The sequence below is a fragment of the Dromiciops gliroides genome, chromosome 3, assembly GCF_019393635.1.
Source record: "Dromiciops gliroides isolate mDroGli1 chromosome 3, mDroGli1.pri, whole genome shotgun sequence".
Taxonomy (NCBI): Eukaryota; Metazoa; Chordata; class Mammalia; order Microbiotheria; family Microbiotheriidae; genus Dromiciops; species Dromiciops gliroides.
The window spans coordinates 648,615,855-648,680,271 of record NC_057863.1 but is presented as its reverse complement, the minus strand read 5'-3'; the positions used below and the strand labels follow the sequence as shown (position 1 = coordinate 648,680,271).

The 64,417-nt window shown below is 43.9% G+C and overlaps 3 protein-coding genes across 3 annotated transcripts in view; all 3 read left to right on the top strand.

The window, feature by feature from the left end:
- Window positions 1-2,310: 2,310 nt before the first annotated feature.
- On the top strand, window positions 2,311-12,606 carry LOC122748880 (carcinoembryonic antigen-related cell adhesion molecule 4-like). Its single transcript, XM_043994913.1, has 7 exons — window positions 2,311-2,474; window positions 3,382-3,735; window positions 5,923-6,043; window positions 7,397-7,446; window positions 9,473-9,534; window positions 11,724-11,777; window positions 11,989-12,606. The coding sequence occupies exons 1-7, from the start codon at window positions 2,411-2,413 to the stop codon at window positions 12,052-12,054; spliced, it is 771 nt and encodes a 256-aa protein (XP_043850848.1). The 5' UTR covers window positions 2,311-2,410; the 3' UTR covers window positions 12,055-12,606.
- Window positions 12,607-26,944: 14,338 nt separating this feature from the next.
- Window positions 26,945-49,627, top strand: LOC122748247 (carcinoembryonic antigen-related cell adhesion molecule 1-like). Its single transcript, XM_043993916.1, is given in 13 exon segments — window positions 26,945-27,017; window positions 27,913-28,272; window positions 34,317-34,480; window positions 34,482-34,596; window positions 35,526-35,593; window positions 35,596-35,670; window positions 35,672-35,786; window positions 41,792-42,067; window positions 42,148-42,420; window positions 44,753-44,885; window positions 45,471-45,520; window positions 47,146-47,207; window positions 49,562-49,627. Coding segments are annotated over 13 exon segments (1,821 nt in total). The 5' UTR covers window positions 26,945-26,953.
- A 12,602-nt stretch (window positions 49,628-62,229) lies between these two features.
- Window positions 62,230-64,417, top strand: part of LOC122748245 (carcinoembryonic antigen-related cell adhesion molecule 21-like) — a 19,091-nt gene continuing 16,903 nt past the window's right edge. The window contains exons 1-2 of the mRNA XM_043993915.1: window positions 62,230-62,293; window positions 63,219-63,578. Of these exons, the coding sequence (XP_043849850.1) occupies window positions 62,230-62,293; window positions 63,219-63,578 (424 nt within the window). The remainder of the gene's footprint in view (window positions 62,294-63,218; window positions 63,579-64,417) is intronic.

The following is a 64,417-nucleotide window of genomic DNA, read 5'->3' as shown; positions in this document are numbered from 1 at the left end:
ATGAACAGATGCTGAGTGAGATAAGCAGAACCAAGAGAACATTGTATACAGTATCAACAGCATTGTGTGTCGATCAACTGTGATAGACTTGACCCTTCTCAGCAATACAATGGTCCAAGATGGTTCCAAAGAACTCATGATGGAAAATAGTCTCCAGATCCAGAAAAAAGAACTGTGGAATCTAGATGCAGATTGAACTATACTGTTTCTACTTTTTTTGTTTTTCTTTTTTGAGGTTATTCTCTTTTGTTCTGATTTTTCTTTCACAGCATGACTAATGCAGAAATATATGTAATGTGATTGTACATATATAACCTATATCAGATTGCTTTCTGTCTTGGGGAGGGGGGAGGGAGGAAAATTTGGACCTAGAAATCTTATCAAAACAAATGTTGAAAATTATCTCTACATGTAACTAGAAAATAATAAAATACTTTTATGATTTAAAAAAAATAGTTTGACCTTTAGGGGATGAGTTCTGGGGCCACTGCCGGTCATGGTCAAAACACAAAGAGAACCTAGGGACTATGAGTCATCTCGTGCTTAAAAGCCACCTTGCATCTAAGTATTGGTGATAGAAGCATGGATTTCAAGGTAGAAGAAACTTCTGAGGCAAGCTAATCTCATCTCCTCATTAGGCTGGGTTTTTTACCCCCCCAAATCATACAGGTATTATTTAGCACAGAGCCAGAATGTGAGCAGAATAGTGGGATAGGGAGTGGAGAAGGTTGAGAATCACCATCTCCAGGCCAGGCACCAATTTTCACCTAATTTTGAAGGCTCTAAATGTGAGGATCTGGAGAGTGCCTAATGAGGGTACAGACTCATAAATACTGTTGAAATTGAATGAAGTGGAGGAATTCTGGAGGGTATCTGTCTTGGGCAGCTTCCTAATAAAGAAAATTGAAGAGAGTTGGCACTCATTGGAAAAATAGCTCACACCTTCTTACTGAAGAGGCAAAAAAGGAATCTGTAGTTGGAGCCATATATTTTGATGCCTCCACAAAGTGCGGGTTTCTTGGAGTGCTGCCTTTCCTTACAGTGAGGGGTGCTGAGTAGTTCTCCTCTGGAAGGTGGCATTTTCTGGCACTGAAGAAAAAACAGCCCTATGGGAATGACCCTCCCAAGCAGAGTAACTGGGTTTTCTGAGCCTGAAGGGATAATCACAACAGAGCCAAGACTTAACTTTCTATCCTAGGTAGGACTTCTAAACTTTCTGAGCCACTCTCACTCTCTTTACTAATATTTAATATGCTTTAATAAATGCTTAATGCCCACGACTGGAACTGTGGCCTCTAATTCCAAAGTAGCTATGTATTAGAACCCCAGCTAAATTTCCCTAAAACTTGGGACAGAAATAGTGTGACCATATATAATTTTAATCGCCACACCTTCACTTGGTTTCTCTTTCTATAACCCACTAAGAGGCTGACAGATCTGACTCGGTCTCTCTTTGAATCCATTGCCAAGCCCCTCTCACTGCCCTTGCTGTCTCTACCTTCTTTCTATCTCCTCTTAGGTGTCATCTCTTTTATTTGGGGCCTGTGAAAAGTCTAGGTCTAGTCTCTTTCTCAAAAAAAGGGAAAGTGAAGACTGTTTCTCATCTTCTTGTCTCCAGATCTAGCCTTCTATCAACTGAGTCACCTAGTTGGGAAGTTGGGGGAGGGGTGGTAGAATAATATTCCCTCTATCTGCTCCCACTATAGGGGAGGCAACTGGAATCTTCGTCAAACCCTATTCCCTCTCCCCAGCCCTGTTGGACCCTCCCAGAAGGCATAGTAAAACCCTTGGGAAAATCCCAGGTTATTCTCCCCTAGACTGATAGGAGAGGGGATGCTAAGTAGTCTTCATCCTAGAAGCCCAGAATAGGTATCGATGCCCATTGCCTCTGACAAACATTCTCTCATTCTGGTGTCTAAACAGTCTCTGTTCTGAGAGACAACTAAGGAAGAATGTCAGGTGAAAGTAGAAGTAAACAGTAGGTAATACTGAGTCACCCATGTTCCCCTTGGGTACAGAACCCCTAGTCCAGGGACAATGGGAGGGATCTGTGCAGGGGAGGGGCTCCCTGGGAGAGGCAGGAAACCACAGTATCAGCTGGGAGGGGAAGAAAGAGGAGGAAAGGGAGAAAGTGAGAGGCCAAGTCCCTGCCCTGTGGGGCCCACGTGATCCTGCAGATAGAAGAGCTCCAGCCCTGAAGACAGACACCTCAGTGCTCTAGAGAAGGAGAAGGAGACAGAGCAGACACAGCTCTGGGCTGCAGGCAGGGACAGCCTTAGTTTGGAGCCCAGCAGGGACACTTCCAGGGGCTGCCCTTGGGCTCTAGACAGGGAAGGCACAGCTCAGGAGGGGAAGGTAGAGATTCCTGGCAAGGACAGAGGTTCTCACACACAGTGGGCAGCACAGACTGATGGAGAGCCCCTCAGAAGCTCCCCACAGTGGGGGCAGCCCCTGGAAGGGGCTCCTGATCACAGGTGAGACACCAGCTCTGCTGGAGCCCAGGGGAGGAGAGGGAGCCTGGGGGATTCTGACCCAGACAAATCCAAGGGAATCAAGAAAAGGACCAGGAGGAAGGAGACCAGTCCCAGGGGGTCTGTCCCAGACAGTCTCTGCAGACCTGGCCAGGGGTGTCTATCCTGAGCCAGGGGCAAAGGGGAAGTAGCAGCTTGAGGTTATCAGTCTACATCCCTGCAACTCAGGGCAATGTCCAGCCCTGGAACTGAGCAACCTCTGAAGAGGCTAAGGGAGTCCTGACAGTCAGAAGAGACCAAGGTGTGGATCCCAGCTCTGATGGTTACTAGCTGTGGGACCTTGGACAGGTCACTTACCCCTCTTAGCTTGTGTTTACATGCAACACCACCTCCCCTAAGGGCTCTTTGGAAGCCAAACTCCCTCAGCTTTAAAATACACAGAGGGTTAAGTAGAAAATACCCTCCCTGGGTTGGGGCCAGAAGATCTGGGTTCAAATGTTGCCTTTGCCATTTCCTATTTAATATTTTCTCCCCTGTAAATTGAGGACATTTGATTCAGGGATCTCTCAGGTCCCATCATGGTCTAACGTCTGATTTCTCTCCTCAACCACCACACTTTATTGATTCCTTCAGTGTCTTCCTTCCACACTGGAAGCTTCTTTCTGAACCAAAGACATGGAGGACCTTAAAATGTGTCACAGACAAACCCTCAGATCCTCTGCAGAGACTGAGATTGACAGATTGGTGCACAAGGGCTTGAATCCCTTTCAAACATCCCCCTCTGAGCCCCCAGCAGACCCTGGGGCAGGCTTAGCAGCCCCCACCCTTAGCTTGGGCACAGCTCAGTGACCTGGGCCTGTCAGGGGATCAGGGAACCCTGCTGATCTCTGCCTCCTTCCTCCCCTCTCAGCCTCCATCCTCAGCTGCTGGATCCAGGCATCATCTGCTCAAGGTGCTCCTGTGACTGTTGTGCCAAGTCCTCCCTATGGGACAGTGGGCAGCAGTGTTATCTTGGACATCCGGGGCTTCTCAGGGGAGGCCATCAGCTATAATTGGTATAGAAGGACAAGAGAGAATTCTACCAGTATCGCTTTCTACTGTCCTTTTTCTGGAGAGCAGACCCCAGCAGACAACCGGGAGAAGGTGCTCCCCAATGGCTCCCTGCTCATCCCCAACCTCACCCTCAGTGACACTGATCTCTACATTGTATCCATTGCTGACTCTAGTACCACACTAATAGCAGAAGTACAATTGACAGTGTATGGTAAGTGCTGCCCTTCCCTTGGGTCATGCCTCACCCCAGTGCTCTCCCTCTGACTGGACTGAGAGCTCTCCCCTAAGCTCCCTATGCAGGGACCAGGAGAATCCAGAACAGGACCCATGCCCACAAAAAGTAGACCAAGGAGGTGAGAACCCCTACACCCAGAGCAGCCTGGTGTTGGGTCCCAGAGAGCACAGGAGAGCTCAGAGGTCCCGGGCAGTCAGTCTGTGGGAGGTAACTTCCTTCTTCCTCCCAGCTCTCCCAGCCACACTGGAACTAGGAGGGGCCCCTGAGGTCCCAGAATGGCGGCTGGCCCTCAGTGGTGCCCGAGGCAGGCAGCCTGTGCTGAAGCTCACCTGCCCCAAGACACTTAAAATACAATGGGGTGGGGCAGCTGGGTGGCACAGTGGATAGAGCACCGGCCCTGGATTCAGGAGTACCTGAGTTCAAATCCGGCCTCAGACACTTGACACTTACTAGCTGTGTGACCCTGGGCAAGTCACTTAACCCCCATTGCCCCGCAAAAAAAAAAAAAATACAATGGGACAAGGGGGCGGGGGTCGCTAGCGCTTGGGATAGTCTTTACTCCCGCCCAAGGGCCAGAAGCCTGGCTGCCCCGGTGCCCAGGACCATGTGGATGTCTGTTCATCCTGAGGCCCCCAGGGCTGGGAGAGGGACCTGGATTACCTCCATTTTCTAGAGGAAAGGCCAAGACAGAGGGGCCCAGACTTCTCTGAAGGACAAAGGAGCCCAGCTCCTGCTGAGGTCTCAGATGGATGAGGGGACAAATTCCATGTGGGGAGCAAAGGGGTCACTGGGGGCTCCAACAGGGACAACTTTCCCACCAAGAAGAGCTTTCCAGTTGGGAATGGGTTAATAAGACCTCCCATTTATATAGGGCCTAAAGCTGTGTAAAGTGCTTGATGTATCATATTTCATTGGACTTCTACAAAGCCCCTGTGATATAGGTGCTAATTTGTTGTAAATGAAGAAAATGAGACTGAGAAAGATTCAGTGACTTGACCAGAGTCATACAGCTGGACAATAGATGAGGCAGGATTCAAATTCGGGCCTCCCCAACCTCCACATCCACCATTCGATCCCCTGCAGGCCCTAGATGCTTCCCACCACTGAGGGTCACCTCAAGAGATAGTGACCCCCCCAGCTCTGGGAGTCTTCAAGCACAGACTAGATGACCATTTGTGAGGGATGTTGGAGTAGGGATCCCTCATCAGGCCAGGGTAGGACAAGATGACCTCTGAGTTTCAGAAGCAAAGAATCCCAGATGCCTTTGGGGGATTCCTAGGCCCGAAGTTGTGATGTCTGTGGGGTGGGTGACAGCCTAGGACACCTGGGGCTTTCTTGCATGGTGGGCATTCTGGGAATTGTCCTGTGCATCTGTCTGTGGTGAGGGACGTAAAGGTAAGTTCACAGGATTTAAATCTGGGTTGAGATAGATCATCTCACCTACAATGCATCATTTTATAGCTTGGGAAATTCATGTCCAGACAAGAGAAGGGACTTGTCCAATTTTCCACTGCTATCAAGAGACAGGGTCAGGATTCTAATCAAGGTCTCTGGATTCAAAACCGACAGGTCTTTCTGTTTCAGCGCACTGCCTTGCAGGGAGAGGGACATAAGGATGGTATTTAAGGACAATTCTATGGGCACAGTGATATGAAGGATGAATCAGAAAGGTGAGAAAAGAGAAGCAGAAACACTACTTGGAAAACTATTGCCAAAATTTGGAAAAGTGAAGGTGAGGGGGTCTGGAATAAGCAGATAGATGTGAGAGATGCTCTCCAAGTAGAATCAGTGCAAATAACCATAACATTAAGGAAACTATCCCAGCAATTGATTAGATGGGAGGTTTAAAGGAAAGAAAATGTCAAAGATGTTTTCCTTCCCAACAATGTGGGAAGGAAATCATGAGCTCAGAGTTTGACTATGTAGACATTGATGTGCTTGCCCAATATTCGGGTTTGCCCAATTGTTTGTCAGACACCTTGCAATGTGACCTTACTAAAGGGTACCCAAGCTCTGAGGAACAAAGGCCAAGTAGGTTTCATTGATCAACAAGCATTTCTTTAGTATTGGAGGAGTGCCAGGCTCTGTGCACAAGAACTAGGCACTTCATGTTGGAGACCCCTGAAAAACACTCAAGGTTCTTTTTCCCTTCTCTGTCCACAGCAGAAGGGAATGTCTCCTCACTCTCTGGAGGGGCTGTAGCTGGCATTGTGATTGGAGTCTTGGCTGCAGTGGCTCTCACTGGGACCCTAATCTATTTCCTGTTCTTCAGAGACACTGGAAGGTAGAATGATGCTGCCTATGGTTGTCCCCCCTCCTAGTCTGTCTCCCAGAATAGGGGAGAGATAGTAACATGGTCTTCTGCATCTTGTACCCTCTTCTAGACCTGGTCTACCTCCCTTCTCCAAAGTCCTCCTTTTCAGCACTATTTCCCTTGGGTGGCCTCCTCTGGACTTTCATTCTCTCCCATCCCTCACACTTGTTTGTCTCTTAGAAACAGCTGTTCACTTCCCCACTGGGGAGGTGACTAGACCTAACCATTTTTCTGAGACCCACCACCAAAGGAACAGAGGTCCAAGATGGTTCAGAGGGAAAGAATGGAGGGGGCAGTAAGAAGAAAGGAGATAGGGTGCTACACACAACTGTGAGAAAATAATAGGTTTGGGGATGCCCAGGGGCCCCTGATCCCAAGAGGATTATATTAAGATTGATTCAGGGGGCAGCTAGATGTCACAGTGGATAGAGTACCGGCCCTGGAGTCAGGAGTATCTGAGTTCAAATCTGGCCTCAGACACTTAACACTTACTAACTGTGTGACCCTGGGCAAGTCACTTAACCCCAGTTGCCTCACTAAAAAAAATTATTAAAAAAAAGATTGATTGGATTGACTTTGCTGATTGGTTCACTTGGAATTAACTTGATTGGAACCATACCTACCTGAAGGCCTGGACCTCAGGGGGTGTGTTTTCTGAACTCTGACATGGGGCATGTTCTGCTCATGGACCACCCTCAAGTCCAGTGAATCAATGGATTTGGGTGATGCTAGCCAATTAGCTTAAAGCAGTGTGTAAGGACTGCCTCTCATCAGGACTGCAGGGAGCTTCCAGCCAGGGAGGCAGGGAGACTTCCTTTTTTGGCCTGAGACTCATGAATGGAAGCATCTTTTTCTCTCTGCTCCCCAAGATCCTAGCTAGGCTTCCCTAACTTTAAGGGAAATGTGCTCTATATTTACTAATATCTAATATACTTCAATAAATGCTTAATGCCCCCAAACTGGTGGTAAAGCTTCTAATTTATAAGTAGCAATATATTAGAAGCCCCAGCTAATTTTCCCCAAACTTGGGACAGAAATAAGGTCAACACAAATAGTTTTATTCACCATACAACCTAGTGAGAAAGAAAGTGAAGGGAAAGAGCACTGAAGCAGATCCAGACTCCACGGACAAACTAAGTAGAAGAGTAATGGTACCTATGGGCAAAGAAACGAATATTTAGGAGGTTGTATTGAGCATTAAGACATGAAGCTTGAGGATATCCAAAGACAAGTCTTGACTTTGTTCCAACTGTCCCTTCTACAACACAGAACTCTTTTACTTCACTTGGGAATGTCAGTCCCACATGTCTGTTCTTTCTTAAGGGCCAGCAAACACCACCTTCCAGAGGAGACCCATTCAGCACTCAAACTTGGTGAGTAAAAGCACCAACCAATAAAACCAGTACCTAATGGTGGCCTTGGGAGATCAGACTCCAAACACAGTCTCCTTCATTTCAAGGAGAACCTATGAGCTGTCCTTCTAAGGATGGCCAATTCCTTTTGCTTTTATGTGATAGGAAGACCATTAATACAGTTTAAAATGGATTGAAAGGAGGACTATTTTTAAGAATTGAGTTTTGTGAGGATTCATGGTCTTCCTTTCTGCTTGTTAAGGGCTAAAATTCTAGCTAAACTGTCTAAAATATCTAATGAGTGGTCGCCAATAAATTATAAGCTTTAGCAAGAGTTAGACTATTAAGCATTTATTAAGGAGAATAAGAATTTGGTAAAGAGAGAGAAAGGCCTAGATTCCTATCTATTAAAGGGAGAGCACATTTCTAGCTCCGCTCTCCACCCGAGTCCAGAGGAAAGAGCCCGAGACTGAGCGCCAGTCTCTTCCTTCCTCCTCCCACTAGCTGGCGTCACTTCCTGATGCCAAAGAAAAGCCACAATGCCTCTGAGGCATTTTCCTCATGGTGGAGCTCTCCACAGCAAGTCTCCAGTAGGTGGCATCATTCCAATCATTACATGCTCCTATGCTCACATTTTGACTCTATACTTAACACCTGTGTGACCCTGGGAAAATATCCCTCTGCTACAATTCCCTATCCATGTAGAGAGAGGACTAGAGGAGCTGTCTCAGTCATCACTTCCACCTCGATATCTTAGGCTCAAATGCAAGATGGCTTTCAAGCACAAGATCAGAGATACTATGCATTTTTTTTTATTTTTACCATAGGCTGCCATGGCCAAAGAACTCATCCCCCAAATGGCCAATCTACTGAGCATGAGCCTCTCTAGACTTAGTGATAGAAACCCTTCCAGAATAGTGGAACCTTGAAGCACTACCCTCCCAGTGGAGCATTCTTTAGGACCTCTGGGTCACCTCCTTGCCTTGATGAGCTACCAGAGACAACTGTTGTGATCAAAATGATTTATTCCTTGCCCTCATTGAGCTCAGACTCTCCTGGAGCTTTTACATTCTCTGCAACAAGACAGATTCAGAGATGAGCGGCAGTGATAAGATGGCGCCCTTGTAGAGCCAGACTCTAGAAGGCTGACTTTTTTTGTGGGGCAATGAGGATTAAGTGACTTGCCCAGGGTCACACAGCTAGTAAGTGTCAAGGCTGGATTTGAACTCAGGTCCTCCTGAATCCAGGACCAGTGCTTTATCCACTGTACCACCTAGCTGCCCCCTAGCAGACTGACTTTTAAAATCAAACACCTTGAAGGCTTAACACACCTGAGCATGCATGTCCCAACATGAAATCTTAGAGCCCCAGAACCTCATAACCCTGAATGACAAAGACCCTGGGATTTCTTCACTGGGCATTTTCTCTGGCTGTCCTCAGTGCCTGGAACATTCTCCCTCTTCTCTTCCCCTCCTGGATTCCTGGCTTCCTTTGGGTCCCAGCTAATGTTTCTTCCACAAGAAGCTTTTGCTGATTCCCCTTAACACTGGTGCCTTCCAGGGGCAGCTAGGTGGCACAGTGGATAAAGCACCGGCCCTGGATTCGGGAGGACCTGAGTTCAAATCTGTCCTCAGACACTTGACACTTACTAGCTGTGTGACCCTGGGCAAGTCACTTAACCCCCATTGCCTGGCAAAAGCAAAGACAAAAACAAAAACAAAAGAAACACTGGTACCTTGCCTCTGGTGATTATCTCTCCAGTTTATCCTGCCTAGGTCTTGTCTGTAAATTCTCTTATCCTTTAGACTATAATCTCCTTGAGAGCATAAATTGTCTTCTACTTTTCCCTTTATGCCCAATGCTTATCATAGTCTCTGCCAAATAATAGGTACCAAATGTAGGCTATTGACTCATTCTGTGGGGAAGGTGAGGGGGGTAAGGAATTCTCATCTGTTTGATGAATGAGTAGGGGAGGATTCAATCCTTCATGGAATTCAGGGTCAAGATACACCAAGTAATTCTTCTGTCTGGGTTTCTCTCCCTCCAGGTGAGGATGCCACCATGTATGAAAACACTGCTTTCCCCAAAGGCTCAGCTCTGCCTGCACAGGTACGGACAGAAGGTCTCCTTTAATCACTTTCAGTACTTTGGGGTGTCTGTCAGGGAGTGGGAAGGGGCCCCTTTGTGCACATCTGGAGGTTCTCCCTGGCCCTCAGCCTTAGGCATTAGATATTCCTGAGAGATTGCAGGATCACTGGGGCACCCTGATGAGCGAGAGAGTATCTGAAGGAGGGTCAAAAGAAGGGTGAGCATTTCCTTGGTCCCACAGGGCACAATAGGGAGCAAGGAATGGAATTTGTGTAGGTCAATTGAGGCTTGATGTCAGGAAATCTTCCCAGTAATGACATACTAAGTCTTATCTCCCCACCACTCCCATCTCTCCTCTCAAACACAATACTCTTGTTCAAGACATCATCATAACAGTCCTGGATTATTGCAACAGCTTTTTCATTGGTGAAACAAGTTCCAGGGTCTCCTCTCTCCTCCACCCAGCTGGCAAACATATACCTAAGGCCCAGGTTTGACCAAGGGCCTTCCTGAATCAAGAAGGTTCAATGGCTCCCTATTGCCAGGAAAAGAAACTGTAACCAACCCTTTTTTGTTTGTTTGTTTGATCCCATTTCATTCCACACCATTTCATTGGTGTGGGGGTGTCCCATTCTCAACATTGACAGGTAGCCTCTAGTCTTAGAGTTCTCCTAGCCATTGAAACTTTAAGGGACTCGCCCACCTTCTTAAGGCCAGTTTGTGTCTTTGGCCAGACCTGATATCTGCTCCTTCTGACTTGCAGGCCAAATCTTTACCCATTACTTCCTGTTCCTTGGATGATCCTTAGGTCAGTGTTTCCAGGTTTATTACCTTTTATTGTCCTTCCTGAAGTCAAAGGTTCAGCCTAATTAGCCCCTCTATTGTTGCAAGGAAGCCACCTTCCACCTGCCCTCTCTGGGCCTCTGTTCAGGCTCTGTCCCAGGCCTGGAAGGGGCTCCCTCCTCACTGCCATCTCAGGGAATCCTGACCCTCCTGCTTAGTTCAGCTCAAGTGCCAGCCCCAGCAGGAGCCTGCCCAGCTCCTTCCTGTTACCAGTGCCCTCCCTCTGCTCATCCTTCTGTACATGTTTGGTCTATGATTGTCTGTTCACTATTGGCTTCCTCTGCATAGAGTATTACCTTGATGAATTCAAGACTGTCTCATTCTTCTCTGTTCATCCCATGAATGAAGGAATGAAGGGAAAAAAGTCTTCCCTGCAGGGAATGATTACTGTTCCAATCATATTCATTGCTTACTGTGTGACAGTCGGTCTGCTAAATGAAGAATTTACTAATACATATAAAAGTGCTCATTATCCTCAAGGAGATGATGTTTAAATTGAGAGATGTTCCACACATAGAGAATCAGTGGCCACAAAAGGGCATTTTGTTTGGGGAAATTACAGAGATGGCGAAGGGAATCAGAAGTCAGGGCAAAATTGAGTATAGTTCTAGAAAGCAGGAGAGGAAGGAGGGTTAGGCTGAGCAACTCCAGGTTGGGAGTTCCAGGAGTAAAAGGGTCAAGTCCTGGTGGGCTTGTTTTGTGGATCAATCATGAGGAACAGTTTGGGAAGGAAGTGACTCATGGCTGGAGCCCAGGCCTTGTGTGGTGGGTCGCTGCTGAGGCACCTACCACTCAGGACAGAGAGGGTCTTATATCAGGAGCTCCAGGCAGGAAAAGAAGTCTTTCCAGGATTTATGATCCAATGTTAGGCACACAGTAGGTGATAAGTAAATATTTGGTGAATGGATGCATGTGGAATGGGCTACCTAGCCTGTGGTGTCCTGTTCCATACTGGAAGTCTCTAAGAGAGACTGGATGACCACTTGTCACATGAGTTATAGAGGACAAAGGAATTAGGGTTTAGGTCACACTAGATGTTCTTTTAAGTTCCTTCTAACTCAGGGGATATATGTCTATGAGATGTCCAAGACCCTTTCTAATTATCACCTGTAATAAGGTTCCTTCTTTTTTTTTTTTTTGTGGGGCTATGGGGGTTAAGTGACTTGCCCAGGGTCACACAGCTAGTAAATGTCAAGTGTCTGAGACCGGATTTGAACTTAGGTACTCCTGAATCCAGGGCCAGTGCTCTATCCACTGCACCACTAGCTGCCTCCAGGTTCCTTCTTTATCAAGCATTCTCTCTCCTAAATTCCTTTCCGATTCTGGCTTTTGGAAGTTCTTAATAGCTGTTGTTTCCCCCTCCACAGGGCCTGGGCTCCTCCACTGCTTTTCCTGAAGTCCCATCTGAAGGTCCCTATCAGGTATGTGCACAAGAGGAGTCCAGGCCTCCATCATGGACCAAGGCAAGGGTAAAAATGCAGGTCGAGGATGAACTTTTTGTTGTTTATGGGAGAGAGAACAGGAACCAGGCCAGGATGGAGAGAAGCAGGGATGGGGTTTGAAGAGGGAAGAGTCCTCCTAGTCCCGATCTCTATTCTGGATGCCACTGACATCTCTTCTTTCTATTCCTAGGCATTGAATACCTTCACCTTGGATGTGTATGACAGGATTGAGCCCTTGAAGAAACCTCAAACCTAAGGAAGAGAAGAAAGTCCCGAAGACTGTTGGGACAGCCTTTCTGTTTCCCTTCATAAAGGAGGGTTCAGAAACATCTCTCAGGGACAAAACTGAGACATGAGAGTCAATGGGAAAAACCAACTGGGTGAGAAAGCAAAAGTGTACCTGGGCTGCTTAGAAGGCAAAACATCCTGTAGAATGGATTTGGGTCTATACTGTGTTGTTCCCCAAGGGCTTCACAATTTTGAATCCTCTATATTTTCATGTCTTCTTTATCACCTTGATCCAGGAAAAAGACCTTTTGGAAACTTCCATGTTTATTCCTACAGGTCAAAGGTGTAGATGATCCATCAAATCTGAATGATCCTAAGATGTTGAGATTCTCAGAGTTGAAGAATCCATGTTCTTGTCTCCTGAGGTTCTATGGAACTAGGAATCTTTGGCTCTAGAAAACATGATCTCAAGGATTGCACAGGTTATTTGGGTCCACCAGAGGCAGAAAAGGCTGATGGCAGTGGAAATCCCAACAATGTATGAAGAAATCAGTCCCTTCACAGTAAATACCTTTGCTAACAATAAGTATCTTTCTGTCTGATTACTAATGGGGAGCACAATGGTAAGAGTTCATGAGGCAGTGCTAGAAGCCTTCAGCTATACTCCTGAAAGAAAATAGTTAGCAGCTGCCTTCTTGTGCACCAAATCATGAGTGGGAGAGGAAGTTGGTGAGTGGCTACACTATCAGGTAGGTATCTTAAAGGAATCAAGGACAGAATCAAAGGAGTCCTGAGTACATAAATATTTATAGCAGCACTTATTGTTGGAGCAAAGAACTAGAAACAAACTGGGCATTCACCCATAGAACATGGATTAGCAAACTGTGGCATAAGAAGATCACGGAATTTTCTTGTGTCATAAAAAAGTGAATTTGATGGATTCAGACAGATATGGAGGGAATTATAGCAACTGATGCAGAGAAAAGAGAGCTGAACAGGAAGACCAATTCATAGAGTGGTCACAAGAGCAAAAGGGATGAAGATATCCAGAAGACCTCAGAACTTTAGTCACTGAGTGGCCAATCATGACTTCAAAGATGTCTGATGAAATGAACCTCCCACTCCTTGGACAGAGGGGCAATAGCCCTTGGGAAATGGACATCAGGGGTCCATTTGAGATAAAGGGATACACAGGCATCCAGTCTTAGCCTCACAGTGCAGAGAGAAGAGGAGAGAGAGGGGCCCATCATAAATTTATCCTTAATGACACTGCAACACTCAAAACTCCTATACCCAAAGGCCCTGCCCTTCCAAGGCACCCTATTGAAAGCCTTTTAGGCAAATGGAGTAGGAGGTGGTGTCCTCTCTCAGCCATAACTGAGTCCCATAACTTAGCCTGGGCAATGACTGAGGCAGAGGAACATAGAACACTGGGTACAAAAGACCTACATTTGGATACCAGCTTTTCTGTTTCCTCTCTGTGGCTCCTGGGCAAATCACTACTGTCTTTGACCCCCTTTCTTACACTGCTAAATGGGATTGTAGGACTAGATAACTCTATTGGGGTTGTGACCCTGTGGGCCCTAGCACAGCAGACCTTCCTATCTTCTGCTTTCTCCCCCATGACACTATCCATCCATTTCTTCCTCTACCATCCCCTTTTCCTTTTGTCTTCAATGTTTTCCAACATCAGTCTTTCTCAATGAGTCATCTCTTCTCATTATATGGCCAAAGTATGTGTTTCAGTTTTGGCAATAAACCTTCCAGTGAATAACCTGAATTAATTTCTTTAAGTGTTGACTGATTTGATCTATTTTCTGTCCAAAGGGTCACTCAAAATTTCTTTCTAACCCCCAAATTTAAAAGCATTGATTCCACAGTGCTCAGCTTTCATTGGAGTCCAACTCTTACAGTGGTGCAGTGTTAATTTTTTTTTGGCTGGGCAATGAGGGTGTCAAGTGTCTGAGGCTGGCTTTGAACTTGGGGCCTCCAGAATCCAGAGCTAGTGCTTTATCTACTATGCTACCTAGCTGCCCCTGATGCAGTGTTATTTTTTAATAAAAACATAACTTTGAGTATATGGACATTTGTTGGCAAAGTAATAGTTTTCTTTTTTAGTGTGTTGTCCAGATTTCATAGCTTGCCTTTCAAGGAGCAAGTATCTTTTAATTTAATGGCTATTGTCACCATCTCTAGTGATCTTGGAGTCCAAGAATATAAAATCTGACATTGTTTCCATTTCTTCTTTTACTATTTTCCAGGAAGTGATAGGATTAGTTGTCATGATCTTTGTTTTTTTTTTTCCATGTTAAGCATCAAGTCAGCTTTTACTCTCACCTTTTTCACCATCATAAAAGGGCTTCTTAATTCTTCATTTTCTGAGTGATATTGTCTGCACATGTAAGATTGTTGACATTTATCCATTCAACCTTAATTCCAGCTCTTGATTTGTCTAGCCTGACGTTTTCCATGTTTTACTCTGTTTATAAGTTAAATAAATAAGGTGACAATATACAACTTTGTGGTACTCCTTTTACCATGTTAAACCATTCAGTTGTTCCATGTTCAGTTCTAACTCTTGCTTCTTGACCCACATACAGGCTCCTAAAAAGACAAGAATATGATCTGGTACTCCCATCTCTTTGAGGACTTAGAACATTTTGATGTGATACACACCCAAAAGCTTTAGGGTAGTCAATGAAGCAGAAGGAGGTTTTCTGGAATGCGCTTGCTTTTTAATAAGGCATCAAAGGTTGGCAATTTTGTGTCTAGGTCCTCTACCTCTTTTTTTTTTTGGCATTCTCTACTTCTTTGAAAACCAGGCTGCTCTTCTGATAATTTTCAGTTCGCATATTGTTGAAGCCTAGCTTGCAGAATCTTAAGCATAACTTTCCTGGTGTGAGAAATGAGCACAATTGTTTGGTGACACTACAAGGGAAGAAATCTCTAGTCTTTTTTGTCCCCTTTCATGCACCCCAATCATGTGTGTCCCTTTCATTTATGTATTCATTTATCTATTCACTTATTTACTTACTCACTCATTTATTTATTTGTTTAATCATTCATCAATCTATCATCTATCTACCCATTTATTTATTTATTTATTTACTTATCTACATATTCAGCCATGCATTCTATTCATTTATTTATTTGTTCATTTACTCATTTATTTATCTATTTATTCATTGATTTGCTTATTTATTTGTGTATCTCTATCTATTCATATATTTATTTATTCATTTATTTATCAATTGGTCCACTCATTTATTTATTTAACTGTTCATTCATTCATTTATCTATTCATCAATTTATTTATTCATCTATTCATTCATTCATCTATCTATCTATCTATCTATCTATCTATCTATCTATCTATCTATCTATCTATCTATCTATCTACCTATCTACCTATCTGTCTATATCTATCTGTCTATTTAGAATTTTTCACCACCTAAATGTAAAAACAAATTGTAACATCAATTTTTAAAACTTTGTTTTCCAAATTCTCTTCCTTCCTCCCTATTTCCCCCTTAAGAACTCAAGCAATTCAATATAAGTTATATATGTGCAGTCATGTAAAACATAGCAGACAAAAATACTTTAGAAAGAGGAACTAAGAACAACAAAATATACTTACATCTGTGTTCAGGTACCATCAGTTCTTTCTCTGTAGATAGATTGCATTTTTCCTAAGTCCTTCAGAGTTGCCTTGGATCATTGCATTGCTGAAAATAACTAGTCATTCATAGCAGATCATCTTACAATATTGCTATTATTTTGTATACAGTACATTTCATTTTGCATCAGCTCATGTAAGTCTTTCCAGGTTTTTCTGATACTATCCTGCTCATTTTTAAAAATATATAGTAAACTACATGTATATAGTATTTTAAAGTGATATTTCCTTACAAAACACCTAGGAGGTTGATTATTGCAACAACAATAATAGCTAACATTTATATAGTACCTTATACCTGACAAGGAATTTTCTTCACAATAGTCCAGCAAAGTAAGAACCATCATTATCACCATCATCTTACATGCTCTTGCCTCTGCTTCAAATTTTTTCCAGTTACTATTGCTAACTGTGTTTCCTTCCATCCTATTTGCTCCCCATGATATTTACTCTATTTTCTATCTTCTTTTACCTTATCCCTTCTCAAAAGTGTTTTGCTTCTGACTGCTCCTCCCCCAATCTACCCTCCCTTCCTTTACCCCTCCCTCCTTATCCCCTTCCTCTTCTACTTTCTGCAGCACAAGATATATTACTATACCCACTTGAGTGTGTATGTTATTCAATGTCCGCCCCTTTTAGAAGCAAAAGTAAAATGGCTTAATGAGGCACTGTCATCCTGGCTTGGCTTGATAAGGGATGGGAGCCCAGCAGTCTGGGTCCCAGAAAGAAGCTACAGTCATTGATCCAAGCATATTTCCTTCCCCCACCCACAACACACACACACACACACACACACACACACACACACACACACACACACACACACGGTGTGCCCATTCTGGTGCACAGAACCTTCTTACTCTGGGAGAGGGAGTCAGGTAACATTATAAGGAGCCAGTGGCTAATACTGAATGACTCTCCCCTTCCCCTTGGGGATGAAAAAATGTTCTCCAAGGGCAGCGGGAGAAGTCAATTGAATGGAGGGAGGAAATGTGAGGGAAGAGTGTTTTTGTTTCTCCTTCATTTTTGAAGAGAACCAAGAATACACAAGGTGATGACTTGTGCATAATTTGGATTGAAGTGAGGCATTAGCCTAACTTTCTTTTCCTGAGTCATCATATCATATCATCTGCAAAGAGTAAGTTTTGTTTCCTCATTACCTATTCTAATTCATTTAATTTCTTTTTCTTCTCTTATTGTTATACTAACATTTCTAATACAGTCTTTTTTTTTTTTCTGGTGAGGCAATTGGGGTTAAGTGACTTGCCCAGGGTCACACAGATAGTAAGTGTTAAGTGTCTGAGGCTGGATTTGAACTCAGGTCCTCTTGACTCCAGGGCTGGTGCTCTATCCACTGTGCCACCTAGCTGCCCCTCTAATACAATCTTAAATAATAGAAGTGATAATGGGCATCCTTACTTCACCCCTGATTGTACTGGGAAGGCTTGTAGTTCATCCCCATTACAGATAATGCTTCCCGATGGTTTTAGATAAATATTACTTATCATTTTAAGGTAAGCTCTATTCCTATGCTCTCTAGTGTTTTTAATAGGAATGGGTGCTGTATTTTGTCAAAGGCTTTTTTCACATCTTTTGAGCTAATCATATTATTGCCATTAGTTTTGCCAAATCCTAAAGAAGTTAAGTGAGTTACATGTTCATAATGTAAACTAAATAATTTTGATTATATTAAAAAGATTTTGCACAAACAAAACCAATGCAACAAAGATTGGAAGGAAAGCAGAAATCTGGGAAACAATCCTTACAGCAAGCATCTCTGATAAAAACCTCATTTCTCAAATATATAGAGAACTGAGTTAAATTAATAAGAATATAAGCCATTTCCCAATTAAAAATGGTCAAAGTGATGGAGGAGGCTAAAAGGGTTAACAGATAACCTAAGACTTGATCAATGGTAGCTAAAAGGGTTAACAGAGAAACTAGGGTTTGAGATCTTATGAGCAGGATAGTAACCAGAGGGCTTGAGTCCCTATCAACCAACACTATCAACATAAGCCTAAGGAGACAGTAACCAGGGACCATTAACAATTAATAGCCATTAATATTCCTAGATGACAGGAAACAGAAACCATACCTAGAAACCAGATCTAAAAGTAAAGAGATATCCTAAACAGAGAGACCCTTGGGGCCTGACAAGTTTAAACATGTTTTTAGGAACATGTGAAGAAGGACCAAATGTGTCCTTAGGTTTACCTTATGATGTTTATACCCCAAAAACACACCCCTAGGGAAGGTGGGGGATATTTTAGGACCCCAAAAATTCCAAATTAGGATATGAATCTCCCTAAGGAGATTAAGATAATGAAGAGACAGTGTACTTTCCTCACTATAAATATAACCATTTTTCCTTTCCCTATTCAAGACACCTATCTCCTTTGGGTGATTCTCCCTGTTGCCTCACAGTATTTTAATAAGACTTGAGAAACTGAGTCACTGAGTCTTGTAATTCTTTGTGATGCCTCATTATCAATGTGATCAATTAAATCCATCCCCCACTTCAAAAAGATATGAACAGATTGTTTTCAGATGAAGAAATAAAAGCTATCTATAGGCATATGAAGAAATGCTCTAAATCCCTTTTGATTAGAGGAATGAAAATCAAAATAACTCTGAGGTACCACTTCATACCTATTGTGTCAAGATAATGGAATGTGATAGAGGAGATTTAGCAGATACTCAGCCACCCCCCCCCCCCCACTGATTGAATTGGATAAGGTGACTGACTGCTGACTGGATTATTGGCTTACTTCCAGCTTGCTAGATTGTAAGCACATCTGGCTGGTACTTAAGGGTACTTAAGAAAGTAAGTTTTCTCAGAAGCTAAAAACTTTGAACTTTACATGGAGATTACCTTTGGGTCCAGTGAACCAATGAATTTGAATGACACTAGCCAATCAGCTCGAAGAACCTCCCATTTCTGGGAGGGGAACAGGAAGGAGGAAGCGGATACTGGCAAGAGAGCTCGGCCTCTTTTTGATGAGAGAGATCAGTGTGGTGGCAGAGGACTTCAGAAGTGGGAGCTTAGGAAGGTTAGGATTGCCAGGTTATAGGAAATCTGTTCTCAATCTTTCTCTTTCTTTTATTATCTTTCAATAAACCCTTTAAAAACCTAAACTCTTTTATCAGTGATTTTAGTCAGTTTCTCCCAAAAACTGGGGGGACAGATTAGAACCCACATTTAGAATTTTAAATTACACACTATCATATTGGCTAATATGACAAAAAAGGAAAAGAATAATTGTTGGAGAGGAGGTGGGAAAATTGAACCACTAATGTGTTGTTAGTGGAGTTGTGAACTGATCAAATCATTCTGGGTAAACAAACTGTGCATACCCTTTAATCCAGCAATACCTCTACTAGGTCTGTAGCCCAAAAAAATCATAAAAAGGAGGGGGGAGGGAGACCTACATGTGCAAAAATATTCATAGCAGCCTGTTTTGAGGTGGCAAAATATTCAAAATTGAGAGGATGCTCATCAATTGGGGAATGGCTGAACAAGCTATGCTTCACAAACATAATGGAATACTATTGTGTTATGAGAAATGATGAATAGTCAAATTTTAGAAAAACCTGGAAAGACTTGTAAGAACTGATGTAAAGTGGAATGAGCAGAACCAGGAAAACATTGCACATAGTATCAGCAACATTTTGTGAAGATCAATTATGAACAACTCAGCTCTTTTCAACAACACAATGATCCAAGACAAGCACAAAGGACTCAGGAGAGAAATACAGTCAACATTCAGATAAAGAACTGATGGACTCTGAATGCAGATCAATGCATACTTTTTTTTCAATTACTTCATTCTTTTTCCTGTTTTTTCTTTTGATTTGTTTCTTCTTTCACAACTGTGATGATGATGGAAATGTGTTTTACGTGATTTCGCATACTTAACCTATGCCAAATTTTCTACTACTTAAGGAAGTTGAGGGAGGTAGGGAGGGAAATGAATTTGGTACTGAAAATCTTATAAACAAATGCTAAAAATTTTCTTATCATATAATTGGGAGCAAAATAAAATACTACTTTCAAAAACATACTGAGCCCCTAGCAGAACCTGAGGCAGGTTTATCAACTCCCACTCAAATCCTTAGAACAACTCAGTGACCTGGGTCACCCAGGAGGGCAAGGGTACCCTAATGACATCTGCCTCCTTTTTCACCTCTCAGCCTCTACCGTCAACATCTGGATCCACCTGACATTTGCTTAAGGTGCTCCCATTATTCTTCCCCCATGCCCAACCTTTGGGACAGAGGGTAGCAATATCATCTTGACCACCCTGGTGTTCTCGGAGGAGCCTCTCAGTTATTTCTGGTACTGAAAGTTATTAAGTCCTTTGAACCTGATTATCACAGCTTGTTAAGATTAAAAAGCAGACACCAGAAAGCAGTCAAGAGAAAGAAGGATCTAAAATGAATCAGTAACATCCCAAAATGCATCCCCAAAATATGAACTCTGACGTTGGGGAATATCAGCCTGATACTGTCCAATTTTCTTTTATATTGTTCAAAGACAAATCTTAAAGAGAATCCTTGAGATTGTGTGAGATCTCTGGGCTGGTCCATGAATAACCCTGGACCATGCAAGAGGCTCAGAGTCCTTTCAAGAGAATGATGGTTGGGTCAAAAGTGCATACATACATACACATATGTACGTGCACATACATACATTTTATAGATATTTATAAAGACATGCATTCAAGTAAAAAAAAAAGAAAGGATAGGGACAAACATTGGACCAATGATTTAACTGGTAGGGGGAAATCCCAGGGGACAAAATCCCCTCTTACAATTCAAGCTGCCACTTTGTCTGCAATGGCTAATCTTAGAGAGGTCCCTGGGGCAGAAGGTTAAGAAATCCAAGCTATTAAGACATATTCAAAATGCGTGAAATTACTAATGAAAAAAATTGGAATTAATACAATTGTGACTTTCCCTTTCAGATCTTTATTATTGTCAAAAAATAAAGACAAATGTTGGAGAGGCTGCAGAACAACAGGTATATACTGTTGGCAGAGTTATGAACAGGACCAGAGATTTTGGAAAGCAATTTGAAATTATGCCCCGCCCCAAACTATGCAACTGTATCTAAATCCTGTTCATTAAAAAGTCAGCACAGGTGGGAGATTGATTGTCATGTATTCAGGACAATCAGCCATCTAGGTGGCCTGGAAAATACTGCATGAAAAAGGAACAATTATGAAAGTCTTTCAATGTCAAACAGAGGAGTCTCTCTTTTAGCCTAAAGGAAATAGGGAGGCACTTCTTGAGCAGAGGCATGATGTGATCAGTCATGAGCTTTAGAAATATCAATTTGGTAGTGCTGTGGAGGATTGGGGGAGAAGGGAGAGACTAGAGTCAGGAAGAGCAATTTGAAGGACATTCCAGTAGCTCAAGCAAATAGTGATAGAAACCTGAAACAAAGTGGTGGTTGTGTGAGTGTATAAGAATACAAGATATGCTATGGTGGTAGAATGGATGAGGTTTTGAAATGAATTATGCATGGGGTGGGGGATGAGGCAGAGGGAGGACTCAAGACTACCTCTGAAGACACAAACTTGGGTGAATGGGAGGATATTGCTGTTCTTCAAAAGAAAAAGAGGAGCTTGTAATATGGGCAGGTGTAGGGGGAAGAAAATGGCTTTGATTTTGAATGTGTTGAGTCTACAGAGTAGACAGATTGATCTCAGATAATGGTGGAATTTTCTATTGGTGGGGACCTCAAAGATGATCATGGCTAAGTCAGATGTTGAATCATTAAGAATCTAAAATCTCTGAATCCATGGACTCTTGGTATCATAGTATCATGTAATCCAAGAATCTGAGAATCTTTTTCATTTCTTAGTTGTTTCAATACAGTCCTACCTTTCATGACCCCATTTGGAGTTTCCTTGAAAAAATACTGGAAAAAAAGAAAAAGATACTGAAGCAGTTTTTTTGTTTCCTTCTTCAGCTCATTTTATGGATGCAAAACTGAGGCAAATAGGGTGAAATGACTTGCCCAGAGTTACAGAGCTTGTAAGTGTCTAAAGCCAGACTTGAACTCAAGAGGATGGGTCTTCCTGATTGCAAACCCAGTCCTCTATGCACTGTGCCACCTTGCTGCCCCTCTGATAATGTTAAAAACAGACTTTCCATCTGGAAGGAACCTTCAGAATATCTAAATGGTTGTTCTGAAGGAATGTGGGCAAAAGTTTTCAAAAAGAACTTTTGTTTGGAAACTTGACAGGGAAAAGCATTCATAATTCATCATTGGTAAAATTGTGAAATGACCCAACCATCATGGAAAGCCATCTGGAATTATGCCAAGAGAGTTATTAAACTATCTATATACCCTTTGACCCAGCAATGCTATCACTTGGTCTATTTCAAAGATGATTAGAGGAAAAGGAAAAGAACCTATATGTTCTTTTTTTTGGGGGGGCAATGAGGGTTAAGTTATTTGTACAGGGTCACACAGCTAGTTAAGTGTCAAGTGTCTGAATCTGGATTTGAACTCAGATTCTCCTGAATCCAGGGCTTGTGGTTTGTCCACTGTGCCACCTAGCTGTCCCCAGAACCTATATGTTCTTAAATGTGTGTGGCACGTCTCTTTGTGACAAAGAACTGGAAATTGTAGGTGATGTCCATCAATTGGAGAATGGTAGAAAAAGTTGTAATATATGATTGTGATGGCAATACTACTTACCTGTAAGAAATTATGAACTTGGGGCAGCTAGGTGGCACAGTGGATAGAGCACCATCCCTGGATTCAGGAAGACCTGAGTTCAGGTCCGACATTTGACACTTACTAGCTATGTGACCCTTGGCAAGTCACCTCAATTGACTCACCCAAAAAAAGACAAAAAGAAATGATGACCTCAATGATCTTGGATAAACATGGAAAGATTTGCACAAAATAAAGAATGAAATGAGTAGAACCAAGAGAACCAAGAGAATATTGTATACAGTAACACCAATATTATTTTATGGGCTTTGAAAGAGAGCAGAGCCAAAATGGTGGAGCAAAGTGAGGAAGTTGCCTGAGCTCTCTCAAGTTTCCCTCAGAAACAATATTAAATCAGTTCTCTAAATGGATTCTAGTGGTACAGAACCTACACAAAGCCAGAGAGTCTTGGATGAATAGGCTAGTGCAAAGCAGGCAAGTTGCGAGACCCCCTAGTACTGGCTTAGAGGGCAAATTGGCAGCTAGAGAAGCACCCACAGGATAGGCATGACTAGGCAAATCCATCCCAGCACAGAGAGCAAGGCCATAGCAGTGAGGAATCTTCAAATCCCAAAGGCCTCAGAGCAGAGAGCCACTGATTCCTGGCCCCCAGCACAGGAAGTTTTCAACAGTGCCCCCCCATTCCTCAGGAGCAGAGCTCAACTTTAAAAGTCACAAAATAGGCTAAAATATGACTAAGAAACCAAAAAGAACCCTTACCATAGAGAGCTTCCATGGTGACAGGGAAGACTAAGACACAAACTCAGATGAGGACAACATTATCAAAATGCCTACATGTGAAGCCCCAAGGTAGATGAATTGGTATCAAGACCAAAAAGCCTTCCTGGAGGAGCTCAAAATGGATTTTAAAAATCAAATAAGAAAAGTAAAAAAAAAATGGGAAAAGAAATGAGAGAAATTAGAGTTATGCAAGAAAATTATTTAAAAAAGAGTCAATAGTTTGAAAAAGGAAGCACAAAAACTGACTGAAGAAAACAATTCCTTATAAAATACAGTTGACTAAATGGGGAAAAAGTTGACTGAAGAAAACAACTCCTTAAAAAGTAGTATTGGACAAATGGAAAAGAACATGCAAAAGTTTACTGAAGAAAATGATGCCTTAAAAATTAGAATTGGGCAGATGGAAACTAATGACTCTATGAGACACCAAGAATCAGTCAAACAGAAACAAAATAAGGAAAAATAGAACAGAAAGACAACTGACCTGGACAATAAATCCAGGAGAGATAATTTAAGAGTTATTGAACTACCTGCATGCCAGGGTCAAAAAAAAAATTCTAGGCACTATATTCCAGGAAATTATCAATTATCAAGGAGAACTGCCCTGATATCTTAGAAGCAGAGGATAAAATAATCATTGAAAGAATCCACCAATCACCTCCTGAAACAGGGTGAAGGAGAAAATACTGCAAGCAGCCAGAAAGAAACAATTTAGTAGGGCATCTAGGTGGCACAGTGGATAAAACACTGGCCCCAGATTCAGGAGGACCTGAGTTCAAATCCAGCCTCAGACACTTGACACTTACTAGCTGTGTGACCCTGGGCAAGTCACTTAACTCTCATTGCCTAGCCAAAAAAAATTTTTTTTCAAAAAAGAAACAATTTAAATATCATGGAGTAACAGTCAGGATTACACAGGACCTGACAGCTTCAACATTAAAGGATTGGGGGGCTTGGAATATGATATTCCAGAAGGCAAAGGAGCTTGTATTGCAACCAAGAATCAACTACCCAGCAAAATTAAGCATTATCTTTCAGGGGGAAATATGGACATTCAGTGAAATATAGGACTTTCAAACTTTCCTGATGAAAAGACCAGAACCAAACAGAAAATACAATCTTCAAATACAAGACTCAAAAAAAGTATAAAAATGTAAACAGGAAAAAAAACATGTTAAGAATGACTTTGAGCAAATGTTATATTGTCTATTATAAATACTCATATTAACTATAAAGGGGATATGAAGAAAGATGCTTTTGACATCCAGAGAAAAAAACTGATAAATAGAATTATGTACAGAATAAGTGTGTGTGTGTGTGTGTGTGTGTGTGTGTGTGTGTGTGTGTGTGTGTGTGTGTGTGTGATGGCAGCCATCTCTAGGGCAATGTGAGGAGAGAAAGGGTGGGGAAAAAGAAAGATGTTATAATTTTGTTGTATACCTGAAAGTAATAGTAAGATACACATAGTAGATTTGCAGTTTCATGTATACTCTCCTTTTTTATTGTACTATTATGAAAATGGTAGTTTTATTCCATAAATTAAAAAGGAAAGGGGAGGGCAAAGAAGATAAGGAAATATTAAGATGCTGAAGCATGTGGGTTCACAGAGCCTGGCTCAGAAATCCAACTACAGGGTGACCTGGCTGTCAGCCAGCTCGGGCACACACAGAACTCCTGCCTGTCCTTCCTCTTATCCCTGCCAAACCTGACTCCTCTGTCTCCTGGCTAGTTTTCCCCCTAGTTTTTAGCTTCTTCCAAGGAGAGTTGCCTATAAATATCACATTAATGAAGGGAAGCAGCCAAGCTGGGAAATCATCTCAAAGGATTCTTTCCTTCATGAGGTTGATCCACTGTGTAGGGAACAGTCTTGTCACAAACATCCATAAACAGTCTAGCACGTATGGATGAAGGGAAAATATGTCACTGACATCCAAGAAGTGAAGGGAATCACATGAGAATTTCTTGCCTTATCTCTTTATTTCCTCTCCATCTCTGCTCAGTGTCTTGGGTCCATCAGTAACAAAAAGTCCATCCACAAGGCTGTTTGTCCAAGGTCATGCAAGGATTAAGCACGGAGTCAGAATGTGAGCAGAATAGTGGAATGTTGAGAGTCACCATCTCCAGGCAAGGTACAAATAGTGATTTAATTCTGAATCCTCTAAATGTGAGGGTCTGGACAGTGCCTAATGAGTGTACAGATTCATAAATACTGTTTAAATTGAATGGAGTAGAGGACTATCAGTGGCATGAATTGTATTAGTCTTGGGCAGTTTCCTAATAAAGAAAATAGAAAACAGTTGGCCCTCATGGGAAAAATAGCTCATATCTTCTCCTTGAAGAGACAAAAATGGAATATGTGGAGCCACATGTCCTCAAGTCCTCACAAACTGCACCTTTCTTGGGTTGGTGCCTTTAATTACTGTATTCGGATGCTGAGTGGTTCTCCTCTAGAAGGTGGGATTTTTTGGATCTGAAGAAAGAATAGCCCCATGGGAATGACCTTCCCAAGCAGGCATTTTGATCCTGAAGTGATAATTACAGCAGAGCCAAGACTTATCTTTATAAACTCTCAAGCTTCATATCTCCTGCCAGGGCTCTAGGCTTCTTGTCCCTCTCAGAGGTCTTTGGCCTGAAGGAGGATTGCTCCTTCTTCTCTTCCTCTACTCCTTGTCCTGCACTTTCTTTCTCCCATTCATACTGGGTATATCCCATTGCCTTGTCCCAAAGACCATTCCCCATCACCTGGTTTTTCTTTCTATAACCCATTAAGATGCTTAGGACAGTTCTTCTTCCATCTCTTTGAATCTATTGCCAATGCTCAACCCCACCCCCACCCCCATCTACTTGCTGCCTCTACATTCTGTCCATGTTTTCTTAGACTTTGTCTGCTTTGTTTTGGAGTTGTGAAAATTCCAGGTCTAGTCCCTTTCCTCAAAAAAACGGGGTTAGTTGGGGCAGCTAGGTGGCACAGTGGATAAAGCACCAGCCCTGGATTCAGGACAACCTGAGTTCAAATCTGACCTCAGACACTTGACACTTACTAGCTGTGTGACCCTGGGCAACTCACTTAACCCCCATTGCCTACAAAAAGTATTGTATACAAAACAGGGGATTAGTGAAGACTGTCTCTCATCTTCTTATCTCCAACCCCAGCCTTCTATCTAGTGAGACATTTCTGTGGGAAGTTGGCGGTCGGTGGTAGAGTAAGATGCTCTCTGTCTGGAGACAACTCTAGTCTGCATGCACGTTGCTTCTGCCCACCTTGCTCTGTGCTCATTCTGGGATCTAAACAGTCTCTACTCTTGGAAGCAAATAAGGAAGAAGTTGATATGGAAGTAGAAATTAACATTAGGAAATACTGAGTAACCCATGTTCCCCTTAGGGTCAAACTACTTCTCCATGGACAGTGGGAGGGATCTGTGCAGAGGGAGGGCTCCCTGGGAGAGGCAGGAAACAACTACACCTGGAAGGGGAAGAAAGAGGGGAAAGGAGAGGAAGGAAAAAGTCAGAGGCCAAGTCCCCACCCTATGGGAACACCTCATCCTGGCATATAGAAGAGCTCCAGCCCTGAAGACAGACACCTCAGTCTTCTAGAGAAGGAGAAGGAGACAGAGCAGACACAGCTCTGAGTGGCAGGCAGGGACAGCCTTAGTCTGGAGCCCAGCAGGGACACCTCCAGGGGCTTCCCTTGGGCTCTGGACAGGGAAGACACAGTTCAGGAGGGGAAAGCAAAGAATCCTGGGAAGGACAGAAGTGGTCACACACAGTGGGCAGCACAGACTGATGCAGAGAACCTCAGAAACTCCCCACAGTGGGGGTAGCCCCTGGAAGGGGCTCCTGATTACAGGTGAGACACCAGCTCTGCTGGAGCCCAGGGGAGGTGAGGGAGCCTGGGATCTTGTAGCCCAGACAAAGACAAGTGAATCAAGACAAGGTCCAGGAGGAAGGAGACCAGTCCCAGGGCATCTGTTCCAGACAGAGTCTCTGCAGACCTAGGGAACAGAAGTAGTCGCTCAGGGCTCTGAATCCCCATCCCTGATACTCAGGGCAATATCTAGCTCTGAAGCTGAGCAGCCTCTGAAGAGGCTAAGGGGGTTTTTACAGTCAGAGGAGACCTGGGTATGGATCCCAGCTCTGATGGTTACTAGCTGTGGGACCTTGGATAGGTCACTTACCCCTCTCAGCTTGTGTTTACCTAGAACACCACCTTCCATCCAGAGCTGTTTGGGAGCTAAACTCTTTCAGCCTTAAAATGCACCCAGGGTTAAGTGGCAAATGCTCTCCCTGGGTTTGGGGCCAGTAGATCTGGGTCCAAATTCTGGCTTTGGCATTTCCTATTTAATAGTGGTCATATGTGTTATTCTATTTGGGCCTCAATTTCCTTAGTTTGATTCAGGAATCTCTAGAGTTTTGTCCAAGTCTAAGGTCTAATTTCTATCCTCAACCACTTCATTGATTCATTTCTCCCTCCAATGCCTTGCCTTCCACATTGGCAGATTATTTCTGAATCAAGTCCATGGAGGGATCTAAAATGTGTCTCTCAGATCTTCTGCAGAGACTGGGACTTACATATGGATGCACAGATGCATGAATCCCCTTCAAGCATACCCCACTGGGTGCCCAGCTGACACTGGGGCAGGCTTAGCTGCCCCAACCCTTATCTTAGGGATAGTTTAGTCACCTGGGCCTGTCAGGAGGTCAGAGGGACCCTGCTCAACTCTGCTTCCTTCCTCTCCTCTCAGCCTCCATCTTCAGCTGCTGGATCCAGCCAACATCTACTCAAGCTGCTCCTGTCACTATTGTGCCAAGTCCTCCCTATGGGACAGTGGGCAGTAGAGTCATCTTGGACATCCAGGGGTTCTCAGAGCAGGCTCTCAGCTACACTTGGTTCAGAAAGGAAATACACACTCCCAACCTCATCACTGTGTACAGTGTTTCTTCTGGAGTGCAGACACCAGCAAATATCCGGGAGAAGGTGCTCCCCAAGGGTTCCCTGGTCATCCCTGACCTCACTCTCAGTGACAATGACCTCTACATTGTACAAATCATTTATTCCAGAGGCCTGTTATCTGCAGTGGCACGTGGACATTTAACAGTGTATGGTAAGTGCTACCCTTCCCTTGGGCCATGCCTCACTCCAGTGCTCTCCCTGTCTTGGGGGAAGCAGGTTCCTGAGAGCTAAGAGCTCTCCCCTAAGCTTTTTACCCAGGGACCAGGAGAATCCAGAGCAGGACCCACCCCCACATAAAGTAGAGTGAGGAGGTGAGAACCCCCAAACCCAGAGCAGCCTGGTCATGGGTCACAGAGAGCACAGGGGAGCTCAGAGGTCCCCAGCTGCTGAGGCTCCGGGCAGTCCGTATGTGGGAGGTAATTTCCTTCTTCCTCCCAGCTCTCCCAGCCACACTGTGAAACTAGGAGGAGCCCCTGAGGGCTTGGAATGGAACCTGGTCCCCTCCAGTTCTGCCTGAGTCAGGCAGCCTGTTCCTGAAGTTCACCTGCTCCAAGATACTTAAAAGTCCATGAGGCAGGGGGTGCCTTATGGGAGAGGGCACAGTCACTGACCCTCCCTTTGCAGCCGGGCCCAGCAGAGCTCACATCCAAACTACCCACTCCTCAAAGTCAAGAAGCCTGGCTGCCCAGGTGCCAGCACCATGTGGATGCCTATTCATTCTGAGGCTCCCAGTGCTGGGAAAGGGACCCCAGAGGGAGTTCACAATTTCTAGAGGAAATGCCAAGACAGAAGGGCCCAGTGCTGATTTGGGACAAAGGGTTCTAAGATCATTTGAGGAGGGGGCTGATACCTGGGGCAGGGGACATGAGGAAAGGCTTCCTGGAGGAGGTGGAAAGTAAGCTGAGACTGGCAGGAAGAGTGTTTCTGCTGGCATCCTCCAGTGTAAATGTATGGAAGGGGATGCTGTAGTTCACAAAGGAAGGAAGAATACCTACCTCTAGTAAATTTTCCATCACATATGACTCCATCTCAACAATGTGATGTAAGTCAAGGGTGCTGAGACAATGAGAGACTAAAGAGGAGTGGTGTAAGATCCAACCAGGAGGAGGCTGTGCTGGCCTCAGCCACCTGGGGGGAGTGAGAGAATACCTGGAAGGAACCTGCTCCCCACTCAACTTTTTTTTAATGGGGCAATGAGAGTTAAGTGACTTGCCCAGGGTCACACAGCTAGTACGTGTTCCCCCAACTTTCTGCAGTGATGCCCTGGAATGAGAAGGGCTCATGGTGGGGCACTGGCTCCTGGGTTTTGCTTCTGGGCCGTTGTGTTGTCTCTCAAGGATCACGAGGTCCCTGGGCTTCTGGGATTCCTTCCCTTCTACTTCTGAGAAGCTTCTGAGCCATGAGGAGTTGACTCTTCACTCTGGCCTCCTCCCTTCTGCTTGGCCACCCTTTCTCATCCCTTCCTATAACCTAGGCACCTTGTTGGCCCTACCCACTGCTCTGGGTCCACAGGGCAGGGAGTGTCCATGATGAGAGAGCTCCCCAGGAAATATCAGACCATCAGCTGTTGTTCCTCCTCTTCTCTGACATGAAGCTTCCCTTGGGCTGCTCAGAACTGGGGCTTTGGCCAATGAGAGCACCTAGAGCTGGAAGGAGCCTCAGAGACAGTCTAGGTCAGCCCTGAGTTATAGGAGACTCTATACTTTCTTCCTTGAATGTCTCTGGGACTTTTTAAAATACAAATTTATTAAATGTCATCATAGCCAATTCAAAACACAGTGCTATATAATGAGAGGAGAATAGATTCAGGTACAGGGAGACCTAAGATCAAGACCCTTCTCTGACATTGCTCCTTCCATAACAATGGGCTGGTCACTGAAGATCTGAGCCTTGAGTTGCTTCCTAAGAAGGGAAAGAAGGTTGACCGTGGAGTCAGGGGGCCTGGATTCAAATCCAGTTCTGCTGCTTGCTGTCCACTTGGTCAAAGACAAGTCACCACACCAGGCCTCAGTTTTCTCCTCTAATAATGAAGGTATTGACCTAGAATAGGGGTTCTTAGATTGCAGAGGGGCCATGAACATGGGTGGGAAAAATACATGTTTATTTTCACTAACTTTTGGTTTCCCTTATATTGCTTTCCATTTGCTTTTGTGCATTTAAAACCATGACTCTGAGAAGAGTCCATAGGCTTCCTCAGACTGACCAGCCAATGGTTTCATAGACAAAGGAGGTGAAGAGGCAGCGGTCCAGAGCATCTCTGAGGTCCCTGTCAGTTTTGAATGTCTTACCTTATAGCCCTATGAACCATGATCCAGGGCTTGGAGGTGGCAGAGCATGGGGCATGTACCAAAGGATATAACAGCAGTAGAAAAGAATGGAAGGAGATAAAGCTGTAGAGGAAGGATGGCTCAAAGAGTGCTAGGGTCTGAACATCACTTAAAGGATTGTGACCCTGGGATGGTAGGTAATAGTGAGCCCCTGAAGATCCTTGAGGAGAGGAGTGACATGAACAGATCCACACACAGTTCCCACTGTTTTTGCAGGGGTATGATGAGTGGGTTGGAGGGGCACAAAGAAAGGTAGAGAAACCCAGCCATTCAGGGATGATGGAATCCTCTATTTAGCCCTGGAAAAGGATCTCAAATATCTTTTAATCCAATTGCATCATTTTACAGGAGACAGGTCTATTGAGGGGAAAAGACTTGGCCAAGGTCACAAAGGTAGGAAGTGATAGAGCAAGGATTTGAACCCAAGACCCTTGAAGTGCAAATCAAAGGGTTTTTTAATTTAAGTTTTTTATTTATTTAGAATTTTCCCCAAGTTACATGTAAAAAAACTAAACTTTTCACATTGATTTTTTTTGTTCCAAATTTTCTTCCTCCCTCCTTCCTCACCTCTCCCTAAGAAATAAAGTAATTCAATATAAGTCATACATGTGCAGTCATGCAAAACATCTTCATATTAGTCAGGTTGTAAAAGTAAACAGGCAAAATAACTTTAGAAAGAGGAACTAACAAATAAAACAATACTTCAATCTGTATTCAGATACCATCAGATCTTTCTCTGTTGATGGTTTGCATTTTCAGATGTCCTTCTGATAGCATCCTTCTCATAATTTCTTTCACAGTTACTATTACTAACTATATTACCCTCCATCCTATTCCCTTCCCTTTATATTTATTCAATTTCTGTCTTCTTTCCCCCATACCTCCTCAAAAGTCTTTTGCTTTTTACTGCCCCTCTCCCCAATCTGTCCTCCCTTCCTTCACTTCTCTCCCCTTATCCCCTTTTCTTCAGCACAAGATATATTACTATACCCACTTGAGTTCATGTGTTATTCCCTCTTTGAGCCAATTTTGATGAGAGTAAGGCTCACTCATTCCCCTGCTCCTTCCCCATCTCTCCCTCTACTCCATAAGCTTTTTCTTTTTTCTTTTATGTGAGCTATTTTACCACATTCCACCTCTCCCTTTCCCTTTCTTCCAGTGCATTCCTCTTACCCCTTAAATTTATTTTAAAGATGTCATCATGGGTTAGCTAGGTGACACAGTGAACAAAGCACCAGCCCTGGACACAGGAGGTCACTAGCATAAATCTGACCCCAGATATAAGCCATCCCACCCTGTCTGCCCCACAAAAAACAAGGATAAACAAAAAATAAATGCTTTATAAATATCATCCCTTCATATTCAATTCACATCTGTGCCCTCTGTCTAGTTATATTCCTTTCAGCTGTGCTAATACTGAAAAGGTTCTTATGAATTGGAAGTATTATCTTCCCATGTAGGAATGCAAACAGTTTAACCTTTTAATATCCCTCATGATTTCTTTTTCCTGTTTATCTTTTTATACTTCTCTAGTGTCTTGTATTTGAAAGTCAAATTTTCTATTCAGTTCAGGTCTTTTCATCACAAATGCCTGAAAGTCCTCCTTTTAATTGAAGTCCCATTTTTCCCCCTGAAAGATTCTATACAGTTTTGCTGGGTAGGCAATTTTTGGTTGTAATCCCAGTTCCTTTGCCCTTCAGAATATCATATTCCATGCCCTCTGGTCCTTTAATGTAGACACTGCTAGATCTTGTGTTACCCTGACTGTAGCTGCACAGTATTTGAATTCCTTTTTTCTAGCTACTTGCAATATTTTCTCCTTGACCTGGGATCTCTGGAATTTGGCTATAATATTCCTGGAAGTTTTCCTTTTAGGATCTCTTTTTGGAGGTGAGCAGTGGATTCTTTCAATTTCTATTTTACCTTCTGCTTTTAGAATCAGGGCAATTTTCCCTGACAATTTCTTGGAAGATGATGTCTAAGCTCTTTCTTTGATCATGGTTTTCAAGTAGACCAATGATTTTCAAATTATCTCTCCTGAATCTATTTTCCAGGCCTGTTGTTTTTCCAAGGAGATATTTCATATCGTCCTCTATTTTGTATTCATTTGGGTTTTCTTTGTTGTGTCTTTATTTATCATAAAGTTATTCGCTTCTATTTGCTCTATCCTGATTCTTAAGCAATGATTTTATTCAGAGTTTATGTACCTCCTTTTCCATTTGGGCAATTTGGCTTTTCAAGCTGTTGACTTTTTTATGACCCTCCTGCATCACTCTAATTTCTCTTTCCATTTTTTCCTCTACCTCTATAACTTTTCCCTCTATCTCTCTTAATTTATCTTCAAAGTCCTTTTTGAGCACTTTCATGGCCTGAGACCAATTCATATTTTTCTTGGAAGCTTTGGATGTAGGAGCTTTGACTTTGTTATTAACTTTTTCCGAGGGTGTATTTTGATCTACCTTTCCACCAAAGAAACATTTGATGGCCTGCTGCTTTCTCTGCCTACTAATCTTTGCTGCCTATTTCTTGGTTTTTAACTCCTTCTTAACATGTAGTGCTGTTTCCAGGATGCACTGTCCCAAGCCACAGAGGGTCCCAGGTGGTATGATTAGGCTTGTTCTTAGCCTGCCTAGATTGTAAATAATCACAGCCTGCTTTCTCCTTAACCCAGAAGCAGAATTATGATTGAGATATGATTTTCTATAGTTGAAAGCTTGGTGTGCCTGTTCCCCTCTCCCACTGGGCCTCTGCCACTTAAGTCTGCTTCATAGGCAACATGCTCTGCTTCTGCTCCTGCAGAGACCCCCACTATTTCCCACTAGGCAACTGCTGGACCCCCTCACCAATCTATGAGCCAAGTTTCAGAACAAGCTGCCAATGGTTAAGATTACAAGGCTCCAGAGGCATGACCTTCTGGGGCAGGATCCGCCGTGCACCCAGTTCCTCTCTCACCTTGAATAGCCAATGATCCCTGCCATCTATTCAATCTGTCTTTGGCTGGAAAACAGTTTTACTCTGTTCTTCTGTGGGTTTTGATGCTCCAGGAGTTGTCCTATGGCATTTCTTCTGGAGGTATGTGGGTGAATTTGTTGGGAGCACAGAGAATCACAGCCTTTCCTCCTCCATATTGCTGACTATCAAAAGGCTTTTTCTACTACAGCCTTTTGATAGTCAGCAAGATGGAGAACCCAAATCAGGGAATTTAAGAATATTTTGTAAATGTGCATGAACTGCCCCATGGGCAAGACACAGTCCTAGGCACAAGAGAGGCTATTATAGGTTAGAAACCCCTGAACTTCAACCAAGGCTTCTGCATGCAGCTGCTAACTGATCTATCCCCAATCTCTTCCCTTGCTTTTTTTGGGTGGAGTTAATGTAATGTTTCCCACTCTGAGCAAAGGCCTCATGGCCTATCCCTAACTATTGCTCTCAGGCCTTCACCAATATCCTCATCAAGCTGTTGAGGTGACCCTGGCTTTTTAAAGTCCTGACCAAGGGAGCAAAAACTGTCCCAGGTCCTGCCAAACTAGAAAGGGCTCAAGTACGGCCTGGGCAATGGATTGGGGAATCTGTCATCCCTGGCCCAGCTGCCTGAGCCTGCAGAGATTCAGCAACAGGGCCTTAGGCTCAGGTGACTGTGGTTGTCAGCCACAGCAACTCAAGATGAACTTTTTCCTAAGGACTGGAGAAGCTATTACCTGCATCAGAGAAAGGGTGTACATGCCAATGAAATCACAGGTTCTTGGCCTCATCTTCCAGGGCTTCTGACCTTGACAAGGTCATAGGGTAGCTATTTCCAAACCACATACTTCATTGGAAGAGTAAGAAAAAGGACCAAAAAGTCATTTTCTGTCTATTTTCTACATAGGGCCACTATCCAAACCTACCATTAACAGCACCAACATGGCCCCAGTGGAGAACAAGGTCAATGTCTCCTTGACATGCCAGTCTAAGAGTCAAGATATCACATACCTGTGGTTCATAAGCCAAAGTCCCCCAGCTGGTGACAGGATGGTGCTGTCCCCAGATAACAAACAAGACACCCACTATAATCCATGTCATGAGGGAAGACCAAAGACCCTATGAGTGTGAAATCTGGAACCCAGCTAGTGTCAAGAGGAGTGACCCATTCACACTTAATATTACCTGTGAATAAATTATCTTTTCACTTGGTACATGCTTATAGCCTGGCGGTGTGTTCCCAGGAGTCAGCTTAATTCAGTCCCTTGCCTGAGTTCTGAAGATCAAGTATCTGATGTTCTTATCTCTCTTGATTTTAGGTGGCCCAGATTGGCCATGTCATGATTTCCCATCTCTGATGAAGCAGGGTCAGGCATGGTGCTGAGCTAGTGTGGTAAAATATGAAAGTTTTTAACAGTCGGTTAGGATAACTGAAAGACGCCAGTTTTTCAAGGACCACCCTTTTGGGGAGGAGATGAACAGTCCGCCTGCTGCGCATGTCAGACTGCCTGCCGGGTACAGTCCGCCTGCTGCGCATGTCAGACTGCCTGCCGGGTACAGTCCGCCTGCTGCGCATGTCAGACTGCCTGCCGGGTTTTTTGACTTCCGGGGTGGAGAGAAGGGGAGTAGGCCTTTTTTGCCTGCTTGGCGGGACTCCTGGCGGCGCGGCACAGACGGTCTCCCTCACTCCAAAGGTGGCCTTTTTTGGTTTGGTGAGTTTTTATAAGAAATATAGACTAAGCCTAGATTTAAGACGATTTCTACTGTATTTCTACTTTCCTATCCTTCTAATCAACAACACCTTATATACAATAAAGGCTCTATCTAGAAAACCAGAAGCTTCTTCCATTTACTAGTCTGGGAGATAAATTAAGGGAAAAGTTAAGTAGGGGAGATTTATGATCTAATATCCAATTTTAAATTTCACACTAGGGAAGAGCTTAAGACCTTCCAGAGACCTCAGGCCTAAACTTGTAAAGTGGAGGATGAGCTGTGAATTTCCCAACTCAGAGGAGGCTCAGGAAGACACAGTGGTCCCTGGTGATGGGTTGCAGAATGGGATATTCCCCCTTCTCTCTGCCTTTATCTCAATGTGGACTCATTCTCTTTGCTCCAGATGGACCAGACACCCCTATGATTCTCCCCACAGACTCTCATTGCTCTATAGGGGTGATTCTTGAATTGTCCTGCTTTGCCATGGGGCCTGGTGCTCTACTGGCCAGTACATTTGGCTTATCAGTGGAATGCAAATGGTGTCCACCCCCCCAACTCTATATTCCTAATGTGTCTCTGAATCACACTGCAACTTACACCTGTAATGCATCTAACTTAGTCACTGGCTTGTCTAACACCACAGACATCAATATTACAACCTCTGGTGAGTAGCTAGACCACACCCTCAGCTTCGTGTTGGGCTTTTCCCTTACCTGGCATGAAAAATAAGTGACATTCTCCCCTCCTGGATCCAAAATCAGGATGTGTCATGATGGAAGGAGCTCTCAGCTCAGATTCATGAAACTTGGACTAGAATCTGAATCTTCTGTTTACTTCCTGTGTACCCCAGGTGCCCCTCCTCCTTTCTGAGCCTCAGTTTCTGGAGAAAGTTCTTTTTAAATTTTAGGTACAAAAAGCATGTAAGTTCTTGTTCTCATTCTTGTTCTCATTGTCATTCTCATTTTTGTCCTCTTCTCTCCCAGAGACTCACATCCCTCTTTCTCCCCTAACTTCCGGGGCCAATGACTGCCCCAGACTCTGTGGTCTTCCATCAGTCCATCTCACTTGGTGCTATAGGCCCACATAAAGGTTTCTAGTCTTGTTGGAATGTAAGCTATGATCATGTAATGGGGCTGGCTCTGACCCCTTTGCAGAGAAATTCAGAAGATGGGAAGGGGAATTTAAACTTTGCCTCCCTTCATACACAGAGACTCATCTCTGCCTCCATGTTTCTTCTTTGTGACAGGCCTGATATGAAACTGGGCTCTTGTCCAGGTAGAAGGTAGAAGAGCCTTAGCATCAGATGCCTGAGTCTGGCATCTCGCCACAGCCTCAGTTCCCTGGTCTATTATCTCACTTTGCACTCCATTCATGCTCTGTAGACAGTGGCTTCTGGGTGGGTACTGTGTCTCACTCATGTGTAAAATGGCAGACTCCCTGCACACCCAATCATGCTGGTGTGTGGCAGAACCCTAGAGATATCAGCTGTGGCCTCAGAGCTTCATTTTCTTTCTCTGCCCCGTTAACAGTTCTGGCAAAATGCATGAACTTTTATTATTACAAATCCAAACATTCCTGTCCCTGAGTCTGTGGTAGGCTAAAGGGAGAGCAGAAGAAAGAAGTAGCATTAGGGGCTGAGGATATGACCTTGGGAAAGTCCAACCAACCTCAGAGGAGAGATGACCTTTCTTTAGCCTAAATCTGTACATAACATCCTTAAACTCACATACTAATTTAGTTTTTAAAGGTAATATTATGTTTGTGTTATTATATTTTTACTTTTTTTGTTAAATATTTCCAAATTAGACTGCACTTGAAAGTACTACAGGCATATATTTGATGCCTCTGACCCAAATTACCTTTTTCTTAATTTTATTTTTTCAATAGATAAAGATCTGTTTTCTTTCCCTCCTACTTCTTGCCCATCCCACCACAGAAAAAGAAAATCCTTGTGACAAGTATGGGCAATCAACTAAAACTCATTCCCATATTGGCCATACTCCAAAAATACATCTACCAATATACACCCTGAGTGTATCACCTCTGGTAGGAAACGAGTAGCTTTGCTTCATCATATGTCTTCAGGAGTCCTAAATGGTCTCTGAATTGATTATAGTTTTAAGTCTTTCAAAGTACTTTGCTTTTACAGTGTTCTAGTTATTGTATAAATTGTTCTCTTGGTTCTACTCGCTTAATTCTGCATCCGTTCTTACAAATCTTCTGAGTTTTCTGTTCTTGACCTTGTTCTGGTAGATTTTCTTATCAATGACTTGGTTCAAATGAGATAATATATGTAAGGAACTATATAAATGGTAACTCTTAGTCTAATAATTATAAAGACAGATTGAAAGCATGATTTTGAACCTTGAGAAAGAAAGAAGAAGCTGAGAGGACAGGGACTATATTCAGGAAGCATTTAGAATCCAAAACTACCTCAGCAAGCTGGAATGATGAATGAAATGTGATCAGATGAAAATTATTAGGAATCAATGCCATGTCCTCCCCTTCTGTTCAAAAATTCCAAAGCATAAGTAGACATGGGTCCAGATGGGGAAATTACTAGTCACCAAACCATAGGAAAAATAGTTAAAGCAAGTAGGGATGATTGGCTTAGAGAAGGGGATATTGACAATTGAATATAATTTTAGATTTCCTAAAGAGAGATCAAGCTCCCATGAAAGATGAGATCATCACAGAAACCTAGAATAAAATGGTGAGACAGCAGTTTATCTGAAAAAGACCTGGGGGGTCTGAGTGGACTGCAAGATTAATACTTGAGTCTATGGGGTCAGAAGGCAGCCCAAAAAACTAATGCAACTGAAACATGTCCATTTCTAAGAATGAGGAGATAATAATCCTTTTGGATTGTCCAATGGCACTCAGATTATCGTATTTGGTTCTGGATGACAGAGTTTACAAGGGAAATCAATATACTAGAGAGTGCACAGAAGAAGACAAGCAGGTGGGTGAAGGGTTTGGTGTCTGTATGATCTGTGGCTCAGCTGAGGGAACTTAGAAGGTTAGCCTGGGGAAAAGAAGGCTTGGGGGAGACACATGATAGCACTTTCCTGGACTGTTCTGGGAAAGGTGAATTAGACATGAGGTGTGTAGCCTCAGAGGGCAGAACTGGGAGCATGGAGGCAAATGGAGATGAGAAACAATGGCTTCTAAGGTCCCGCACAACTGTACATTCTTTGCTTCAGTGGAAAACTCCCTTAAGATAGAGCTGTGCAAAAGGAGAATTGGGTTTTCTTCGAGAGTTGGAAGGTTCAAATGAAATCATATGATAAAGTGCTTAGCACACACAGTAGGCACTTAATAAATGCTCCTTCCCTTCTCCATCTTTCCTTTCCTCCTCTTTGGAGGCTGGATAAGCATCTGTCAGATAGAATGAACTAAAGGTTCTTTTTCTGGTGTGAGTTGGACTTCATGGTCACCAAAGTCCCATCAATTCTAAAATTACATAGTTCTGTCTCCTAGTCTTTTTGTAGCTATCAAGCAGAAAAGGGATTTGTCTTGTACTTGACCCCAGAGAAAAGAACTAAGGGCAGTGAATCAAGGTTGCAGAGAGGTAGACTTATGCTAGTTGTCAGAGCAGACATCCTAACAATTAGGGTGGTCCAAAAGTGGAATGGATAGCCTTACTGAAGATAAGTAAGGGTCTCCAAAAAAAGATTAGATTGGGTTGAGCTAAATGACCATGTGTTTCAAATCTTAAGATACTGTGGGGGGGAGGGGCAGCTAGATGGCGCAGTGGATAAAGCACCGGCCCTGGATTCAGGAGGACCTGAGTTCAAATCCAGCCTCAGACACTTAACACTTACTAGCTGTGTGACCCTGGGCAAGTCACTTAACCCCAATTGCCTCACTAAAAAAAAAAAAAAAAAAGAGATACTGTGGGAGTCATTGATTACAAAAGGTGTGATATGAGGCCTGAAAACAGTTGGTGTGGAAAAGATTCAGGGACTAAAAGCTAACTTGATCCTAAGTTGCAATAACAGAAGCATGCTGCTGGAGCCAGGGAATCAGGGGTCCTTCTGGGCTCTGGGAAGGAGAGGCCACCCATGGAACAAATGCATGTTCAGTTATGGGCACCTCATGTTAATATGGACATGGATAAGACCCTATTCATGAAGCTGACCATCAATGTCTCATTGAGCCATGATGGCAACACAGGGTTCTCATATGCAAGCTGTAGCATGAAAAGACCCCATGAGGCCAATATGTCCATCATCAAGTGACTAGACTTTGGCAAGGGAAGACCTCATACAAATCACAGGTATTGGAAGTATTAGAGCATCCACCCACAAGAATGTGGTGACTCACAACCATGGATGGAGGGACAGCTCAGAGCGAGAGGGCACAGAAAGCAATCCTCAAGACCCTGAAGGGCTTTTATGGGGAAGTAGGTCAGCATTGCTCTATATGGCCCCAAAGGGATATAATAAGGGAGACCTCACCAGCAGAGCTATCTAGCAGGGGAAAGAGGCCTAATCATTGATAAGGTCATGGATAAGTAGAGGGTGGATAGTCATTGATCAGGAATGCTGGTATCTTGGCCAGATGCTTCCTGCCATCTCTGGTTCTCTACTGCTGACACAGGGGCAGACTGTTTGACTCCTATGGGTCTCATCACAGCCAAGACTACTGAGCCTTTAGGTGTTACTGAAGAATCCCTCCTGGGGCAAAGGGTATTTGATGACCTCACTGAGTCCCCAGCTGGTCAGGGGAGGAACATGAGTGGAACTAGGGGGAGGAGGAAGGAAACCAACATTTATTGAGTGCCTACTGTGTGCCAGGCACCACACTAAGGTCTTTCCAAATATCATCTCATTGGATCAGGGTCAGTGCATAAGGCTACAATCTGCAGGGACCCTGTGGGAGCACAAGCTGCTTCTACCACAAGCACAGCACTGCTGATGTGCTAGGTCTCCCCATTAGATGTTCTGCCTAAGCCCCTCTCCCAGGGGAGGTTTGTGGAAGGGGACACTGCCACCACCATCCAAAAGGAAGCCCAACCTTGGGAAGGGCTCTGATTTTGAAATAAGGAGGCTGAGTCTGACAGGGAAACTCCACAGGGGCCTCCAGGTTACCCCCCTAAAAGCACCTGAGGAAGGGGGTACCCTAAGGAAAGAAGCTCTGAGCTCAGTGCAGTCCCTCCGCCAATCACTTCTATGTCTACAAGGAGACAACGTCCTGCAGAGAGAGAACTCAGGGGAGGAGAAGGGGGCCTGACTTCAGAGACAGGATGCCTGGGGCCCAACCCCAAGCCTTTTTATACATTATCCAATGCACCTTGTATGAGTCACTGGGACCCTGGGAGCCTCTGTTTTTCTCATACACAAAATAAAGGGATGAATTAGATGATGGAGAAGGCTCTTCCAGATGTAGATCCAGAATCCTCTGATCTCTGCCACCTTTGAGCCTTCAGGTGCCTGGTCTGGGAAAGGCCACAAGGACCATCAGGCAAAGAGGGAGGGAGCTCAGGCACTGGAAAAGGAGAAGTCACTCTCTGTCTGAACCATCATGTCAGCATCTTCTTCTGGCCTCCATTTTCTCCTTTGTAAAGTGGGGTGTGAGGATCATGGAGGGTATCATACACTTGGAGATGAAAGAAGCCTAGAAGCCAGCTAGGCCAGCAGCTTCATTTTACAGATGGGGAAACTGAAGCCCAGAGGGGTGTCAGCAAATGGAGCTGAAACAAGGCTCAGAATCATAAGATGTGCACTCACTACTTCTTGGAACCACGGTGAGGGAGGAGCTATGTAAATTAAGGGGATAACTGGGGAACAGAAAATGATGGGAGCAAAGGTGCTTCCCCTTTGTTGCCAGAGAGTCCTGGGGAAGTCAGACTGGTGGAGCCCAGGAACCCTGCTCAGAAGGAAGCTTTTATATACAGAAAATAAAATCCATAGGAATTCTGAAGAAACAATTTTACTGAAATCTAGATATTGACACTTTAAAAAAAGAAGCTCCCAGATCCCAGCCTAAGTACCCCTAGATTGGAATGAAATGATGGGTGAGAGGCAGGAAGAAGCCTCAGTAGATAGGGAGGACATTGGACCTGGCCTCAGAAAGACTAGAGTTCAAATATGGCCTCAGACAGTTACTGGTTGTATGCCCTGCATAAGTAACTTAATTTCCATCTGTCTTAGTTTCTTGAATTCTATTCTTTTTTCCCCTCAACTCTAAAATGGAAGGAATAATATCCCCTACTTCCCAAGGCTGTTGAGAGGAAGAAATTAGAGAATATATTATTTAACACAATACTTGACAATAACAATGATCAATATAATGAGGATAATAATAGCACTTATATAGCACCTACCAAGTTCCAGGCACATAGTAGGCACTTCATAAATGCTTGTTTCCTACTGCCATCCCCACCTTAGTCACTAGACTGTACATGTCCTGGGACCTGTCTCAAGGAGGGGATTGTCCAGGACACACACTTCATCCCCTGTACTTGCTGTTCACCTTCCTTATTAGCACAAATATTGAACCAGGGGGCATCTCCCTCCTCATGGTGTCAGGGACCATTCCCAAACATGTGTAATAAAAGTATTTGACCTTGGAATTTTGGGTTGGTTTTTTTTTTCATGAAGAGTTATCCTGGAGAAGACACATGCCAGTCACTCACACATCTCTCTCTTCTATTTCCCTCTACAGAAAAACCAGCCAAACCTAGAATCAGTGTCAAAAGTACCAATGTCATAGAGAATGGAACTTTGTTCTTCACATGTAGCACAGAAAATGAGGGGATGAACATCCTGTGGTTCTTCAGTAACACATCCCTGTTACCCAGTGAGAGGATGAACATGTCTGAGAATAACCAGACTCTTATCATCAAGAGTGTGAAGAGGGAGGACACTGGCTCCTATCAGTGTGAAGTCTGGAATCCAATTGGTGCCAACAGAAGTGACCCCCTCACCCTGACTGTAAACTGTGAGTGACTCTAACTTTCCTCCTTCTCCAGTCTTGTCCCTAACAATGCCTCACATCTCATTTCTCTCTTTTTTACACAGATGGACCAGATCATATCATGTTTCTTCCTAACCTTCAAAGTGAGGAGATTGAAGTCAAATTTAATGTCATACTGATCTTAATGTGTCAAGTTGAGTCTTACCCACCTGCCCTATATGAATGGCAAATCAATGGCACCAAGAACTCTGACTTCTCCTATATCCCCTATATCATCAAAAATGCATCTTGGGAAGATTCAGGAAAGTATACCTGTTTGGCAAAGAATGATGTGACCAAGTTATCAATCTCGAAGGATGTAACAATTAAAGTGGTTGGTAAGTGGTGTCTCCCTTCCCTAAGAGAAGACCTTTCTTGGTCTGGACCAGGATGAGATGCCAAAGGGAGGTGCTCAGACTCATTAAGGATGGAAGGTTTTTTTCTTTTTCTTCTTCTTTTTTTGGTGAGGCAATTGGGGTTAAGTGACTTGCCCAGGGTCACACAGCTAGTAAGTGTCAAGTGTCTGAGGCTGGATTTGAATTCAGGTCCTCCTGAATCCAGGTCCAGTGCCCTATCCACTGTACCACCTAGCTGCCCCAAGGATGGCAGTTTTTATGGTGTGTTGGGAGAGGACATGGAAAGAAAGAACCTGATTCTAGGGAAAGTGATTGGACTTGCAGTGAATATCATTCCATTTACTGCTATTTTGTGTTCGGTTAAAATAGAGAAACCTTCCTGCCTGCTATAATAATCTTAGAAACTGTTCATTCATCATTCGACACACATTTAGGTTCAGACCCTGTGCAGAGCACTGTGTCAGGCACAGTTTAGCTAATACTCTGTTCCTATTTTCAGGGACCTTACAATCTAGTAGAATGATCAGAGCCTAACACAGGTAATCAGCAGATGATACTACATGATATTATGCATACTTAGACTATGGCTACAAAATAAAGTGTTAGAGGCCTGGGGGAGTGGGAAGAAGATCATTCCACTTGGGGGAGGGCAGAAAGCAGTTCTGGTTTCATAAAAAAAAGCTATCACTTGAGTTGTATTTTAAAGGATGGGAGGGTGAAGTATAACAGGTCAACGAGGAGAAGGGAGAATAGTCTATTTCTTTGGAGAACTAGCTTAAGCCTAGGATCAGAGATGGGAAAGTACAGTGTGTGTCTGAGTGTGGAATGTAGACCAATGCAGCCTGGGCAGACAGTGCATGACCAGGAGAAATATTAGGGAGGGATGCCTCAATGTTCTTGAGGTTTTTGAATGCCAGGATAAGAATACCAAAGATTCCTCAGTAGGAAAAGGGAGTCCTTGAAATCTAATTAGCAGAGAAGAAGAGATGATCATACCCATGTCTGGTTTGTGTACCATTCATCAATACTGGGCAGACCAGTAAGATTGAACTTGACACTCAAGGCTCAGATTTTTGTTTAATGTGCCCATTGTCACATCTCTACTTCATTTGTGACTTGGTTCAAAAGAACCTGGATATATAAAAAATCTGGGGAATCTAAAGTTCCTTTTCTGCCCCTCAATTTCAGGCAAAAGACAGGAAAAATCATAAGGAAATGTGGTCGAAAAAATAGACAATTAGTGATTATAACTGTAAATGTAAATGAAACTAACTCCCCCATGAAACAGAAGAGGTTACCAAAGTGGATTAGACAGTAAGAGCCAAACAATATGTTGTCTATAAAGAACATATTTTATATATAAAGATTCACAGAAGTGAAATAAAGGGCAAAAGCAAAATCTATTATGCTTCAGTTGAACTAAAAACACATTAATAATCATGATCTGCGACAAGTTAGCAAAAATGGACTTGAGTTTTAAAAATCAACAGAAAAACTACATTATACTGGAAAGTACTATAGACAATAAGTTACTACACCAATATAACAATGAATATACAACCAGTGGCACATAATCTAAACAAAAGAAAAAGTTAGGGGGCACAATGGATAAAACACTGGCTCTGGATTCGGGAATACCTGAGTTCATATCTGGCCTCAGACGCTTAACACTTGCTACCTGAGTGACATTGATCAAGTCAATTAACCCTCATTGCCATGCAAAAAATAAAAGAAGAAAAAAAGCTAAACAAATTCTGAAACAATAAAACTACAAGAGTAATGGACCTTTATGTATCCCCTTTCAAACCTAGGCAAATATCACCCCCCCAAAAAAAAACAAAGAAGATTAAGGACTTGAGTAAAATTTTATAAAAGTACAATCAATGCAAATAATAATAACATTATGGAAAATATCAATTGTGGAAAATTAGCAATTCAGTAAATGTGAGGTTTGAAGGGTAGAGAAGGTAAGAGATGTACTTCGATTTGAACCTAGGTAACTGAGAGGTTGATTCTGCCATTAACTGAACTAGAGAAGGGAAGTGGACACAATATGAATGAGCAATCATGAATTCAGAGGTGAAGTATGTAGACTTTGATGTGCTTGCCCAATATTGAGGTGCCCCCAATTATTTATCAGATACCCTGCAATGTGGCCTTGCCACACACAGCTCTGAGGAACAAAAGACAAGTCGGCTTCATTGGTCAACAAGCATTTCTTAAGCATTTAAGGGGTGCCAGGCACTGTGCATAACTACTAGGCACTTCATGTAGAAGACTCTTCCAAAACACTTCTCTTCTCTGTCCACAATAGATCTGTCTCCAGGAAAAGGTAATGGCTCCTCACTCTCTGGAGGGGCCATTGCTGGCATTGTGATTGGAGTGCTGGCTGGAGAGGCTCTCATCCAGACCCTCCTCTATTTCCTGCTCTTCAGAAAGACTGAAAGGTAAAAAATGCTTCCTATGGTTGCCCTCCCTCCTAGTATGTCTCCCTGAACACAGGAGATATGTATAGTGCTTTGCACCTTATACCCTCATCTGGACCTGGTCTATCTCCCTTTCCCAAATTCCTACTTTTCAGCACTAATTCCTTTTGGTAGCCTCCCTCTTTGGGCTTTCATTCCCCTCATCCCTCAAACTTGATGTCTCTTGGAAACAGATGTTCACTTCTCCACTGGGGAAGTGACTGGATCTAATCAATTTTTCAGACCCACACCAAAGGAACTCAGGTCCAAGAAGTACTGAGGGAAAGAATTGAGGGGGCAACAAGGTAGTGACTCACAACCTAGTAAGAAACCAATTGAAAGAAAAAGCCACTGAGGCAGATTCAGACTGCATGGACAAGCTGAGCAGAAGACTAATATTACCTGTATGTGAAGAAATTGACAGCGAGGTTGTATTTAGGGCTAAGACATGAAGCCTGGGGATATCTAAAGACAAGTCTTGACTTTCCTCCAACCGTCCCTTCCACCTCATGGAACTCTTTTACTTTGCTTGTGAATGTTACTCCCACATGTCTGTTCTTTCTTAAGGGACAGCAAATACCAGCTTTCAGAAAAGAACTGTTCAGCACCCAAACATGGTAAGTAAAAGCACCAACCAATGAAACCAGAACCTAATGGTGGCCTTGGGAGATTGGGCCCCAATAACAGTCTTCTTTCTTTATTTCAAGAAGAACCTAGGAAATAAACAAAAATAAACAAATTAATTTATTAAATCAAGGAGAACCTAGGAGCTGTCCTTCTAAGGATATTCAAGTCCCTTTGTTTTTTGTGATAGGAAGTCCATGGAGCCTTATACAAGTCAACTCTGAAAATAGTCCTCCATTCAATTCATTTTTTTTAAGTGAAGCAATTGGGGTTAAGTGACTTGCCCAGGGTCACACAGCTAGTAAGTGTTAAGTGTCTGAGGCCGGATTTGAACTCAGGTACTCCTGACTCCAGGGCCAGTGCTCTATCCACTGCGCCACCTAGCTGCCCCCATTCAATTTATTTTAAACAGTATTTATTAACATGTGCACTCACTAGGCACTGGCAAACCCCTAATATTTAGAGGACTGAGAGCAAAGTTACTATTTGTGCAGGGCCTGGGGATGGGCACTCTCAACACTCTCCACCCCCTTTTCTGCTCCTCTGCTCACATTCTGACTCTACTTAACACCTGTGTGTTCCTATGCCACAATTCCCTCATCAGTGTAGAAAGAAGGCTGGAACAGATGCCTCAGTAGTACCTTCCATCTCTATATCTAGGCTCAAATGTAAAATGGCTTTTAAGTACAAGATCAGATATATTATGTGTTGTTTTATTTTTACTATGGTCTGCCATGGTCAAGGAAGTCATCCCCAAAAGGCCAATCTCCTGAAGATGAACTTCTCTATACTTAGTGATAAAGGAAACTCACAGGGATGCCCTTCCAATGGAGCAGCCTTTGGGACCTCTGGGTCACCTCCATGCCTCGATGAGCCACCAGAGCTAGGCATTGTGATCACAATGATATCCTGTACCCTCATTGAGCTTAGATTCTCCTGAAGATTTTCAATTCTCTCCATCAAGGCAGATTCAGAGATGGATGAAGGTGATGATATGGGACCCTTCTTGAGCCAGACTCTAGAAGGCTGGCTCTTAAAACCAAACACCTTGACATCTTAACACACCTGAGTATGCACATCCCAACATGAAATATGAGAGCCTCAGAACCATAGGTGACAAAGACCCTTTAATTTCTTCATTGACACTTTGCCTGGCTGTCCTCAGTGCTTGAAACATTCTCCCTCCTCTTCACCTTCTGCCTTCCTGGCTTCCTTTGCATGCCAGTCAATGCTTCTTCCACAATAAGCCTTTCCTGATTCGACTTAGATCCCGTGCCTTCTCTCCATTGATTATCTCTCCAATTTATCCTGTCTGGATCTTTTTTGTAAGAAGTTTTTAAGTTACCTCATCCTTTAGACTACAATCTCTTTGAGGGCATGGATTGTCTTCTGCACTTCCTTCTATGCCCAGTGCTTTCCACAGTGTCTACCACATCATAGGCACCAAATGCAGGCATATTGACTAACTGGGGAAGATGGGGAGGAAGGAATTCTCCTGTGTCCTTTTTATTTGACTGCTGAGGAACTAGCAGTGGGAAGGAGGAGGAGACAGCCCCTCATGGAATTCAGGCTCAGGATACACCACGGAATTCTCATATCTGGGTTTCCCTCTCTCCAGGTGAGGACACCACCGTGTATGAAAATAATGTTTTCCCAAAAGTCTCAGCTCTGCCTACTCAGGTAGGGACAAAGGGTCCCCTTCAATCACTTTCAGGACTTTGGGTTGTCTGTCAGGGAGTGGGAAGGGACCCCTTTGTGCAGATCTGGACATTCTTCCTGGCCCTGAGCCTAGGCATTTGATGTGCCTGAGAGACTGCTGGATCATGAGAATACCCAAATGAGCTGGACAGTGTCTGAAGGAGGGTGAAAAGAAGGGTGAGCATCCTCTATCACTGTGGAGGGAACTGATTGGGCCAATCTGGAGGGGAGGATGTAGTAGAAGGTGGATTTGATAACTATCCTTGGAGGTAGGACACATGAGGGAGAGATTACATTTTCCCTCCCTGGCCCCAAAGGGCATAATAGGAAACAAGGAATGGAGTGTGTAAAGGTCAGTTGATGCTCGGTATCAGGAAATCTTCCCAGTAATGAGATTCCAAGTGTTCTCTCCCCACTACCCTCATTTCTCCTCTCAAACACAATACTCTAGTTCAATCCAGTCTCACCCCAACCCTGGACTGTTGCAATAGCATTTTTATTGGTGTGCCAAGTTCTAGGGTCTCCCATCTCCTCTATCTAGCTGGCAAACATATACCTAAGGCAGAGGTTTGAGCAAGTCCCTTCTTGAATCAAGAAGTTTCAATGGCTCCCTATTTCCAGAAAAATAAACTGTCACCACCCCTTAAATCCCGGTACTGATTTCATTGGTGTGGTTGAGTCCCATTCTCAACATTGACAGGCAGCCTCTAGTCTAAGAGTTCTGCTATCCATTGAAACTTTAAGGGACTCGCCCACCTTCTTAAGGCCAGTTTGTGTCATTGGCCAGACCTGATATCTGCTCCTTCTGACTTCCAGGCCAAATCTTTACCCACTACCTCCTGTTGCTTGGATGGTCCTTAGGTCAGTGTTTCCAGGTTTATTACCTTTTATTGTCCTTCCTGAAGTCAAAGGTTCAGCCTAATTAGCCCCTCTATTGTTGCAAGGAAGCCACCTTCCACCTGCCCTCTCTGGGCCTCTGCTCAGGCTCTGTCCCAGGCCTGGATGGGGCTCCCTCCTCACTGCCATCTCAGGGAAATCTGACCCTCCTGCCTAGTTCAGCTCAAGGGCCAGCCCCAGCAGGAGCCTGCCCAGCTCCTTCCTGTTGTCAGTGTCCTCCCTCTGCTCATCCTTCTTCATATGTTTGGTATCTGATGGGTGATTTACTAATGACTTCTTATGCATAGAGTATTAGCTCCTTTACTACAACACTGTTCATCCCATGAATAAAGGAATGAAGGAATAAAGTCATTCATGCAGTGAATGGTTCCTATTCAAATCATATTCAGTGCTTACAGTGTAAACAACATTCTGCTAAGTCAAGAATTTATTAACACATGTAAAAGTGCTTATTGTCCTCAAAGACATAATGTTTAAATTAAGGAAAATTGAACATATGAGAAATGGTGTCCAAATAGGGACTTTCTGCTTTGAGAAATAACAGGGATGGCAAATGCAATCAGAAAACAGGTCAGACTTGATTTGATGATGGTTCTGGAACTGGAAAGCAGGAAAGAAAGTAGGGTTAGGGAGTGGGGGTCAGGTGCCCAGAGTGGCAGTTCCAGCAGTGAAAGGGTTAAGTCCTGGTGGTCTTGTTTTGTGAATCAATCATGGCAGCTGGTGATGAGTAGTCTGGGGAGTAAGTGACTCATGGATAGAGCCCAGGGCTTAGGTGATGGGCATCTGCTGAGGCAATCGCCACTTAGGACAGAGAGGGTTTTATAACAGAAGTTCCTGGCAGAAAAACAATGTTTCCGGGATGTATGGCACAATGTCTGGCACATAGTAGGTTCTAAGTGCTTGGTGAATGGATGCAGTTGGAATGGGCTACCTGGGACATGGTGTCCTGCCCCACACTGGGAGTCTCCAAGAAAGGCTGGATGACCACTTGTCACTTGAGTTGTAAAGGACATTGGTGCTAGTGTCTGAATCAGAATAGATGTTCTCTTAGGTCCCTTTTAACTCAGGAGACCCATGACCATAAGATCCCTAAGAGCCCTTCTGGTTGTCACATATCATAAGGTTTCTTCTTTCTTAAGCATTCTCTATCCTGTTCCCTTCCAATTCTGTTTTTTGGAGCCTTTTACTAGCTGCCATTTCAAACTCCACAGGTCCTGGACTCCTCCCCTGCTTTTCCTGAGAGCTCCTATCAGGTATGTGCACAATAAGGGGCCATATGTCACTCAGGGATCAAGGCAAAGGTCAAAATGCTGGCTGGGGAAGAACTTCTTGTTCCTGCTGGAACAAGGGAAATGGAGACAGAGTTTGGAGAAGGAAGCGTCCTCCTAGACCAACCTCTATTCTGTGATTCCAGTGACATCTCTTCTCTCTATCTCCAGACATTGGACATCTCCAGAGTGGATGTTTATGACAAGATCAATCCCTGTAAGGACCCTCAAGCCTAAGAAAGAAGGGGAAGTTCCTAGAGAGGTTGAGACAGCCCTTCTATTTCCCTTCATTAAGAAGAAGATGCATCTCTCAGGGAAGAAAGATGAGACACCTGGGTAAAACAAAATGGATGGAAAGAAAAAAGCTGGATTTAGGGACAGGGAAGGCTTCAAGGGACCCAGGAGCACTCAGACATCCCAGACCAGACTGAGAGTAATGAAAGAAACCAGAGCCAGGGATGCCTGAACAGCTTAGAAGCCAAGGCACATTATGGAATGAGTGGGTACATACTCCTCATGTAAGTACTTCAATATTTGTAATTCCATATTTTCTTGTCTTCTTTATCACCTTTATCCATGTAAAAGTCCTAGAAACTTCCGCATTTATTCCAACTGAACTAAGGCGTAGAGGAGCCATCAAATCTGCATGGTCCTTGGGTGGTGAGATTCTCAGAGTCAAAATGACCGTGGTGTTTTCTTCTGAGGTTCCATGGAATCAGGAATTTTTAGCTCCAGACAACATGATCTCAAGGATGGACCAGATCATCTGGGCCCTCCAGTGGCAGAAGAGATTGATAGCAATGGAAACCCCTACAATGTATGAGGGAAACCCCAACAATATATGAGGAAAACCAGTCCTGGAAGGCCAGTGGCAGTTACAGGGAGCATGACTGCTCATGGCAGAAAGGAATTCCAGGAATGGACTGTCATGACAGTGACCTTTGGAGCCCAACAGAGAGCTCTACTCTTAGAATAATTCACAAAAGGAAAAAGAGACTTCCAGGGTCAGGAGCTGGGTGTCACCCCTTAGCCACAGGGATCCTCAACACAGGCATCTCCTGACCATTTAAAGTTTTACCTAATCCTTTCAAGGAAGCTCTATTTATGTCAGAATGCACCCCAAATTTTTGGTTTTGTGAGAATATTATTATCAGGGGCCCCCTGCTGACTGAGCATAAGACCACCCTCAACCAATCAGCTTGAAGCAGTGTGTAAGGCAGTTGGTTTTGTCAGTTGGTGGTTGGAACCTCATGAGAGGGGGAGCTCTGATAGCTCCTGGAGGGTAGGTCAGGTTTTCCTACTCTTTCAGAGACCCTGGTTGTCTCTTTATTAACCTCTAATATATTTTAATAAATGTTTAATAGCTAAACTGTTAAACTGTTGTCCTAGTTACCTTTCCCCACACAGCAAACAAGTAGGGTGACCGCACACATTTAGTTTTACCCATCACAGTTTTTTTTTTTTTTTTTGGTGAGGCAATTGGGGTTAAGTGACTTGCCTAGGGTCACACAGCTAGTAAGTGTTAAGTGTCTGAGGCTGGATTTGAACTCAGGTACTCCTGAATCCAGGGCCGGTGCTTTATCCACTGTGCCACCTAGCTGCCCCACCCATCACAGTTTTAAGGAATGTTTTTTTACTAATTGTTCTCACTATTCCTTCTCAATAACTGCCTTTGCTGACAATAATTATCCTTCTGTCTGATTGCTAATTGGGAGCACAGTGGTAGGAGCTCAAGAGAAACAGTGCTAGAAACCCTTCAGCTTTGTCCCTGAGAGAGAATAATCATCACCTGTCTTCTGGGCACCCAAATCAGGAGTGAGAGGGGGAGTTAGGTGAGGTGCTACACTATCAGGCAGGTATCCCAAAGAGGTCAAGGACAGAAAGAAAAGAGTCATGAGTACATGAATGTTTATGGCAGTGGTTGCTGTTGTAAGCAAAGAATTGGAAACAAACCAGGTATCCATCCAATGGGCCATGGATTAATAAATTGTAATATACAAAGATTGTGAAATTTTATTGTCTCATGAGAAAAGTTAATTTGATGGATTCAGAAAATGTAGAGGGAATTATATCAACTGATGCAGAGTGAAGAGAGCAGGACAAGGAGACCAATTCATAGAGTGGCCACAAGAATAACAGAAATGAAGACATCCAGAAAGCCTCAGAATTTAGGCCATTGAGGTGTTAATCATGACTTCAAAAGATGGTGGATGAAATGTACCTCCCACCCCTTGACCAGAGGGGCAGTGGGCATAAACCTAGGGAAATGGACTTCAGCTTCCCAAGATCAGAGGATAGAAAGGCACCACAGGGCAGAGGGAAGATAAGAGACAGGGGCTCATCAAAAATTTATCATTAATGACACTGCAAAACATGGTCCCAAAGCTCCTATAACAAAGGCCCTGTCCTACCAGGACATCCCATCAAAACTTTCTAGATAGATGGAGCAGGGAGCTGTGGCCTTTCCCTGACATACATACTTTAAGAGTCCAATAGCTGAGCCCAGGCTCTGTTTCAGGCAGAGGAAGGTAGAGCACTACAGTTGGGGCTAGAAGACTTACATTTGAATCCCAGATTTTCTGTTTACTCCCTGTGTGACCACTGTCTCTACTGTCTTTGACCCTTTTTCTTCCACTATCAAATGAGGTTGTAGAACCAGATCATCTCTGTTGTGGCTGTGACTCCGTTGTATGCAAACGTTCATGACCCCCATGGTCCATAGCACAACAGGGCTTTCTGTCCTCCACTATCTCCCAACATCTTCCATGACACTATCCATCCATCTCATCCTCTATCATCCCCTTTTCCTTTTGCCTTCAATATTTCCCAACATCAGTGTCTTTCCTAATGAGTCCAGTCTTTTCATGTGGCCCAAGTATTTTAGCTTCAGCTATAATATTTAACCTAAAATAACTTCTTTAAGTATTGACTGATTTGGCCTCCTTGCTCTCCAAGGGACTCTCAAAATTCTTCTCCAGCTCCACAATTCAAAGGCATCAATTCTGTTCTGCTAAGCTTTCCTTAGAGTCCAACTCTCACAGCCTTGCATTACTACTCAAAAACAAAACAAAACTTAGCTTTGTCTACGTGGACTTTTGTCAGAAAAGTGATTACTCTGCTTTTTGGTGTGCTGTCATGTACTTGAAGTAAAGAGCCCCCTACCTCACCAATGGGTTTGAGACCTGGAGTTTACTCTCAACCTGGGAGGACGGAGAGGCAGGAAATTACAGAAGGTAGGAGAGAAAAAAGTGGAAGAGGGGAAGGGGGAGAAAATCAGAGACGAAGTCCTTACCCTGTGGGGCTCATGTGATCCTTGTTGAGATAAAAGCTCTAGCCGTGAAGAGGGAAACCACAGACCCAGCCTAGAGAAAGAGAGGGAGACCGAGCAGGAAGACCAGGGCTCCCAGACAGAGACAGCCCTGGGCCTGATCAGCAGCAGGGACAATTCAAGGGCCTATATTTGGGTTCGGTGCAGGGAATACACAGCGCATAAAGGGAAGGCAGAGATTCCTGGCAAGGAGGGAGGTGATCACACAATGCTGTAGTGGACAGCACAGATGGATGAAGCCCTGCTCAGAAGCTCCCTAGTGGAGGCAGCCCCTGAAAGCCTCTCTTGATCACAGGTGAGTCACCATATCTATGAGGGCTTGGGAAAATAGGGGAAGCTTGGGAGATTCTGGTCCTATAGCAAATTGTCTAACATTTTAAGAAGAGAGGCATGGAGTGAGAGGAGAAAAAGTTGAAACTCAAGATCATCCTGTAAAATGATCCAAGACAATGCTAAAAGACTTATGGTGGAAAACGCTCTCCACATTCAGAAACAGAACTATGGAATCCCAATGCAGACTGAAGCAGACTATTTTCACTTTTGTTGTCGCTTTTTTGTTCTTGTTCTTGTTTATTCTTTCTTGTTTTTAATGTGGAAATATGTTTAACATGATAGTAATGTATAACCTATATCAAATTGTTTGCTGGCCTCAAAAGGGAGGAAGGAAGGGGGGTAGGAGAAAAATTTGGAACTCAAAAATATCTTTACATGTAATTGAGAAAAATTAAAAATAAAATGAAAAAAAATCTTGCAAAAATGCCCAAAATTGTCTTGACATGTAATTCGGGAAAAAATTAAATACTGTTTAAAAATACACAGAGCCCCCCAGCAGATGCTGAGGCAGGCTTGGTAGCTCCCACCCAAATCCTGGAGACAACTCAGTAACCTAAGTCACCCAGCAGGGCAAGGGGATCCTTCTGACTTCTGCCTCCTTCCTCCCCTCTTAGCCTCCACCCTCAGCTGCTGAATCAGCTGACATCTGTTCAAGTTACACCCATCCATCTTGTGCCAAGCCCACACTTTGGGACAATGGGTAGCAACATCACCTTGACCATCCTGGGGTTCTCTGAGGAAGCTCTCAGATGTTTTTGGTACAGAAAGTGCTTAGGTATTCTGATAATCATAACTTGTTCGAATTAAAGAGCAGACAACAGCAAGCAGTGAGGAGAAAGAAGGATCTGGATTGAATCAGGAACATCCCAATATGTACAAAACCCAGACACTGGCATTGGGGAAGGGGATCTATCTGATATTATCTGACTTTCTCTCATATTTTTCCTTTCTTTCTTTTTTTTTTTTTTGCAGGGCAATGAGGGTTAAGTGACTTGCCCAGGGTCACATAGCTAATAAGTGTCAAGTGTCTGAGGTCAGATTTGAACTCAGGTCCTCTTTAATGCAGGGCCAGCACTTTATCCACCGCACCACCTAGCTGCCCCAAAATATATGTAAATGCACATTTTGTCATCAATTTTCTTTTCTTTTCTTTTTTTTTTTTTTTGGTGAGGCATTTAGGGTTAAGTGACTTGCCCAGGGTCACACAGCTAGTAAGTGTCAAGGGTCTGAGCCCAGATTTGAACTGAGGTACTCCTGAATCCAAGGCCAGTGCTCTTTCCACTGCACCACCTAGCTGCCCTTCTCTCATATTTTTCAAGCACAAGTACTGAAGAGAAGCCTTAAAAGATAGTGTGAGATCCCTGGGCTGGTCTATTAGTAACCCTGGAGCAAACAAGAGCCCCAGAGTCCTTTCAAGAGAAAGATGGTTGGGACATATGTGTGTGTACATATACATATGTATGTACAAAGACATATATTTTATAGATATTGATAAAAACATACATGCAGGTAAAATTAACATAAAGAGAATAGGGATAACAGTGGAACAATGATTTCATTGTTAATGGTCCTGGAGGACAAAATTCCTTCTTCCAATGCAGGCTGGCACCTTGTCTGCAATGGTTAGTCTTAGAGGGTTCCATGGGGCACTGCAGGGTAAGAAATCCAAGCTATCAAGAGTTATATTAAAAATGCTTAAAATTACTAATAATCGGGGCAGCTAGGTGGCGCTGCAGTGGATAAAGCACGGGCCCTGGATTCAGGAGGACCTGAGTTCAAATCCGGCCTCAGACACTTGACACTTACTAGCTGTGTGACCCTGGCCAAGTCACTTAACCCCCATTGCCCTGCAAAAAAGAAAATTACTAATAATCAGAAAAATGGAATTAATATAAATTTGACTTTCCAGCACAAACCTATATTATTGGCAAAAAAGAAAATTACAACTGTTGGGGGGGCTGCAGACAGGTATAGACGTTGGTGAATCTATGAACAGTACCAGAGGTTATGAAAAGCAAGTCGAAGTCATGTCCCCCTCCAAACTATTCAAATGTGCCTAAACCCTGTTAACCCAGTCCAGACTATCTGTCCTATTGGCTGAAGGTGAAGAATGAATGGGCCCAGACACCCTACGACCTTTTAACCTGAGATTTTCTACAGGTTAGAAATTTTCCTTATTCCTGACCTTATATACTGTCCCCACCTCTGATATCCTCTCCTATGTGAGACTCAATGACAGCCTGACCTTGAAAGTCCCAACAACCTAGCTCTGTCTCATCCTACTCCCATTTGGCCAAACCACACAACTTTCCCTCTTCAACCATATGATGCAATTTCCCTCCTCTAGACCTTTGTTTCAGCTGTTTCCCCATCCCCAGGATGCCCTTCCCCTCCCTTGTTAAACTTCTATCCTTCCAGTGTAGGCTCCCCTAGCAGAGTTACCCCTTCCCCTCTGTTTCAGCTGCACTGGGGCCTCTGAGCTGGGCCAAGCTACACACACAAAAACCCCAGGCCCTGGGTGTGGCAGAGCATGGCCCCTGCACACTGCAGAGATGTGCACGAAAAAACCTGAGGGATGCTGGAGTTTGCTTCTCCCAGCCCCCGTTCCAGGCACACACAGCACTGGGCTTGGCCAGCCCTGGTTGGGGGGGGGGGCGGGGTGCAGCACAAGTTTTATGTGAGAGAGAAGGTGAATAAAAGGAGATGCAGGGAGATGAAGGGGGTTCATAGGTTGGAGTATGGAGCTGGGAGGCTGACAAGAGAGATGGAGAAAAAACTAAGAAGGTAGAGACTCTCAGAGGTCAGTGAGAGGAGAAGCTCTTGGGGGTTCATTGCAACAGTACAGAAAGGGAGTCCTTTAAGGAGCCTGAGGCTACAGTACAGAGAGGGAAGTTAGATGGTAAGGGGGGTCGACAAAGTGAAAGGGGCTTGGAGCTAGAAGAAAGGAACTCAGGGCAGCTAGATGACACAGTGGATAGAGCACCGGCCCTGGAGTCAGGAGTACCTGAGTTCAAATCCGGCCTCAGACACTTAACACTTACCAGCTGTGTGACCCTGGGCAAGTCACTTAACCCCAATTGCCAAGAAGAGGAAGAGGAAGAGGAGGAACAACAACAACAACAACAAACAACAAACAACAACAACGAAACTCAGCAGTGAAAACGAAGCAGGGGAGGTGCACTGAAGGAGAAAAAGAGTGAAAGATGGAGAGGTCTGAAGGTGAGCTAATCCAAGCGGCAGCAGCGGCCAGCATACCCATAGGTGAGACGAGGCAGAAAGTTTAAAAAACTGACAGGTTGTATTTTACTTTTGTTATCCTTGCTTCTACTATTAACTCTAAGTTTATTCACCTAAATAAGCCCCGTATTTGCTTTAATTAAAAGAGGCGTTTTAATCCTTTTTTCCTTATCAGTCTGAGAGGCAGTGGGGGAAGGAACGGCCCATTTTATATTAATAGCAGTGAGATAGCCAGCTAGTCAAAAATCCACAAATTAGGCCACCAGTAAGTTAAAATATTCTTGCAATTGAATGGTGACCATGGCAGGACTTATGAACCAATTATAATTTTTCTAAACTTATGATTGTTCATATAGCCCACAGTTATAAAATTTACAGATTAGGATAAGTTAATTTTTTTTTACAGCAAGAAAACCCAACCCAAAGGATATCTCCCACGACATGCTGTCACCAATACTCCCAGTCAGTAAGGGCCTTTTGCCTCAGACCTCCCAAGGCATTTATTTTCTATCAAATGAGATAACATATAAAGTGCTTTCCAAAACTTCAATCATTCTATCAATGTTGTCATTATGAGGATGAGGCTGATGATGGTTTATTATTAAATGTCTCTAAAATACCTGTCACACTATGAACTCCAATTTCTCAAGTATTGGAGGTGAAAAGTTAAGAGGGGCACCCACAGTGGCTTGAAGGGGCCTTGGAAATCCATCCCTCCCCTTGTATTTACAAAGTTATTTTGAAAGAAAGAAATAAAAGGAAAGGAAAAAAGAAAGATCACAGTAGTATCTCGATGTATTGAACAGGCACTGGGATCTACTTTAAAAGGGGAAGTTAGATGGTGCAGTGGATAAAGCACTGGCCCTGGATTCAGGAAGACCTGAGTTCAAATCTGATCTTATACACCTGACACTTATTAGCTGTTTGACCCTGGGCAAGTCACGGTAACAGCAACATTGTGTGATCACCTGTGATAGACTTGGCTCTTCTTAGTAGTGCAATGATCCAAAACAATTTCAAAGAACTCATGATAGAAAATGAGAAAAAAGAACCATGGATTCTGAATGTGGATTGAACCATACTGTTTCTACTTTTTGGCTGTTTTTTTCTTTTTTTGAGTGTTTTTTCCTTGTGTTCTGAATCTTCTTTCACAATATGACTAATATAGAATATGTTTATTGCAATTAGACATATATAACCTATATCAGATTGCTTGCTGTCTTGGGGAGGGGGGAGGGAAGGGAGGGTGGGAGAAAAATTTAGAACTAAAAATCCTATGAAAACAAATGTTGAAAATTATCTTTATATGTAATAAAATCCTTTTATGATTAAAAATTTTTTTAAATGTAAGCTTCTTAAAGGCAGGGCTCTTGCTTTGTAGCTCCAGTACATGAGAGGGCCAGGCATTGATTAAGCACCTACCTCACTCCAGGCACTGTGCTAAGCACTTTACAAATGTGATCTCACTTGATCAGATGCTTATCATGGTGCCTGTCATATAGTCAGTGCTGAATAAAGACGGATTGATTGAACTTCATCTCACAGACTGATTCTAAGGCAAGTTGGAATAAGCAGGGAGAGCTGTCCAGGTAGAGGCACACAAGGCAGAGATGGAGTGTCATGTAATCAGAACATTCAATCATCTAGTTGGCATGGAAAATACTGCATAGGAAGGGAAATGATCACCAAAGGCTTTCAATGTTTCAATAGGATTCAGTCTTTTATCCTAAAGGCAACAGGAAGCCACTTTTTGAGCAGAGAAATGATGTGATCAGTCCTGAGCTTTAGGAATATCTGTTTGGCAGCTGTGTGGAGGATAGGATGGTGGACCAAGAGACTAGAGTCAGGAAGGCCAATTAAGAGGCCATTCCATTAATTCAGGCAAACAGTGATAGAAGCCTGAAACAGAATGGTGACTGTGGGAGTAGATAAGAGGAGATGAATACAAGACTTGCTGTAGTGGTAGTATTTGACTAGGTTTAGGAAGGGATAAGTCATGGAGTGAGGGATAAGGCAGAGGGAACACTCAAAACTGCCCCTAAAGATACAAACTTGGGTGCATGGGAGGATGCTGCTTTCCCCAATAGAAATAGAGGAGATTGTAGCATGGGCAGGTATAGGGGGAAGAAGATATCTTTGATTTTGGATGTATTGAGTCTACAGACAAGATAGATTGAGCTCAGATGATGGTGGAATTTTCCAGTGGTGGGGACCTCAGAGATGATGTTGGCCAAGTCAGACTTTGCGTTGGTCAGTTTCAAAGATCCCTGGCTCCATGGACTCTTAGGATCATAAGACCATGGAATCCAAGAATCTGAGAATCTTTGTTTTTGTTCAGTTGTTTCAATCAAGTTCTACCCTTTATGACCCCATTTGGGGTTTTCTTTTTTTTTTTCTTTTTTTTTTTTTTTAGTGAGGCAATTGGGGTTAATCGACTTGCCGAGGGTCACACAGCTAGTAAGTGTTAAGTGTCTGAGGGCGGATTTGAACTCAGGTACTCCTGAATCCAGGGCCGGTGCTCTATCCACTGCACCACCTAGCTGCCCTGGGGTTATCTTGACAAAGATCTTGATACAGTTTACCATTTTCTTCTCCAGCTCATTTTATAGATGCAGAGCTGAGGCAAACAGGGTTAAGTGACTTGCTCAGGGTCATAGAGCTAGTAAGTGTCTAAGGATGGAAAAGGAAAAGAACTATGTGTTCTAAAATGTTTATAGCAGCTCTCTTTGTGGCAAAGAACTGGAAATCACAGGGATGTCCATGAATTACAGAATGGTTGAGATGTTGTGGTATATGATTGTGATGGGATACTACTGAGCTATGAGAAATGATGAGATAAAAGATCTTAGAAAAAATGGAAACACTTGCACAAAATAATGAAGAACAAAATGAGCAGAAACACCAGAATATTTTATACGAGAGCAACATTGATTTAAGAATGACTTTAAGTAAATAAGTTATTTTTTCTATTATAAATACTCAGATTAAATATAAAGGGCATATGAAGAAATATGCTTTCAACATCCAGAGAAAGAACTGATAAATATAAGTATGTGTAGAATAATTGTGTGTGTATGTGTGTGTGTGTGTGTGTGTGTGTGTGTGTGTGTGTAATAGTGGCCATCTCTAGGGTGAGCCAGGGAAGGAAAAGGGGCAAAAAGAAACTTACATGATAATTCTGTTATACATCTGAAAGTATTAGCAAGTAGATTTGCAGTTTCATGTATATTCATCTTTTTGATTATACAATGTTATGAAAGTGGTAGTTTTATCTCATAAAGAAAAAAGAGCAAGGGGAAGGCAAACAAGATAAGGAAATATTAAGATGCTGAGGCACTTGGGTTCACAGAGCATGAACATGGGCCACAAATCCAGCCACAGGGCGACCTGGCTGCCAGCCAGCTCAGGCACACACAGCACAGCTGCCTGTCCTTTCTCTTGTCCCTACCAAATCTTCTCCTTCTCTGTCTCTTGGCTTATTTTCCCCTTGGCTTTTAGCTTTTTTCCCCAAGAGAGTTGCCTATGAACATCTCCTTAATGAAGAGAAGCAGCCAGGCTGGCACATCATCTCTCAGGACTCCTACTTTCATGAGGTTGATTCATTCTTTAGGGAACAATGTCATCCACTCTGGTGACATCTAGCATCTATGGATGAAAGAGAGAGATGTCTCTGACGTTCCAGAAGTGAAGGGAATCGGGGCAGCTAGATGGTGCAGTGGGTAGAGCACCAGCCCTGGAGTCAGGAGTACCTGAGTTCAAATCAGGCCTCAGACACTTAACACTTACTAGCTGTGTGACCCTGGGCAAGTCACTTAACCCCAATTGCCTCACTAAAAAAAAGTGAAGGGAATCCCAGGACAGTCACTTGTCCTTACCCCCTTCATCTATTTCTCTCCATCCTGGCTCAGTGTCTTGGCTCTATCAGTAACAAAAAGTCCATCCCCAGCCTGCATTTCTGCATCTCCCTTAATCCCTTTGTGAGGGCTGGGCATCATAGGACTATGGATTTGAAGGTGGAAGGGGCTTCTGGGACAAACTAATTTGGTCCCCTCTCTTAAAAGGAGAGGAAACTGAGGCATAAGGTGGTGATCCCAAGGTCATGCACAGTCACAATGAACAGCAAAATAGGGAGTAGAGAGTGTTGAGAGTCACAATCCCTAGGCAAGGCACAAATAGTCACTTAATTTTTTTTTAAGTGAGGCAATTGGGGTTAAGTGACTTGCCCAGGGTCACACAGCTAGTAAGTGTTAAGTGTCTGAGGCCAGATTTGAACTCAGGTACTCCTGACTCCAGGGTCGGTGCTCTATCCACTGCACCACCTAGCTGCCCCTGTCACTTAATTCTTAATCCTCTAAATGTGAGGGTCCATGACAGTGCCTAATGAGTGTACAGACTCATAGATACTGTTTAAATCGAATGGAGTGGAGGACTACTGGAGGCACTGAATTGTATCAGCTTGGGGCAGTCTCCTAATAAAGAAAATTGAAGAAAGTTGACCCTCATTGGAAAAATACCTCATATATTCTCCTTGAAGAGACAAAAAGGGAGTGTATGGGTAGAACCATATGTTCTAAGGTGCTCAAGAACTGTAGCTTTCTTGGAGTGCTGCCTTTACTTCATGTGTTTGGGTGCTGAGTGGTTCTTCTCTGGAAGGTGGCATTTTTCTGGACCTTAAGAAAGAACTGCTACATGGGAATGACCCTCCCAAGCAGAGTAACAGAGCTTTCTGAGCCTAAAGGGATAATTACAGCAAAGCCAAGACTTATCTTTGTAAACGCTCAAGCTTCTTGTCTTCTCCCAGGGGTATAGGCTTCTTGGCCTGAAGAAGGATCACCTCTGTCTCCCCATCCTCAGTTTCTTCATTTGTAGGTTCTTCCTCCCATTGAAGCTACCTCCAGCCCTGCCCTGTCCCAGAGGCCTTTCCCCCGACCTGGTATCTCTTTCTATAACCCACTAAGATGCTGACAGTTCTTCCCCCATCTCTCTTTGAATCTATTGCCAACCCCCTCTCCCTGTCCTCCTTGCTGCCTCTCTATTCTTTCCATCTATTCCTAAAACTTGTTCTTTTCTTTGGGGGGCTATTAAAAGTCCAGGTCTAGTTCCCCTCTCACCCCAAAATGGGGAAGTAAAGGCTGTTTCCCATCCTCTTGTCTCCAGACCCAGCCTTCTACCAACCGAGTCATGTAGCTAGGATTCTGGGGGAGGTGTGGCAGGATAAAATGTCCTCTGTCTGCTCCCACTCTAGAGGAGGCAATTCTCCTCTGAATCATTCCCTATTCCTTCTTGCCAGCCCTGCTGAAGACTCCAAGAACACTTGAGAAAATCCCAGATCACTGTGCCCAGATTTGATAGGAGAGGGGATGCTAAGGGGTCTGCATCCTAGAAGCCCAGAATAGGGATCCATGCCCATGGACGCTGCCCACCATTCTCTGTGCTCATTCTAAACAATCTTATTTGGGAGGCAAATAAGGAAGAAGGTCAGGTGGAAGTAGAAATCAAGAGTAGGTGATATTGAGTGACACATGCTCTTCTTGGAGACAAAACTACTTCTCCATGGGCAGCGGGTAGAATTTTTGCAGGGGAGAGTTTCCCTGGGAGAAGCAGGAAACCACCACAGCTGGAAGAGGAAGGAGGAGGGGGAAATGAGAGGGGAGAGAAAATCAAAAGTTAAGTCCCTGTCCCCCCCAACCTGATCCTCACAGATAGAAGAGCTTCAGCCCTGAAGACACAGACCTTAGTGCTCTAGAGAAGGAGAAGGAGAAGGAGACAGAGCAGACACAGCTCTGGGCTGCAGGCAGGGACAGTCTTAGTCTGGAGCCCAGCAGGGACACCTCCAGGGGCTGCCCTTGGGCTCTGGACAGGGAAGACACAGCTCAGGAGGGGAAGGCAGAGATTCCTGACAAGGAGAGGAGTGGTCACACACGGTGGGCAGCACAGACTGATGGAGTGCTTCTCAGAAGCTCCCCACAGTGGGGGCAGCCCCTGGAAGGGGCTCCTGATCACAGGTGAGACACCAGCTCTGCTGGAGCCCGGGGGAGGAGAGGGAGCCTGAGGGATTCTGGCCCAGAAAAAGACAAGAGAATCAAGACAAGGACCAAGAGGAAGGAGACCAGTCCCTGGGGGTCTGTCCCAGACACAATCTCTGTAGAACCTGACCAGGGGTGTCTTCCCTGAGCCAGGGGTAGAGGGGAAGTAACAGCCCAGGGCTATCAATACATATCCCTGAGACTCAGGGCAACATCCAGTCCTGGAGCTGAGCAACCACTGAAGAGGCTAAGGGAGTCTTTATGGTCAGAGGAGACCTGGGTATGGATTGAAGCTCTGATGGTTACTAGCTGTGTGATCTTGGACAGGTCACTTACCCCTCTTAGCTTGTGTTTACCTGGAACACCACATTCCATCCAGGGCTGTTTGGTTGCCAAACTGCCTGCTTTAAAATGCATCCAGGGCTTAGTGAGAAATGTTGATCTGAAATCAAATTCTGCCTTTGCCATTTCTTATTTAACATCAGGTACATGTGTTACCTTAATTGGGCCTCAGTCTCCTTAATTTTAAATTGGGGCATTTGATTCAGGGATCCCTAAGGTTCTGTCCAGGTTTACGATCTGATTTCTATCCTCCCATGACACTTTATTGACTCATTTCTCCCTTCAATGTTTTACCTTCCACACTGGCAGGTCCTTTTGAATCAAGTCTGTGGAGGGAGCTTAAAATGTGTCAGCCCAAACTCTCAGATCCTCTGCAGAGACTGAGACAGACAGATTGATGCACAAGCACACGAATCCCCTTCAAACTTACCCCACTGAGCCCCCAGCAGACCCTGGGGCAGGCTTAGCAGCCCCCACCCTTACCTGTGGTCAGCTCAGTGACCTGGGCCTGTCAGGGGGTCAGGGGGACCCTGCTGACCTCTGCCTCCTTTCTCTCTCTCAGCCTCCGTCCTCAGCTGCTGGATCCAGGCCTCGTCTGCTCAAGGTGATCACTTCGCTATTGTGCCAACTCCTTCCTATGGGACAGTGGGTGGCAATGTCATGTTGACTATCCAGGGGTTCCCAGATAAGGCTCTTGCCTATTCTTGGTACAGAAAGTCATTAGACTCTTCCAACTACATCACTGTCTATAGTGTTCCTTCTGGAGTGCAGATACCAGCAAATATCAGGGAGAAGGTGTTTTCCAATGGCTCCCTCCTCATCCCCAACCTCATCCTCAGTGACACTGGCCTCTACCTTGTATCCATTGTTGATTCTGCAAGTGGCAAGATACTAACAGTTCAAGAACATTTAGCAGTGTATGGTAAGTGCTGCCCTTCCATTGGACCATGCCTCCCTCCAGTGCTCTCCCTCTGTCTGGGCTGAGAGCTCTCCCCTAAGCACCTTATCCAGGGACCAGGAGAATGCAGAATGTGACCTACCCCCACATGAAGTAGACCAAGGAGGTGAGAACCTCCCCCAACCCAGGCCGGCCTGGTCATGGGTCCCAGAGAGCACAGGAGAGTTCAGAGATTCCGAGCTTCTGAGACTGTGGGCAGTCAGTATTTGGTGGATACCTTCCTTCTTCCTGCCAAGTTTCACAGCCCACATGGTGAAACTAGGAAGGGCCACTGAGGGCTCAGAATGGCACCCGGCCCCCTCCCCCTGTGCCTGAGGCAGGCAACCTGTTCCTGAAGTTCACCTGCCCCAAGATACTTAAAAGTCCATGAGGCAGGAGGTGCCTTGTTGGGAGAGGGAACAGTCTCTGACAATCTCTTTCCACCTGGGTCCAGCAGAGCTCAAGTGCAGATTACCCACTATCCAAGAGCCAGAAGTCTAGCTGCCGGAGTGCCTGGGACCCCATGGATGCCTGATCGTCCTGAGGCTCCCAGGGCTGGGAGAGGGACAGAGGGACCCAGGTCCTGCCGAGGTCTCAGATAGGGGAGAAGACAAATTTCATGTGGGGACCAAAGAGGTCATTTGGTCTCCAAACCAGAACAGCGTTCCAAACAAGGAGAGCTTTCTGGGCGCGGAAATGGGTTATTAAGACCTACCATTTACATAGCATCTGAAATTGTGCAAAGTGAGCTATAGGTCACACACACATATACATATATATATATATACATATACATATATATATATATACAATATTTCATTTGA

Bases quoted from the DNA above. Each gene is read 5' to 3' on its own strand.
- LOC122748880 (XM_043994913.1), top strand. From the start codon at position 2,411: ATGGAGAGCCCCTCAGAAGCTCCCCACAGTGGGGGCAGCCCCTGGAAG. The intron at 6,044-7,396 runs GTAGAATGATGC...TTCTTTCTTAAG, and splicing joins TTCTTCAGAGACACTGGAAG to GGCCAGCAAACACCACCTTC. The intron at 7,447-9,472 runs GTGAGTAAAAGC...CTCTCCCTCCAG, and splicing joins CCATTCAGCACTCAAACTTG to GTGAGGATGCCACCATGTAT.